This window comes from Pelophylax lessonae, assembly GCF_965119305.1.
Source record: "Pelophylax lessonae genome assembly, chromosome: 8".
Lineage (NCBI taxonomy): Eukaryota > Metazoa > Chordata > Amphibia > Anura > Ranidae > Pelophylax > Pelophylax lessonae.
Window position 1 is genome coordinate 162,681,405 of NC_138775.1, and position 58,552 is coordinate 162,739,956.

General features: G+C 43.6%; 1 protein-coding gene across 1 annotated transcript; it reads left to right on the forward strand.

Annotated features, from left to right (window-relative positions):
* The first annotated feature begins 620 nt into the window (after positions 1-620).
* Positions 621-58,351, forward strand: F13B (coagulation factor XIII B chain). The gene is made up of 12 exons (XM_082266128.1): positions 621-793; positions 8,690-8,890; positions 11,646-11,831; positions 26,961-27,137; positions 41,268-41,444; positions 45,248-45,427; positions 46,205-46,390; positions 47,609-47,791; positions 53,311-53,505; positions 53,587-53,766; positions 57,821-58,075; positions 58,141-58,351. The coding sequence occupies exons 1-11, from the start codon at positions 703-705 to the stop codon at positions 58,030-58,032; spliced, it is 1,968 nt and encodes a 655-aa protein (XP_082122254.1). The 5' UTR covers positions 621-702; the 3' UTR covers positions 58,033-58,075; positions 58,141-58,351.
* The last annotated feature ends 201 nt before the right edge of the window (positions 58,352-58,552 follow it).

A 58,552-nucleotide genomic window follows, 5' to 3' on the forward strand; every position in this document is an offset into this window, starting at 1 on the left:
AATCTTTGATGCAAATCCTTAACCAATCCATGTTAATTCCAGGTTGCAAACAAAACACAAAAAATGCCAGGGGGTGAATACTTTTGCAAGGCACTGTACACTGCTCAAAAAAATAATGGAAACACATTTTAATCAGAATATAGCATCAAGTCGATTAAACTCCCTGGATATTGATCTGGTCAGTTAAGTAGCAGGGGTGTTTTCTCACTTTTGTTGCAAGTGGTGAAGACATTAATGGCTGTGTGTTGTTTTTTTGAGGGGACAGCAAATTTACACTGCTATACAAGCTGTACACTCACTACTTTACATTGTAGCAAAGTGTCATTTCTTCAGTGTTGTCACATGAGAAGATATAATAAAATATTTACAAAAATGTGAGGGGGTGTACTCACTTTTGTGAGATACTCTGTTTGTTTGTGTGTGTGTGTGTGTGTATATATACATACATATATATATATATATATATATATATACACACATTAAAGTAGAAATGAAAGGCAAATAAACTGAACGAGTTGTTTTACAAGGTGAGGGTTTACATATACTTTAATTCTTCACCCTTTTCTACACATTTTTTTTGTCCATTTTTGTTTTTGCTTTTTTTTTTTTTTTACTGATGGTTCAACTTTGAAGTCAGCACTGCAAACCTAGGTCAATTATTAACAGATATTGCAAAATATATTACCTAAAATCTAAAGGTTTATGAAATGCTTCAGGAAACGTGAGAAAAACATGGGAAAATTCTGCTTCATACTGTTAGCTTTAGCTCAATCCTTCTTTTATCCAACAGAAGGTAAGATGTTTGCATTTTTAGTTGGTTTTCTGTGTTAGACTGGTATAAAAAGTTTCATGGAAAAGTTACTATGTATATACAGTATAGCTAGTGCTAGGACCTTCCAATATCTTCTACCTGTACCTGACTAGAGTGACAGTACAGTGGCCTGACGAGGGGGTCCTGGGTGTCCCTGAAACATTGTACTTTTTTTTGCTGTGATCTGATCTCTCTGAAGAGAAGCATTTGGACGTCACTTTAAGATCCATGGTGTATGTTGCTCCATGATGTTACCAGTTTGCAGCTGGTTGTTGCTGCAGCACCCATTCAGGTCTCGGTCTACTCCAGGAACGTGTGCAATGGGACTATTGATAGTCGAGCACAGTGGGATACTCACATAAGTGGGAACTTGCCAAACATGACCCAGAAATGCTAGAATTTGGAACTAGCTGCTGGGTCATTACCAGAATCGATTAAACTGGGTCAGCCCCTGCATACATTACGTCACTCAGTTATTCATATACACAGAGCTGCCAATGCCTCTATATGGCTTCTCCTAGCAGAGGAGGGAGAGAAGGGGATGAGGCAGAAACCATTTTGGGAGAAGACTGACTGTGATATGCAGGTGCTAGGAAGCTGAACGCTGTGAGGAGGGAGAACTGCAAAAGAGAGTGGAGCCACTCCCGAATCTGACTTTCCTGTGACCGGTTGGAGTGGCTAGTGGTGCCTGAATCATTTAGTTGGGTCAGGTGCAGTGCAAGACTACACTCCCAGGGTGGGATCCTGAGAGTCAAACCTCTGCTTCTGTACTGGCTTGGTGCAAAAAAAATACCTTGCTGTGTAATTATTATTTTAATAAATTGATTGTAAAGTCTTGTTTTTTTTTTTTTTTAAACAACAAACATGCTATACTTCCCACCTCTGTGTAGTTGGTTTTGCACAGGGCAGCCCAGATCCTCCTCTTCTCGGGTCCCTCTTCGCTACTCCTGACCCCTTTCTCCTGTAGAGTGCCCTCATAGCAAGCACCTGAGCCAAGTTGCGCGCCCCCCTCTTTTCTGATTGGCCAATGGGGCCACTGCTGTGTCTCAGCCAATCGGGAGGAAGAGTCCCAGACGTCCGAGAGACTCGTGGATATCGCTGGATAGAGATGAGCTCAGGTAAGTATTAGGGGGGCTGGGGCAGCTCCTACACATAGAAGGCTTTTTATCTTAATGCATAGAATGCATTAAGATAAAAAACCTTCTGCCTTTACAACTCCTAGAAGATTCCAAGTGAAAATGGCTGCCTTGATCTTCATGTGCGTGTGGGAAATAGGTTACTAAAGGCTGACCTTGTGTGCATGGGTAGGCAAAAAAAAAAAAAAAACTTGCTGTAAAATGAAGGCATTCTCTTAAAAATGGGTGCCTTGGTGTGCACGGGTGGTTGGTAATGGTTAGATTCTCTGTAGCTGTCGTACCTAGATGGCTGCGGCACAGATCCCAACTTCAGCTGTCCCTTGCTGCCTCAAAGACTGGGAGCTGAGCAAGCAAACACCACTGATCTCTCTGTTTTCAGGGTTCAGCCTGCAGAGAGCGCTGACTGTCAATCATTGGTTCTCTCCTCTGCCCCTCCAGAGCTCACTGGAGTGTTGGGCTGGGGAGGGGAGGAAGCAGCTATCTCAGTCTCCCAGTGGCTTTCTGAGAGGCTGAGCCAGCTGCCGATCCAGGCTTTTAGGCAGATCTCGACCATTTGGTCAGAAACATTTCAGAGCCTGGACCGGGTCCATGACGTCAGCCGACAGCGGGCTTTAGCTTTTGCTATGGGGGCACTAAAGCAGGCTCGCTGCCAAGCTGCACTCTGTGTGTCTATTGACACACAGTGTAGCTCAGACCCTCCTCCTGCTCCCTCCTCAGTGGTTGTGATTGACAGCAGCAGGGGCAAATGGTTCCCGCAGGTGTCCTTGAACCAGTGAGGAGGAAGAAAGAGCGTAGCGATGCATGCTGCTCTCATGCACAGCACTGGATTTACATTGGGCTCAAGTAAGTATAAGGGTGGGGGCTGCACACAGAATGCATTAGGACAAAAAAACCTTCTGCCTTTAGAACAACTGTTTTTTTTTTTTTTTTTTTTCTTAACTGGTAAATTTTACTGATTTTTACAGGGGGGGGGGCATGGGGGGGGGAGGAAGGAGAGTAGAGAGACAGGTGGGAAGGAGAAATTGATAAGGCACAAGAAGAGAAAAAAAAATATATGAAATTACCACAACTTTGTATGCGATCAACAGCACAAGCTCAACTGCTGATTAATTCTCAAATACGGTGCAAGTGAATAGTAACAATAAAGTGCTTTGAACATATGAACAATTAATAAGTGCAAATAGTATTAAAAAGAATAAAAACTCCCCAAAAGAACATAGTGCACAAACAAACATGATGACAAAATTTAAATAAAAAAGTCCAATAACTGTATACCAAATCCTTTAAAGATATCCAACCAAGTGAACACAATCTTTCCACAGTGCAGATATTCCTGAGTACATTGATGGTGACACCCTCCATGTTGAAAAATGGTAGAAATTCACACTCACGAGATGGAGTTGATCCCTCTTGCCATGTGGCAAGTAGAGATCCAAACAGGTTTATTCAAACTCCGTAATCTAGGTGCAGATTCTCAGCTTGTCCTCCTGATGAGCTCTCTCCTACTAAGGGGATACTGTGTAGGGCAATCCCAAAAAAACTAAGAGAAAGGGAAGCGGACTCCGCGTAGTGTAGTATTGTAAAAGAATAGTTTATTGGATAAAAGAGCTTCCGAAGACGTCATGATTGTGACAAAACAGGTCAAGCTGACACGCACGTCACCTTGTTCTGAACACTAGCTGGAACGCACGCTGGTGCTAGCTCTTCCGGTGTTGTGTGGCTCCCCAGCACAGTGCGGGAAACCACACGTGAGCTTCGTTTTTGCTTGTGGATTTTACTATTTATGTATTGACCCTATCGGGGAATAACTCTTTAATCCAATAAACCCTTTTTTTTTATGATACTACACTATGAGGAGTCCGCTTCCCTTTCTCTGTTTTTCTGGGATTGCCCTACACATTTTCCACTTAGTAGGAGAGAACTCATCGGGAGGACAAGCTGAGAATCTGCACCTAGATTACGGAGTTTGAATAAGCCTGTTTGGATTTCTACTTGTCATATGGCAAGAGGGATCAACTCCATCTGGTGAGTGTGAATTTCTGCCATTTTTCAACAAGGAGGGTGTCACCATCACTGTTCCCAGGAATATCTTTACTGTGGGAATATTGTGTACAGTTACTGTTGGGCTTTTTGGACTTTTATATTAACATTTTGTCATCACGTTTTTTGTGCACTATGTTCTTTAGGGCAGTTTTCATTCTTTTTCATACTAGTTGCACTTAGTTGTTCATATGTTCAGAGCACTTTATTGTTATTATTCACTTGCACTGTATTTGAATTAATCAGCATTTGAGCTTGTGCTGCTGATCGCATACAAAGTTGCGGTAATTTTATATATATCACATGTCCTTCAGTGGCCCGCAGCAGCTACAATTATTGCACATTTACCTCACTTTTCTTTGGCGCGAGTGTAATTTTTTTAAACAAGAGGAGAATGAACAGGATTATAGGAAAGGGGAGACAGATTCCTTCACTCTCTATAATGGCACTTGACAGGGTTGACCCCTTTCCCCCCTTTTATTTGTTTTTTCCTTGGAACCCTTCCTTTCTAAAATTCGATTAAACCCTAATATTAATGATATTCAAGTAGGTTGGTATGAACATAAATTTGCCGCATATGCGGACAATGTTTTGTTTTATGTTCAACAACCTATGATCACACTTCCTAACTTGATGTCAGAATTTTAGGCATATGGTGCTCTCTCAAATTTTAAAATAAATCTGTCAAAATCTGAGATCTTAAATGTATCCATTTCTCCCAAACTTGTTGCCTCCCTAGAACCATGCTTTCCTTTTGTGTGGCAAAAATACTCCTTACAGTATCTGGGAATACGCCTTACTGCAGGCCCTAGTTGTCTTTTCCATGAGAATTATATGCCCATGTTGAACAATATTCATGCTGATTTGAGAAGGTGGTCCTCCCTGGCTCATTCATGGTTGGGCAGAATTAATGTTATTAAAATTAATATTCTGCCTAGATTATTATTCATGTTTCAAATGATACCTTTTTTTGGTCCCTCCGGGATTCTTTAAAAAATTTACAGCTTTGGTTGGCAAGTACGTATGGCATCGTAGACATCCCCGAATTGCTCTACGCCAACTGGTTAGACCTAAAAATGAGGGAGGCTTATCTCTCCCCGATTTTAAAAGATATTATGAGGCAGCAGTACTTCTCCGAGTGATAGATTGGAAACAACATAAGGATACCAAACTTTGGGTTCAACTAGAGTCGTATATGTACTATACTACTTTATATACACAGGTGTGGATACCACGTCAACACAGACCACACTTTGGAGATAGTTCTCCTCTAACTGCCTCTACATATGCCATATGGGAATCCATACATAAGCGTAACCACTGGCCCTATAATTCTCCTCTGATGCCCCTATTAGGCCATTCTTACTTTTTACCAGGGAATATGGACCCTACTGTTGGTAAGTGGCTCCCTATTTTCCCACCTACACTCCATCATGTTACTACGGCCACAGGAGTGCTATCCCTTTCAGAATTGATCCGCGATTCATCAACAACCACAATGATTAAATGGCAATATAGACAAATATTTGGATTTGTTCATGCTTTACCTAAGCCTATTCATTCATTGGCAGAGTTGAATCCTATCGAAGAGATCATGGCAAGGTCACAAACAACCAAAGGCAGCTTATCTGACTTATATAAAGCATCAATAAAACTTGAGAAGACATCGGGTAGCCCATTTTTATTGAAATGGTAACAGGACCTAGACCGCCCTTTAACGGTTAACAACGTAAACAGATATTACAGCTAGTACATACTTCCTCTATTTCTACACAATCTTCAGAACTAAACTATAAACTGCTGTCTAGATGGCATTACTCTCCTAGAAAGTTGTGGTAAATTTTCCCAGACTACTCGGCTCTCTGTTGGAGAGGATGCGGAGAAGAAGCCTCCCATGCCCATATGTGGTGGCCATGCCCGGTTCTGCGCCCATACTGGTCCTCTGTGTTGCATTGGATCAACATCATCCAGGGGCATCCAGTGTTGGATGATCCCTGGGTGGTCCTGTTCCATTGCTCAGGGGAACCAGTGGGCAGGTATAAGCGATCTATTACCCCTCATCTATTAGATGCGGCGAAATCCCTAATCCCTAAACTATGGAAAAAACCTACTATCCCTACTGTCCAAATGTGGTTAGAATGAGTTGCACATGCAGCTCAGATGGAGGATCTCTCTCTAACTTTAAAAAATTAAAATCATGCATATCTTAAAAGATGGGCTGGTCAGCTTTCCTTTACATGTTCATCGTAATATATCGAAGCTATGTCATCTAATACAAATACTTTGACTTAAAAAGTCCATAGAGGTCTCCGGATGATACCTTCCCTTTTCTTCCCTTCCTTATCCTTTCCCTACCCTCTCTTTCCAAATTTTTTTCTTTCTCGTTATGATCATATAGAAGCTTAGTATGATAGTTTGATCCAAACATTTAACATATCTTAGATATGGCTATTTGATTTGTAACAATGACATATGTTAATATGTTGTAATATTTTATGCCAATATGGCAAAATTACCTATTATTTGAATAATGATATGTACTCACACACTATACCATGTTATGCTAATATGGCCATATTTTGTATTTAATGTTTTGTTTGGAATCTTTTGAATTTTTGAATTTTTCTTTTCATCTTTCTTCTATTTTCTTGCTGGAAAATCCTTTTTTCTTTTCAATAATAAAAAAAAAATATTAAATAAAAAAAAGGAAAGGGGAGACAGGGGGCAACTGGGGTTACAAATTCAGAGGGACACAGCCCTAGGGAAACATCAGTCAAGGAGGATCCACGGGCTCTACAATGTTAGATTTTGTTTGGGGTAGTACTATATTTGCCTTGAGTATACCTTCCCATTTTGCATGCTAAAATGATTGATGGATTATGATGTGATATTTTGCAAGCAGAGCTTATATTTTTAAATAACTGTGGAATTTTTTAATATTTGTACAATAAAATACTTTTTTTATATATTAAATTTGTTTGATATTTTGCATGCTGCAATTTAATACCCTGGCGGAATTTTCTGATTTAATTTTGCAATTTACAAATTGGGGCGTGCAGCCACTCTATCTCCATGTGTTTTTCCTAATTTCAGTGTTAAATCTCTGGCCTTAACCTATGCCTCCCAAAATTTTTTTACAGAAAAGAACCCCTTATGTATACAGAGATTAAAGTGGTTTTAAAGGCTAAACATTTTTCACCTAAGTGCATTCCCTGCATTAGGATACAAAAAGGTCTAGTATTTGTTTCCTCACCCTCTCCCCTAAAGTTTTACTCGATACTGTGTTGTGACTGTGCTGTACGGCTCTCTCCTCCTTCCTGCATTCACAGAGCAGAGGGGCAGCAGTTGGTTGCCAATCAAATCCTGTGAGCAGAGAGTGGGGGGCAGGGCTGAGCCACGCTGTGTGTGTGTCTATGAACGTACACAGCCCAGCTCGGGAGCAAGCCCACATGTGTGCCCCCATGGTGGCACACAGAGAAGAAAAGGAGCCAAGAGCACTGGCAAGGGGACCCAGAAGAGGAGTTTTAGGGCTAGTTCCAAAACATCTGGGGTGCCAAGGTTCACCATCACTGCCCTAGGAGAAGAAGGGTATTTCCAGATGGATCACTAGGTAAGGTGAGAATAAAGAGAAAAGGCATGTAAAAAGGAAATTAATACAGTCAGCATGTCCAAAGACTGGCATTCTGCAATATATTACATTCTTGTTTTTGGATCTAGATGCTTTCCTTCCTAATTGCTTCTTTTCAATGGTACAGAGCTCAGAAAATGCAGGACCGTCTTTGTTCTTCTAGCCAGCTTTTTTTGACATGCTGTGTCACCACTGTGGTAGCATCTGTGGTGGCAACCTCTAGCTTTTATGGCTTGGCAACATTCAACATAGAATGATAGTGGAAGTGTGAGATCACTAAGGAAATTCAAGAGCATTTACTGTGTTTTAAATATATTGGTAAAGGTGTTAGAAAGTCTGCCAGGCTTTATTGCTGTATTACATATAGTGCCATACCCAGGGCAGGGTGGTACATCCAGACCACCCCGGGTGCTGCTACTGCCATGGGTGCATCCAACTAAGCCAGAGACCATCAGGCAGATTGACCTCCTGTCTAACAGTGCTTCTTCTATCAAAGATCAACTAAAATAGATCTGCTAGTATTGTCAGGTTGCTATGTGTATTTAATTTTACATAGTGAGATTGAAAAAAAGACACCAGTCCATCCAGTCCAACCTATGATGTGTGTGTGTTTGCTGTTAACAGGACATCGTATACCCCTGTATGTTGTGGTCTTTAAGGTGCCCATCTAATAGTTTTTTTAAATTATCGATGCTCCCTGCTGATACCACTGCTTGTGGAAGAGAATTCCACATTCTTACTGCTCTGACAGTAAAGAACCGTTTATGCAGTTTAAGGCTAAACCGCTTCTCTTCTAATTTTAGTGAGTGGCCACGTGTCTTATTATTATATTTTTATTAATATACAGGATTTATATAGTGCCAACAGTTTGCACAGCACTTTACAATATTAGGGCAGACAGTACAGTTACAATACCATACAGGAGGAATCAGAGGGCCCTGCTAGTTGGAGCTTCCAATCTAAGAATTTACAGGTAAAAAGTAAACATTGCTAACATTGAAATTTAAAACTGTAACTAGTCCTATTTTATCTATTCGGTTGCTGATTTTTAAAATTATTGTGATATCACCACAGGGAACATGTGTGACCTTCCCAAGATGGAGAATGCAGTGATCGCTCCCTACTTTTACACATTCACAAAGTTTTATTTCCCCATGAAAGAAGGGAAGACTCTGTCTGTGGCTTGTTCTGCTGGACATACTTTTCAGTCTGGTATGCAAGAAGAGAAAATCACCTGTACACCAGAAGGATGGGATCCTCCTGCGGTATGTTTCAGTAAGTTCACAGATGTGGTACATCCTTATTTTTCATTTCATTACTTTATTTGAAAATATTTGTGTTGCATTGAAAAGAAAAGCATTAAAAAACAAATGCCATCTAGTTGTCTAGATACACTACATTCTATTTTTATGTACAAATGCCTTATTCTGCTAATGTGTAATTCTGCTGGTTCAGTCTTTTTGTTGATTTTTAAGGGTGTATACAAATGAATACTTTAAGCATTAGGTGACAAATAAGACAAGCGATACAGCAGTACTGCTGAGAATTACAGGTCGTATAAGCAGGGTATAAAGCATCTGGTGTGATCACTTATAAAAGATATTTAAATGTATTTATATTAGGGATAGGCCGATTATCGGCAAGGCCGATATATCGGGGGCCGATATGCACTTTCCCTGATATATCGGTATCGGCCCTGGAACTGGGCGATATTGCCAATATTTTTGTGACGTCATTCTGCCTTCTTAGGTCTCCTCCCTCACCATGGACAGCCTCGTCTGGAGTCGGGACTAGTCTCGCGGGAGTGTATCACAGCCATACACCCACCGACAGCAGCCCGGTGCCAGCCAGCCACCCACAGGCCCTGTACCAGCCAGCCACAGGCACTGTACCAGTGAGCCAGCCACCCACAGCCACTGTACCAGTGAGCCACAGGCACTGTACCAGCCACCCACAGGCACTGTACCAGTGAGCCAGCCACCCACAGGCCCTGTATCTGCCAGCCACAGGCACTGTACCAACCAGCCAGCCACCCACAGCCCCTGTGCCAGCCACCCACCCACCACAGGGTGCCAGCCAGCCACCCACCCACCACAGGGTGCCAGACAGCCAGCCACCCACCCACCACAGGGTGCCAGACAGCCAGCCACCCACCACAGGGTGCCAGCAAGTCAGCCATTAAGCATTATACAAAAATTAACATGTTCAGTACCAGATTTGTGTCAAAAATTGTCTTTATTTTTCAAAACTTTAAATGTACAAAATATCGGCCTATACCGGCCCGATACCGATACGATGTGACCAAAATATTGGTATCGGCCCTGAAAAAACCATATCGGTCTATCCCTAATTTATATTATATATATATATATATATACACACACACACACACTATGTTACCAAAAGTATTGGGACACCTTCCTTTACATGCAATGACATCCCAGTCTTAGTCCATCGGGTTCCATATTGAGTTGGCTTACCCTTTGCAGCTATAAAAGCTTCAACGTTTCTGGGAAGGCTGTTCCTTTAGGAGTGAGTCTATGGGAATGTTTGACCATTCTTCCAGGAATGCATTTGTGAGGTCAGGCACTGATGTTGGACGAGAAAGCCTGGCTCACATTCTCCACTCTAACCCGCCACAAAGTTGTTCTATCGGGTTGAGGTCAGGACTCTGTGCAAGCCAGTCAGGTTCCTCCACCCCAAACTCCCTCATCCATGTCTTTATGGACCTTGTTTTGTGCACTGGGGCGCAGTCATGTTGGAACAGGAAGGGGCCATCCCCAAACTGTTCCCACAAAGTTATGAGCATGAAATTGTCCACCTGACAGAGTTCCCTTTACTAAAACTAAGGGGCCAAGACAAACCGCTGAAAAACAATCCCACACCATAATCCCCCCTCCACCAAATGATTTGGACCAGTGCACAAAGCAAGATCCATAAAGACATAAATGAGCGAGTTTGGGCTGGGGGAACTTGACTGGCCTGCACAGAGTCCTGACCTCATCCCAGAACCTTTGGGGTGAATTAGAGTGGAGACTGCGAGCCAAGCTTTCTCGTTCAACATCAGTGCCTGACCATACAAATGCGCTTCTGGAAGAATGGTCAAACATTCCCATAGACACACTCCTAAACCTTGTGGACAGCCTTCCCAGAAGAGTTGAAGCTGTTATAGCTACAAAGGGTGGGCCAACTAAATATTGAACCCTATGAGCTAAGACTGGGATTCCATTAAAGTTCATGTGTGTGTAAAGGCAGGTGTCCCAATATTTTTGACAATATAGTGCAGGTAGAAAAAAGGTCAGGGCAGGCAGCAGACAGTAGAAGTATCCAAAAATGCAGCAAATATCAGGATGGGCAGCAGACAGGAAGAGCATCCATTAAAAGTAGCAAAGGTGAGGGCAGACAGCAGGCAGAATAAGTATATTTCCCATAGCTAAGGACAGAGCAGGCAGCAGACAGTAAAGAGATCAGATAAACAAAAAAAGCAAGACTAGTTACAGGAACAAACAGGCAAAAGTACAGGATGACTTGGTCAGAAATAAAACAAAACCACAAGATACCATACCTCTTAAAATAAGATGTCTCCTGTGACGCGGACCAGTCCTAAAGCTGGGAAAGGGGCAGATTCATTACCCTGCAGCTGACAAGGAAGATAGGTAAAGTACCAGATGGGAGCTAGCAAGCACTGGGAGGCTGTCCACCAATCCCAGTACAGTACTGGGGGCATGTGGTCAGATTCCTTACCCCCACAGCTGACATGACAAGAAGGGAGGAGCTGGGTGGCTGCATAACATATACAATGTGTAATAGCAACCTTTTTCATCGGTATTGAGTTCTGGACAGTAGGGCCATGGGAGAAAAACAAGGTAAGAAGGTCATTTGATCAGATTCTTTACCCCCACAGCTGACATGTAAGAAGGCAGGAGCTAGGTGGCTGCATAACATTTACAAGGTCAGAAGGGGGCCACAGATGAGAAAAGTTTGGTCTACATCATGCTTCATTATTCGTTCTCCTTTGTTTATTTTCCAGAAAAATGTATACAGCCAACCCTAATTAATGGGATTGTACATCATGGAAAGGATTCCTATAAAACATCTGAGACAGCTCAGTATAGCTGCTTTGAAGGTTACACGACCAAAAGTGGAAATAAATCTGAACAGATTCAGTGTTCTTCAGGTTCTTGGGATCCCACACCAGGATGTCTTCAGTTATCTGGTATGAACGTACCTTTTTCTGTTCCATTGGTTGCAGTGCAGGATATAAAGTTAAAATGAAAAAGTTCTATTTATATATACATCTAAATATACCTTACAATTAACCAAAACAGTTTTCTTCTTTTTTTTTTTCAATCAATAGATTTTATTGGTTTCATCAAAAAAGACAATAACAACAAAGTTACATCAACTGGATGTAGAAAACAGGGGTAGTAACAGGGTAGTGGAGCTTCATTTCAAAGATTGTCATTAAAGTGTTACAATAGTAGATGACAATAGTAAATATATAAGCAAGAGAAAACATATAAATAAGAGAAAATATATATTTAATAGTGAAATTATGGTTTAGACTTCCAAATGGGAAGAGAAGGGAAGAGGTAGCCCCCGCCCTACCCGGCCCAGAGCCCCAAGGGGAACAATGTCACCGAGTCGGGTGGCGAGGCCACCTCCCCCCGCATGGGCAGCATTGTACAAAGCTTAGTCATTTATTGGGTAAGAAATTGCTAAATAATTACTGTGGTCTATAGGGCTGGCGTGGCCCTATAGAAAACAGTTTTCTTCTTGAAATTTGTATGTCAGCTTCCAAATATCATGCACAACATTTTATTTTTATTAATTTTTATATATTAAGTCTATTTCTTTTTTTTTTTTTTTTTTTTAAATATACATATGCTGTGTACTTTGACCCTGTGTGTGTATATATATATATATATATATATATATATATATACTGTATATATATACAGTATATCATTCTCTGCTTTAGCATTATACCTACACAACAAATAATGATTGTACACAGTTTGTATATATCTATGTTGGCCCTGAGGAAGGGTGAGGCAGTTCCTCCGAAACATGTTGGATCGATTTGTACATTTTTTACTTTAACTAAATGATTGTATTTTCCCACCAAGAGTGGTATTACTGCAGACACCAGGCTCTCCTGTCTCCCCATTCAAGTATCTTTTCTGCTGATTCCACATCTTCATTGTACCAGTAAGGTAGCAGCCCACACCTCCAAACGGAGACCAATACCACCACTCACCTGCAGAACCACCAGATACCAACGAAGAACTGTTTATTCAGAGCTAGCGCGGTCTCTAGGTCAAATGAATCCCTTTACTATGGTGTAATCTGTGTCCTTTTTATGACTTGGCTTATAATCTGTCGGTAATGATACCTTCCCCTCCTGGTCAGTCTTTCCCCTGCTTTGCGAGTGCAGTATGCAGTTTCCCACTACTCCTCTTGTACTGTCTTGTTTGTACTTCTGTACTACTCTTGTCATCATGCATTCTGTGTAACGCTTCCATGGAAGCCTTACTACTATGCTTGTTACTATAAAGAAAATTGGTTGGGCGCTTCTGCTGGGAAGACAGTCCTCAAAACTTGACTTAATCTTGATGGGGGAAGAAAGAAAGGGGATGGAGGGACTATGCTTGTTACAGCTTCTACTTGTGTAAAATTAAATAAAAAAAAAAAACTCTTTGTAAAAAGAAAAAAGAAGGAGCATGCACCTGGGAGTGCTCCTAGTTCGGAGAGTTTGCTGTCACTTATGATTTGGTGACCACAAAAGATTTGGTTACAAACTGACACCTGCAGCTCCCACTGACAGTGTGTAAAATATAATTTGAAAAGTTTAAAAAAAATAAATAAATAAATAAAATAACAAAAAATACATTTTCAAATGTTTTTTCCAGAAAACACAGACAGGAATATTGTGACATAAATCGTGTCTCATACAGTAAAAAGACAAAAAGCATGAGAATATAACAAAGTTATCCACTTGACCGGCGTAAGATTTAAACCCCCTTCATGACCAGGCCATTTTTACAGGCACTTCCGTAATCATGCAACGCTGTACTTAAATGAAATTTATGTAATGTTTTCCCACAAATAGAGCTTTCTTTTGGTGGTATTTGATTACCACTGTGTTTTTAATTTTTCACGCTATCAACAAAAAAAAATACCGACAATTTTGAAAAGAAAACAATATTTTTACTTTCTACTATAAAATATATCCAATAAAACAATTCAAAAAAATCAAATTTCTTCATAAATTTAGGCCAAAATTGCGACATATATTTGGTAAAAAAAATTCCCAATAAGCGTATATTGATTGGCTTGCGCAAAAGGTTTATTATAGCATCTAAAAAAACTAGGGGATATACACTGGAATTTGTATTTATTTATTTTTTTACACTAGTATAGCACCCTGCTTATCAGGGGGGCTGGATCTGTTAGCTGTTCTGTCACATGCCTCCAGGTGTGGCCTGTTGAGTTTGGGGAGTCTCCCCACTGTATCCAATGAGGGATCTTGTTGGACAGTGGAGGAAACCTAGCCAATAGCACACCAGGGTTTATGACTGTCCCAGTGGGCGGGGTTTGCCACAGTGCACCCTAGGATTGGAAATAAATCTGGAGGGAGCATGTGACAGAGTGTCTTTTGGCGGGAGCATCAGTCCTAGGAGGAGGTGACGGCTGTCTGGCTGTCTCTCTTTCTGTAAAAGTGAGAAGGTGGTCCAGGCAGTCGGCCTAGGGACCGGAGGTTGAGCTGGGCTGCAAGGGATCCAGAGTTGCTGACCGAGTGGAGCTGCTGGGCAGAGATCTTCAGGATCTAAAGATCTGCCCAGGGGTCTGCCTAGGAGAGGGGACCACTCCAGAGACGTCAAAGGGGATCCAGGAGCCAGCTAACCAGGAGTGTACAGTAAAGGGGGTTCCCAAGTAGTAAAGCCCTGAAGTTTGGGGAGTAAAGGGGGCGCCAGGAAGGGCCCTGAAATGTTCAGCAATACAGTTTGCATTAAAGTCAGCTACCTCAGGAAGGAGTACTTTGGGGAGCTCAAATGGACTTTTCCACACTCAGAGGTGAAGTTCTAGTAACTGGCCTAGGCGAGGCCAGCATCAGTCAGCGTTAACCAGCATCAGTGAAGCGTTAACCAGTGTCAGTGAAGCGTTAATCAGTGTCAAGCAGCATTTTTCAGTGTCCCTGCCTAATTGTGTATAGTTCAGTTGTTGGAGTATCCCACTTCTCCCGTCTCCCATCCAAGTACTCAAATAAACCCTAAAAACCAAAGAAACTGGACTGGACTGGTGCTCACACTTGAAAAACATGCTTAAAGGTACTGTTGTTGCTAGCGGTAACCCAGGGGGACCCACACTTAGCAGCTCCCTTGGGAGTAGTGCTACACTAGTAATGCCGGCAATCAGCCACATACAGAACTGCAATATTTCGGTGGACAATCTGAAACTAACTGACTCATTTGACACTTTGTGGGAACCAGTGACCATATTACAGTGATCAGTGATAAAAATATGCACTGTCACTGTACTAATGAAACTGCCTGGGAAGGGGTTAAACATCTAGGACGGTTAAAGGGTTAAATGTGTGCCTAGCCAGTGTTTATGTGTGTAGTTTTTACTAAGGGATGTGATGCATTTTCTTTCCATTACATCCCTGATAACTAGGGAAAGAGATGTACACCGCTCAGGCAGTTAGAGCTTCACAGCCAGCTGTGGGTGCAGGACCTCAGATCGCCACCGCAAACAGGATACAAAAGAAATGGCCGCACACCAAACGATGGCTCATGAGGAAAGGCTTTAACAAGGATGCAAGGCACAGCAAAATGGATGGTAGCCATGTTTCACACGACTCAGCACAAGCACAGCGTGCTTGTTCACTACCTGTGAGCCGTGTGAAACATGGCTACCATCCATTTTGCTGTGCCTTGCATCCTTGTTAAATAAAGCCTTTCATCGTGAGCCATCCTTTGGTGTTCAGCCATTTCTCTTGTATCCCTGATGACTAGATGGAGCTCTGCCTTGTTTACATACCGATCAGTGGGTGCCGGTAGACACCTATTGGCCAGCACCTGCTGATCAGTATCTGATGTGAGAGCAGAAGCAGAGTGCCAAATGCAAAACCTTACACTTCTCCACATTAAACCTCATTTGCCATGTAGTTGCCCACTCTGTTATTTTGATTCAGGTCATTCTGTAAGATATCAGCCTCATGTCGTGAAGTTATTGCCCTGCCCAATTTTGTGTCATCTGCAAAAACTGAAATCGAGCTACTGACCCCGTCCTCAATGCTATTTATGAATAAATTGAACAAGGCTGATCCCAGGACTGAGCCTTGGGGAACCCCACTTACCACCCCAGACCAGTCTGAGTATGCTATTTTTATTACCACCCTTTGGACACTCCCTTTTAACCAGTTCCGTATCCAAGAGCACACCTTGTGGTTGATTCTTACAGACCTTATTTTATAAATTAAGCGCTTGTGGGGAACTGTATCAAACACCTTGGCAAAATCCAGGTACACCACATCCACTGGTCTCCCCCTATCTAGCTCACAGCTCACCTCCTTGTAGAATGTTAACAGATTGGTTTGACAAGAACGCCCTTTTGTAAACCCGTGCTGATTACTGCTGATGATGTTGTTGTCTTTGACAAACTCTTGGATATAGTCCCTTATCATCCCCTCCAGAAGTTTACATACTATCGATGTCAGACTGACAGGCCTATAATTTCCCGGGACATGCCTCTGCCCTTTTTTGAATATCGGTATCACGTTAGCTTTCCTCCAATCACCTGGTACAGTTCCTGTCATAATACTGTCAGCAAAGATCAGGAACAGTGGTCTAGATATAGTTTTACTAAGTTCTTTGAGCGAGAGCAATAATTCTAGCGCTAGACCTCTGTAACTATAAACCGGTAACCTGTAAAGGCATTCAAAGCGTCGCCTATGGATATTTTTAGGTACCAGGTAAGGAGAGGCGTAGGATTAAAAATTTTTTTAATAAAAATCATGCGATTGGCAACTCACATGTAATCAGATAAAAACAGACACATTTTATGATATGGATTAGGGCTGCGCATCTTTACTTACCTCACAATTATATTCGATTATGATTATTAAGGCAACGATTCGATATGATTCGATTCCGTGACGCATCACGATGCATCACGATTACTGCCCACAATGTGCCCATGGTTTTCATTAAAAAATTCAAGCAGTCAGAAATTGAAAAACTATTTTTATTTTCATCTGCTCTTAAAAAAAGGTCACTTCCCTGCATATTGCAAAGTCTGAAAATCAAACATCAGTCTGTGCTAAGTTAATGGAGCAATTTACTTCAGAGGCTCTCAATAAAGTGACATACAATCTATGCGCATGCGTGTCAGTGATGAGCAAAACCATAAATCATACAAAAAAAGTTATCGATGAAGGATTTGTAAATCTATCACTAAGACATAAACCATAATCAATGAAATAATAATAAAAGAGATTATAATATACCACATATCAACATATCCTTCTTTAGAGCAGGGTCCCCATAGATTCTCCTTTAGGGAAGGGTCCCCATAGAATCTAAAAGGGGATCTATGGGGACCTTTTTCTAAAGGGGGAATCTATGGGGACCCTGCTCTAAAGGGGGATCTATGGGGACCCTTCTCTAAAGGGGGATCTATGGGGACCCTGCTCTAAAGGAGATCTATGGGGAGCCTGGGCCTGCCCTAAAGGGGATCCAGGGGAACTGAGCTCTAAAGGGGGATCTATGGGGACCCTGCTCTAAAGGGGTATCTATGGAATAGATCCCCTTTGGTGCAGGGTCGCCATAGATCCCCCTTTAGAGCAGGCCAGCGTTCCCAGAGATCCCCCTTTAGTAGAGCAGGTCCCCCCATAGATCCCCCTTTAGTAGAGCAGGTCCCCCCATAGATCCCCCTTTAGTAGAGCAGGTCCCCTCATAGATCCCCCTTTAGAGCAGGCCACATAGGGTCCTCCATATATTCCCTTTAGAGCAGGCAAGGCACTAGGCAGGGTCCCCCACTTCTCCTTTAATGATCCATTCCAATTTTAAAGTCTGGAATCGCTGTTATAGGAAGACACTTACAATGCAGAATGAATGAAGAGTTGACTTACTCACGTGACGTCTCTTATGAGAAGCTGGAACCCGGGCGGGCTGGGGGATGCTGCGCACTGCTGAGACCGATCATGGCAGGCACGGGCATCAGGTTAGAAGAGGAACTTGTAAGTTCCTACTGTTCTCCTTCTCCGAGTCCTCTGCTCTGAAGGACTCAGGGCCTGGGGGCGGGGCAAACAATGCACAAGGCACAACGTGTGCACTAGTACCAACCAGCGGGCAGCAGCGTGGGAGGTGGAAGTCAGCTGTGACTGTCACTGACTGTGCCGCCACCGCGGACCTTGCAAGAACCGCTCACGGACACCAGTGTCCGTGTACGGACACCTTGCCTATCCCTGCCACAGACAAATTTTAAAGACCCATCGTTGTGTGGAGAGAGAGGGGCGGGCGCTTCATGAGCACATCGATTAGAATCGCGGGTGGCTGAATCGTGATGCATCGATGCTACTATTAAATTCAACACCCCTAATATGGATATCCCAAAAGTCATCAGTAGACTTGTTGCGCCATGGAGAGCGTACCCCTCTGGTCACTGTGAGTAGGAAGCCGGCCGTGCGGAGGATGGATTCTCAGAGACTGACGCTTGAGGCCCAGATAGCTAAACGGCGTAGGGCGATAACGTCACTGGAGTGCAACGCATTTTCAAGCATGACACTGCGAATATTATGCCAGCCTTATGGCAAATCAGTTTTTTTTCAAAGTATCGTAGTTTGTTGCCATTCAGTGTGCAGTTTTAAAGCGTGACATGTTAGGTATCTAGTTACCTGTTTTTTTACTAAATAAAGTGTATTTATTCCCAAAATTGTGTTTGCAAAACCCCTGCGCAAATACCATGTGACATAAAAAAATGCAACAATCAACATTTTATTCCCTAGGGTCTCTAAAAAAAAAAAACGGAATTTTTGTAAAATCTTACCTGTAAAATTCCTTTCTCTGAGTCCTCCGACAGTCGCCGCCATCTTCATATTCGTCACAATGGGTATTAGCTAGGCAACAGAATATGTTAATATTAAAGCTTTTAACATATCCCACCCCCAGGGGGTGGTCCCCTCAGTCAACACCCTCCTACTTCCTGTATCCATACCTCAGTTTCAGTGGAATAGCAGTAGAGTATACAACCAAACCCCAAAGAGGGCGGGGGCGGCGACTGTCGGAGGACTCAGAGAAAGGAATTTTACAGGTAAGATTTTACAAAAATTCCGTTTTCTCTTACGTCCTCCGACAGTCGCCGCCATCTTCATATTCGTCACAATGGGGACGTCCCAAAGCAGTGCAAACATGAGGGGTGGGAAACGCAGCCGCGCCTAAGGCAACGCAGTCTCCACATCAAAGAAAGGAACCTTACCAAAGGAAGGAAACCAGCTGGGCAACATGAGAAAAAACTTGCTCAACAGGAGCAATAACCCAGGAAAAAACAAATAATCCTAGGGACAAAAACATATCCCAAACAGCCAAGGAGCCCAAAACAAGGGGCTCTAAGGAACCGCCGCACTAAGAACCTTGCGGCCAAAGGAAGCATCTGCCGATGCCTGAACATCCACTCTGTAGAATTTTGTGAAGGTGTAAACGGACGACCAAGTCGCCGCCTTTCACACCTGGGCCACAGAAGCCCCATGACGACAGGCCCAAGACGTACTCAGAGATCTGGTAGAGTGCACCTTCACAGGCACAGGGGGAACTTTCCCCTTCAAAGCATAGGCCTGTTCAATGGTCTGTCTGATCCATTTGGCGATGGTAGAAGCCGACGCCGCCATGCCCTTCCGAGGACCCTCCGGAAGGACAAACAAGGAATCCGACTTGCGAAAGGATTCAGTCGATTTCAGGTAAACCCTAATCGCCCGAGCAACATCCAAGGAGTGCAACTCCACCTCCTTCGGATGTTTAGGCTTCGCGCAGAGCGAAGGCAAGACAATGTCCTCATTGAGGTGAAATTCCGAAACCCTCTTCGGAAGAAAAGAAGGGTTAGGTCGCAAGACCACCTTGTCCAAGTGAATGATCAGATACGGAGACTTGCAGGACAAAGCTGCCAGCTCCGACACTCTGCGAGCCGAAGTGATCGCCACCAAAAAGGCGAACTTCTTGGACAACATAGACAACGAGATCTTCCTGATCTGTTCAAAAGAAGCATGTTGTAACACGGACAGAACAAGATTCAAGTCCCAAGGGGGCAGAGGTTCCCTCCTAGGAGGGACCAGATGTCGCACCCCTTGAACAAAAGTGCTAACCAAGGAGTTACATGCCACAGGACGTTGAAAAAGAACGGCCAGCGCAGACACCTGACCCTTGATCGCAGCCAGCGCCAAACGCTGGTCAACACCCGTTTGAAGGAAGGACAACACCCTAGACACCGAGTATGTGTGAGGTGAAAACCCCCTGGACTCGCACCAGGCAAAATAGGCCTTCCAAGTACGGTAATAGACCTTCCCCGAGGAAGACTTCCTCGCGTTGATCAAACTGTGAATGACCTCAGGGGAGAGACCCCTGTTCTTCAGGACCTCGGTTTCAACAGCCAGGCCGTTAAAGCCAGCGACTGTAAAGCAGAATGGAATATCGGCCCTTGAGACAGGAGATCTTCTCGAAGGGGTAGACGCCACGGGGCGTCGACCGCCAGATTCACGAGGTCTGCGTACCAGGACCGGCGAGGCCAGTCCGGTGCCACAAGAATCACCGCGTTTGGTTCCGAGGTCAACCTGCGAAGGAACCTGGACAGCAATTGAATCGGTGGGAACGCATACATTAGTCGGTTCTGATGCCACGGAGCTACCAACGCGTCTGACGCGTCTGCCCGAGGATCGCACGTCCTTGCCACGAACCGTTTCACCTTGTTGTTCAGACGACACGCGAACAGGTCCACCTCCGGAAGACCCCACTTCGCGCACAACATCTGGAAGACATCCGGGTGGAGGGACCATTCCCCCTGGTCCAGGGTCTGGCGGCTCAGATAATCCGCCTGCCAGTTCTCCACCCCCGGAATGTGAACCGCCGATATTGCCGGGACGTGTGTCTCGGCCCAAGACAGAATTTCGGCCACTTCCCGAGCCGCTCGGGCACTCCTGGTGCCCCCTTGGTGATTGATGTAAGCCACCGCCGTGGCATTGTCCGTCTGCACCCGAACCGGACAGCCCTGCAGCCTGTCCGTCCAACGTCGAAGGTAGAGATTTATCGCTCGCAATTCCAGAATGTTGATCGGAAGGGAGGATTCCTCCTCCGACCAAGTACCCTGGGCGGACAGAACGCCCAGAACACCACCCCAGCCCGACAGGCTGGCATCCATGGTGATCACCGTCCATGAAAGAGGACGAAAAGACTTGCCCCCCGACACCGACGGGGACTGGAGCCACCACAGAAGATCCCTTCTGGTGCGATGACTCAACAAAATCTGGAGATCCAGAGATTGCGGCCGCCCGTCCCAGCTGGACAGGATCTCCGCTTGGAGACCCCGCGTGTGAAACTGGGCGAAAGGAATCGCCTCGAAAGCCGAGACCATCAATACCAGACACCGCAAGCACGTCCAGAGGGACGAACACGGAGCGTCCCTAAGGGACCTGACTTCTTCCTGAAGAGTCCTGAATTTGTCGTCCGGAAGGAAGACCTTCGCCTGGACCGAGTCCAGGATCATTCCCAGGTAGGGAAGATGAATCGACGGACACAGCGTCGACTTTGGAAAATTTATCGTCCAACCAAACTCCTGCAGAGTCTGCATCGTGACGGACAGGGCCTCCACCAGACCCTGGCTGGTCGCAGACCGAACCAGAATGTCGTCCAGATACCCCAGGACAGAGATGCCCTGGGCTCTCAACAAAGCCAGAACCGGTGCAAGCACCTTGGTGAAAACCCGTGGTAGCCGAAGCGAGACCAAAAGGTAACGCCACTAATTGGTAATGATCCTCCGCAATGGCGAATCGAAGGTACCTCTGGTGACCCTCGAAAATCGGGATGTGAAGGTACGCATCCTTCAAGTCGATGGAGGCCATGAATTCCCCTGGAACCAGGGCAGCCACCACCGACCGCAGAGAATCCATGCGGAACTTGCGAACCCGCACAAAGCGGTTCAGAGCCTTCAAGTCCAGAATTGGACGTACCTTGCCCTCCTTCCTGGGCACGGTGAACAGATTGGAATAGAACCCCCGAAATCTGTCCCGATGAGGCACCGGAACCATCACTCCCTAAGCCCGCAGGTCCCGCACCGCTAGGTGCAGATCCCGCAAACGCTCCGGAGACAGTTGAAGATTTGAGGGAAAAAATCTGCTCTCCGGCCGAGAGAGAAACTCGATCTTGTAGCCAGACCGAACGATTTCCTGAACCCACCTGTCCCGAACACGGGCCAGCCAGGGTTGAAGAAAACCGAGCAAGCGTCCCCCCACCCCAGAACTGGGTGAGGGCGCCCCTTCAGGCCGCATTGTTATGGGCAGCGGGTCCGGACTGGCCGGACTTCTGCTTACCTGACCACGGCTTCTTTTGGGAGCCTTGACCCTTAAATGGCTTGCCCTTATAGTGCGACCGAAAGACACGAAAGGACCCCTGAGAGGGCCGAAAGGGAGCATGCTTCTTACCAGGAGCCGCCTTAGCCTTGTGGGATTGGGGCAAGAGCGTGCTCTTACCACCCGTGATCCCCTTTATCAGTGTATCCAAGGAGTCGCCAAAAAGGCGAGATCCATCATAGGGCAGATTGGCTAAGGTCTTGCGCGAAGATTGGTCCACAGACCAACACTTCAACCAAACCAGGCGGCGAGACAATACCGCCACACTGTGTACACGTGCAGCCAACGGTACTATATCCAAGTCCGCATCACACAAATACATGACACCCTGATGGATTTGATCCACCATATCCAATGTCGCCGGTGAGGCAGAATCAGCCACCAGGACGCGTCTAAGCACCTGCGTCCAACTCGCGACAGCCTGGGCTGCCATAAGTGAAGCAAATAGAGCTTTTAGCATAGAACCTGTAATAGAATAAGTATGACGGGCAAGAGACTCCAGCCTCCTGTCCGTGGCATCCCGGAACACCGGGGCATCCTCTGCAGGAATCGCAGTGGACTTATTCAAAACCGCTATCGCGTGATCCACCGGGGGCGGTACACACCAACGCTCATCAGTAGCGGGCGTGAAAGGATAACGCAGCTTGAACCTACTTGGCACAGCAAAAGGCTTGCGTAAATTGCGCCATTGTTCCTTAACAGCGCGCTGAAAATCATCAGTGCAGGGAAAGACCTGCGATGTCTTGCGTCTTTTCTGCGTCCCATAAGCTGCCAGGGCAGCAGGAGGACATGGTTCATCCTGTAATCGCAGTGTTTGTTTGATAGAAGCAACCAATTCATCCATGAGTGCAAGCTCTTCAGACGAGCCAGGGGGAGAATCATCAACCCCTTCAACCTCAGCCTCCACCTCGGACCCCACAAGATCCAGGGAGGAACGGGACCCTGATAAGGAGACCCCAGCCATAGCAGCCCCATCACCATCACCCTCTGAATCAGAGGAAATTGAAACTCTGGGCCGTTTAGTGGATTGAGCAGCCACAAGCATTTGCACCTGAGCAGCAAGGTTAGCCACAACTGTAGGCAAATCCCCCCCTGGGGGGGAAACAGCAGTCCCCTGGCCTCCCACCAATGTGGTAGGAAATTTGCTTTCCTTAGAATCCATGCCCCAAAGTATGTGGAAGAATAAAGGGTTAACTGCCCCTTTAAAAAGCGCGGCGAGCGCAGCCCACCGCACACACACCAGCACAAGCCGACCCCCACAGGGAAAAAGTACAACTCAGGCAAGGATACAGGGATAGGGAGGTAAAAACTTGGAGTGACCGCCGCTGCTGCTGCCTCGATCGGTGCGCCCAGGGAAAAGGAAGTGATGTCACGCAGGGCGCTCTATTAAAGCCTATGGAAGGCTACAAGAAAATGGCCGCCTGCAGTGCTACCATGCGGCCGGAGCGAGCGCCGCCAAAATGGCGGCATTTGGCGCCGAAACGCCGCTCCTCCACCACAGCGAAACCGCCAAAAACACATGCAGCAAATAAAAATAATGGCGGACCGCCGCAGCGGTCGCCGCAATGTGCATAACACGATACAATCATGCCCCTCAGCACACAGCCTGTCACACAGTGAGACACAGCACATAAAACTGACACAGAACAGTGCAGCATAGCCCCCCTCCTTGCAGCCCACAGAATGCAGCCAGCAGACAGGGAGTCCAACAGTGTGACCAGAGGCAGGGTTACACAGTCCCAGACTGACACCCCCCAAACAGACAGGTCCCCACACAGATACACTTACCTCCTAAATGGCGTGGGGAACCCGCACAGGCGAACAAGCCACTGCACATGTGACAGGGAGAGTCGCATCCAGGACGCAGAAGAACTGGGGTTGAGAAACCGCACAGCGTCCAGTGAGGTAGCCACCTCACCATAGCATCCCTGCACCGAACAGGGATGGGTCGTTCAGAATGCCAGGAGAAGTACCTGACTGAACGCTCGATGGCAGGCTGGGAAGCCACTGACCCACAACCTGCGACCAGGGGGATCAGCCCGAGACCCAGACCGCATGATCCTCTTCATCAGAAGACCTAACTAATGCTGACAAAAGTAACAGCTAAGTAAAGAAAGAGAAAAAAACTCAAATAAAATCAAAAAAGAAGAGAAAGGCTGAGACAAAATGCCCCAGCATAGAGACATCCAGCTACTCCTGACAAGCTAGACATTGAAACTGAGGTATGGATACAGGAAGTAGGAGGGTATTGACTGAGGGGACCACCCCCTGGGGGTGGGATATGTTAAAAGCTTTAATATTAACATATTCTGTTGCCTAGCTACTCCTACGGAGCAAAGTCTTATACCCATTGTGAAGAATATGAAGATGGCGGCGACTGTCGGAGGACGTAAGAGAAAAGTATAGTACTAATTGAAACAAAAAGTGCCAGGAAAAGCCTGGTCGGCAAGTGGTTAATAAAATAGTGTACCAACAGAAAGTAATATATCCTGAAGAAAAAGAAATGAATGTTAAAATAGCTTAGCTGTGCAAATGAGTGAGAATCTTTGTGATTTGGAAAATTAGGTTGAGGCACTGGGGACTTTGAGGCCCCGTTCACATAGGGGCGATCCGACTTCCAGGGGCGACCTCTGAGGTCGCGGTGCGAGCAGCGCGCCGCTACCTCGGAGCGGCCGCCACGGACTTCATAACATTGAAGTCTATGGCGGTCACCTCCGGGTCGCCCCAAAGAAGCTCCGGACCCTTTTTCTAAGTCGGAGCGACTTGTGTCGCTCCTATTAGAACGGGTCCGCAGCTTCCCTATGGAAGGCGACCTACGGCGACCTGTGAGGCGACCAGGTCGCCTCACAGGTCGCCTTAGTGTGAACAGGGACTTATGGTACCGCAAAGACTTAAAAGACAATAGTTAAAAAAAATAATTACATTTTTTTGTATTTACAAATATTAAAAACAACCATGGAAAATGTACAATACACTGCATGATATAGTGGTCCACTAAAGGCACCTAGGCCGAAAAGTAAACTAAATCCAAGCAATAATTCAATGGAAAAAAATCCTCTGATACAGATTGGATATTTGTAGCTCCCAATATATATGGGGCCCACTTTAAATTCCTCCAATCTTACTCAACATGTTTCGCAGGGATTCCGCTTTGTCAGGAGTATTGGTTCAAGAGGAGTTGATCTAAAAAGAAAGTATACAGATAAAGGCAGTGATCCAACAGAAGACAGATAATAGATACAATTATAAGCAAGAAGCTAAGTTTGTAAATGTAATCACTAAATAAGACAGTACATACAGTATATAATTACAATTTAGGTCCCTTTCACACGTATGCGACCTAAAAGTCACGCAATTTTACCGTGATTTTGCAGTGATTTTGACTGGACTAGAAAGAAATGCCTATGTCTATGGACCTTAAACGCAATAAAATCGGCTCAAACTAGTGCAGGGACTACCTTGAAGTCGTTGCGAATTGAAGTTGCGCAGATACGAACAGTATTCATTGGAAATCATGGAGTACGACTTGTCATGCGACTCTGCAGTCCCAAGTCGCAGGACAAGTCGCACAAGTGTAAAAGGGGCCTTAGACATTGAAACAACATTTTAAATCATAAATCAATAAAGATTATTTTCTTTAACACTGATTATGATCATAAAAAATAATAGCTGTAGAGATTGTCATTGTTTAAATCTTACAAACGCTTTGATGAAAAGATTGCAACTTTAAGAACTTGATTGCCTCTAATCACCACTTCAGTATGTAAATGATCCAAACATATTTAGCCAAATACATTTTTCTTTTCTCTATAAGGCTATAATTTTTTTAATTAATTCAAAGTCCGTGGTGGTGCAAAAATCTACAACGAAAAAACCCGTAAGGGAACAAAAATTGTGCATGTGAACACACACTAAAAAGTGCACTTAAGGGTGTGCTTTTAGTCCACCCTCCAAAGGGGTAGGACCTCTACCCTGATCACACCCTTTATCTGTGAGAAAAACAAACATAAAAGTGAAAGAGTGACAAAATGCGGGAGAAAAAAAAATAGAAAATAGCAATGTGGCTGTGCCGAATGTGCCTAGGCCCTGAGGCCTGGTAGACAAAAGTTGCCCCCGGACTTAGCCAAAAGGCCAGGCCCTAAAAGGCTTAGTGCAAAAGGAAAAGCATTTGGTGGCTGTGACCATGTGCCTTTTTACACCGTGGGGTCCCACACCAAAGTGTTACTAAGAGCACCCCTAGGGCAACCACTCCCAGGGGACACGGACACTGCAGACCTTCTGCCCTCCCTGTCCCCTAGCCAGACAAGGTAGACCGTTTAAATCAGGAGGTAATGGACCCTTCCAGCTTTCCTGGGGGAATAACTCCCATGCCTCAACTGCCTGTGAGGGCCCCAGTTTGTGTTCCAGCCGGTACCAACCTTCCAAACCGCCATCACTCCAGCAGGTTTGCATAGCCGCCACCCAACCTTGGTCAGGTCAGATGGCAGCACAGCGCCCCCACTGGATCACTGATAAGAACAGATACTACACTTGATCTTAGCCAAAAGGCCGAAAAAACAATCATTTTTGAACCAAAAAATAGTTCCAACAATCAAATCTATGCTCATTCAATTTCCTATTGTTATGTGTATTACCGCTAGAGACCTTATAACATTATGGTTTGCACAAGTTTGGCTGTTACGTCTGAAAGATTTATTTTATCTCATTCTTTGAGTACAATGTATTTAGACAGATGTGTCGCTCCGCACCTTGAAAACGGAATTTACACAACAACAAAGAGAAATTTCCGCATTAAGGACATCATACAATATCAGTGCAATACAGGATATTATACTGCAAGTGGAAGCACTGCTGATTGGGCTGAATGTCTTCGTCATGGCTGGTCATCAACTCCACACTGTGCAAGTACGTTTTTTTTTTTAATCATTGTTTTTACATTGGAATGTTCCACTTGAAGAAAATAGAAAAAGTTCTGTGGAAACAGCTAACAAATTTCGTAAACTAGTAGAAAAAAATAAAAAACCTGAACTTGGTGAAAAATATCAATAACTTATAAATGATATGGGGTGGGACAGCTGCACTCACATAATTGTACACACCAATATTAACAGAATAAAAATGTTAACAGTGTTGCGCTGCCATGTATTTATGACGTACAATTAAAAGAAGTGCATAAATGTTATAAGCAACTTACACCTTGTGACATTATATTTAAATACCTCAAAATAAAGTGTATTTATACAATGTGAAAAGGACAGTGCGCAAACGAAAGGAGGTGTTAGCCAAACAAAAAATAATTAAATAGAATTAAAGTCGAAAACAGTCCATCAAGTGGTGATCAAAACAGTGCTAGGCAGTTATTTTTCAGCTTCAGTGACTTAACACCCAGTGCTCCCCTCTCAGGTCAAACACACACAGGGTGAATAAAAATCAAGGATTTTTTAAAAAAAAATTAAAAAAATCTGTTTTTTTTTTTTTTTATTTAAATCAGATTTTTTTGATTTTTATCAAATTTGTTTTATCAAAATGCTTTTGGAGTAAAAGTGTATCTAAAGTTAGTTTTCTATTTAAGATACAATAATAATTTAGTTTATTCAGCATGAAATGGAGCTTAGGTATGTAGCATTAGGCTCTATATTCTGCAATATATCCATTTTTGGTCAACTCATTCAATGAATCCAAGCTCTGCAAGCTGAGTACACTGCAAACTGTATGATTGAATCAGTTCTGATATCGCTGTTTTACTAACCTGGCAGCTTATATTCTAAATAGGAAACCTTCGATTTATTTGCAAATATTAACCACTTGCAGACTGCCCACAGTATATTTACTGCGGCAGTCAGCCCCGTACAGGCAAAGTGACGTAGTACTACATCGCTCGCCTGAGAGCCTCTAGGGGGCGAGCACGCGCCGCTCCCGCCCCCGCTCGCTCCCTGACATGTCCGCGCGTGTGACCGGCAGACCCAATGTCCGCGGTGCAAAGGGAGAAAGGCAGGCGGCTAATGTAAACAAAGCCGCCTGTCATTCTCCCTGATCTAACTGCAGAGATCATACGATCCTGCTATGTAGGATCGTATGTCTCTGTGGTTACATCACTAGCCACGCCCCTTTACAGTTAGAAGCACGCCCCTAGGGACACACTTAACCCCTTGATTACTAATAAAGTTAACCCCTTCCCTGCCAGTGTCATTTTTACAGTAAAAGTGCATATGTATAGCACTGATTACTGTAGTAATGTCACTGGTACCCCCAAACGTGTCAAAAATGTCAGTCAAGGGTCCGATCTGTCCGCCGCAATGTCGCAGTCCCGCAAAAAAATCGAAGATCGCCGCCATTACTCGTTAAAAAAAAAAACAATTGACCAAAATCTTTCCCTTAGTTAGTAAACGCAATAACTTTTGCGCAAACCAATCAAAATACGCTTATTGCGATTTTTTTTACCAAACATATGTAGCATAAAACAAATTGGCCTAAAATGTTAAAAAATTTTGATTTATACATTTTTTGGGGGGAATTTCATATAAAAAAATGTAAAAAATATTGTTATTTTTTGAAAATTGTCGCTATTTTTTTGTTTATAGCTCAAAAAGTAAAAATCGCACAGGTGATCAAATACCACCAAAAGAAAGCTCTGTTTGTGGGGAAAAAAAGGACGTCAATTTCATTTGGGTACAGCATCGCACGACCGCGCAATTGTCTGTTGCAATCGCAAAATAGGGCCTGGTCTTTGGGCAGCCAAATCCTCCGGGGTTTAAGTGGTTAAAGATTCTAACTACCAGCAAGAATAAGTCCTTACTTTTAAAGAGCACCTGTCATTTCAGATCCATCATGGCAGCACCTGTTTGTGGGCATCCACTCACCTGCTGCCGCCATGTCCCTCACCTTGTTGTGTCACTGCCACATAACCAGCCATCCCATTAAAGTGAATAGGACTGTCGTGAGTCAACAAGCAGGTCAGAGGAGGAGCCGCTGCGGGACAGAGATGACAGCTGCTCTTTAAAAATTATGATTTAAATCGAGTTGATTTTAAACAAGGCTTTTTATTAGTGATTTAAATCATGATTTAACCACTTGCTGACTAGCCGCCGTACTTATACTGCGGGAGGTCGGCTCTGTCCCGCGAAACAATGTACCTGTACGTCGTTTCGTGGGGCCACTAGTGGGGACACCGCCAAGAGGGCGCGCACGCGTGGGTTGGCTACAGGGGGAGCCAATTACCTGGTCCGATTAACGCGATGTCTTCCAGGCACCCGTGATCGCTCCCCGTTTAGACAGAATGGCAATCTGTGGTTGTAAACACGGCAAACCGCTGTTCTGTCAGTAATGAACACAGGGATCCTTTTATTTAGGAACACATGTCTCTGTGTTCATTTAGCAAGCCCATCCCCCACACAGTTAGAAAGCACCCCCTAGGGACATATTTAACCCTTTGATCGCCCCTGGTGTTAACCCCTTCCCTGCCAGTGTCATTAGTACAGTAACAATGCATATTTTTAGCACTGATTACTGTAGTAATGTCACTGGTCCCCTCAAAAGGGTCAGTTAGATGTCTGATCTGTCCGCTGCAATGTCGCAGTCCCGCTAAAAATCACTGATCGCCGCCATTACTAGTAAAAAATAAATAAATAAATAAAAATGACATAAATCTTACAAAAAATATGTGGCAGAATACATGTTGGCCTAAAGTGCTGAAAAAATGTGATTTGGGTACAGCGTCGCATGACCGTGCAATTGTCAGTTAAAGTAACACAGTGCCGTATCGCAAAACATACCCTGGTCATTAACCACATCTGGACCGGAAGATATTCCCCCTTAATGACCAGGCCATTTTTTGCGATTCGGCACTGCATTATTTTAACTGACAATTGCGCGGCTGTGTGACGCTGTGCCCTAATAAAATTTATCTTTTTTTTCCCACAAATAGAGCTTTCTTTTCGTGGTATTTGATCACCTCTGCTATTTTGTTAGGGTGTATCAACTCAGGACTGGCCTCCCTGGCACTCATCCCTCTACCCTTCCTAACGGTCACCCAACTGCCTACCTCTGATGCCTGCATCTCCTCTACTCCTCCCACCTCTATGCTGGCCCCTCCCAGCACCTGATGGGTAATGTCCAAGCTCCTTTCCAGGTTGTTGATGCTACGCAGTGTTGCCACTATGTTTTCTAGATCCAGGATCTGGGCTTCCAGAGAAACAAGTCGCACACATCCTGCACAGCAGTATTCGCCCTCGATTGGTTCATCAAGGAACGCATACATGGAGCAAGAAGTGCACTGAGTGGCATCCCCAATCCTGTCGGACATTATTACCCTCTACTCTATGGGGAAAATTAGTAACGACCTGCTATTCCTTACCTACACTCTCTCTATCTCCCCTGGTACTAAACCTGGGGTACTCACCAGTCACTAAGATACTTACCAGTCCTCCCAGGCACTCAGTCAGTCGCAGGGCACAGTCAGTCGCAGGGCACAGTCAGTAGCAGTCAGTCGCAGGGCACGGTCAGTCGCAGGGCACAGTCAGTCGCAGGGCACAGTCAGTCACAGTCAGGCACAGTCAGCCACAGGGCACGGTCAGTCGCAGGGCAAGGTCAGTCGCAGGGCACAGTCAGTCGCAGTCAGGCACAGTCAGTCGCAGTCAGGCACGGTCAGTCGCAGGGCACGGTCGGTCGCAGATCGCTGTCAGTCACAGAGCATGGTCAGTCGCAGGGCATGGTCAGTCGCAGAGGATGGTCAGTCGCAGAGCACTGTCAGTCGCAGAGAACTGTCAGTCGCAGAGCATGGTCAGACAGTCGCAGAGCAGTCAGTCACAGAGTAGGGTCAGACAGTCGCACAGCACGGTAAGTCAGTCACAGATCACTATCAGTCGCAGAGCACAGTCACACAGCTCTCTCCCCCCGCCTTGCTTGCAGCTGCTGCCTCGCACACTGCCTTTGCTTCCAGGAACAGTCCCCTCCTCCTCCTCCTCTGCTTCCAGTCACCTCCGGTCACCTCCTCTCTCCACAGTACCGTGCTATTTCCGTCGTCCGCCGCCGCTACCGCCACTCTTTGTCACGGTCTCCGAGGTCCTCTGCACCCGCGCCCATTTTCCTAGTGCAGCTCCCCCGCACATGTCACGGCTGGCTCTTCCTCCACACAGCTCCCTCGCTCCACACAGCTCCCTCGCTGCTTGCTTGCTGCTGCTCCGCCCACACACTGCTTGCGGGAACGCTCTCTCCTCCTGATTCTGCTGCCTCCGCTCGGCTTGTTCTGTCAAAATCTGGCACATTCGCAGATATACCAACTTTCATGGGAAATACCAACTTTCATGGGTTAAGCTGATTGGATTTTATGCTGAGCTACACCAGATTTTTCACTCTTCAGTATTAGTAAATCAACCCCTATGTGTGTTTGACCGGAGAGGGGAGCACTAGGTGTTAAGTGACTGAAGCTGAAAAGGAACTACCTAGTACTGTTTCCATCACCACCTTATGGACTTTTTTGGACCTTATTCTATTCAATTTAATTATTTTTTGTTTGGCTAACATCTCCTTTTGTTTGTGCACTGTCCTTTTCACATTGTATAAATACTTTATTTTTTCTGTCCTTTTGCATTCACGTTGTATGAATACATTTTATTTTGAGGTATTTGAATATAATGTAATAAGGTGTAATAAGGTGTAAGTTGCTTATAACATTTATGCACTTAATATATATATATATATATATATATATATATATATATATATATATATATACATTATGAAATGTATGATGTACAAATTATATATATATATATATATATATATATATATTATTTGTACATCATAAATTTCATAAACTGACAGTATAGGAATCACATTTTAATTTACTGAAATATGTCTTCAATTCACACTAGGACTAAGCTCATTTTCATAAAAATTAACATATTTTACTAATAACAGTAGCTATTTACTGACAATAAGCCTATTGTATAGGGCCAATAGGCATGTATTTTGCTACCAGGGGCGGACTGACAACTCCTGGGGCCTCCCGGGCACTAGGGGTTCATTAGGCCCCCAGGTTTAACCACTTTAATACAGGGCACTTCCCTCCCTTCCCGCCCAGGCCAATTTTCCCCTTTTAGCGCTGTTGCATTTTGAATGACAATTGCGCGGTCATGCAACACTGTACTTACACCAAATTTATATCATTTTCCCCCCACAAATAGAGCTTTCTTTTGGTGGTATTTGATCACCTGTGCGATTTTTACTTTTTGCTAAACAAATAAAAAAAGACAGAAAAGTTTGAAAAAAAAAAAAAGTTTTTTTGTTTATGTTATACAATTTTGTAAATAAATAAGTTTTTTCCTGCACTGATGAGCACTGATGAGACTGCACTGACAGGCACTGATGAGGAGGCAATGATGGGGTGGCACTGATGGGGTGGCACTGATGGGGTGGCACTGATAGGCGGCACTGATAGGCGGCACTGATAGGCGGCACTGATAGGCACTGATATGTGGCACTGATAGGTAGCACTGATATGCAGCATTGGTGGGCACTGATAGGCGGCACTGCTGGGCACTGATAGGCGGCATTGATGGGCACTGATAGGCGGCACTGACGGGCACTGATAGGTGGCACTGACGGGCACTAATGGGCACTGATAGGCAGCACTGGTGGGCACTGATGGGCACTGACGGGCGGCACTGATCGGCACTGACGGGCGGCACTGATGGGCACTAATGGGCACTGATAGGCGGCACTGGTGGGCAATAATGGGCACTGGTGGGCGACACTAAAGGATGGCAATGGTGGGCAGCACTGATAGGGAGGACACTGGTGGGCATCACTGATGGGGAGGGCAATGGGGGGCTCCCTGAGCCCTGATTGCCATCCCTGGTGGCCATAGTGGGCATCCCTGAGGTCATAGTGGGCATCCCTGGGGTCATAGTGGGCATCCCTGGGGTCATAGTGGGCATCCCTGGTGGATCTAGTGGCAGATCCCCCCCCTGAGGGTCTGCACTGGTAATCAATGATCTGATTACCAGTGCCGACCCCCCCCCCTGTCAGGGGAGCCGCCGATCGGCGCTCCTTTACTCGTGCCTGTCAGGCACGAACTAAGGAAAGCCGATCAACGGCTGTTCCTGTTTTACTATGTGACCAGCCGTGATTGGACACGGCTGATCACATGGTAAAGAGCCTCCGTCAGAGGCTCTTTACCGAGATCGGAGATGCAGGGTGTCAGACTGACACCTCGCATCACCGATCGCCGCTCTGCGCGCCCCCGGGGGGCGCCCAGAGCGGTGTTATCCTGCCGCCGTCATATGACGTCCGGTCAGGATAACTCAACCACATTCCCGCCGTCATTTTGTAATAGGGCGGGCGGGAAGTGGTTAAAGATGGCCACCGCACGGCAGCCATCTTTCTGATGCAACATTTAAGTGAGTGTAAAGTCTACTTTTTTTAAATAATGAACATGTTATACCTACCTGCCCTGTGCAGTTGGTTTTGCACAGAGCAGCCCAGATCCTCCTTTTCTCTGGTCCTTCTTCTCTGCTTCTGGCCCCTCCCTCCTGTCGAGTGCCCCCACAGCAAGCAGCCTGCTATTGGGGCAGCCAAGCTGCAGCTCTGTGTGTCGATTTAGACACAGAGCTGTGGTTTGGCCCTGCCCCCTCTCTCTCCTCATTAGCTAACTTACTTTGATTGACAGCCGTAGGATGTAATGGCGCTTCTGCTGTGTCTCAGTGAGTCCTGGACAGCCGAGGGACTTGTGAACATCACTGGACAGAGATGGGGCTCAGGTAAGTATTAGGGGGTGCTGGGGAGGCCACTGCACACAGTAGGCTTTTCATCTTAATGCATAGAATGCATTAAAATAAATAAACCTTCCGCTTTTACAATTCTTTAATGCAGCAGGCCCGCGTTGAGGGGCACCTAGTCTGGTGACATGCAGAGTGGCAGGAGACTTAAAGCTGGTGACCCAGTAAAGGTACCAGGAGCCTCTCATGGGCAGTGTTACCTTACAGCATCATGGGCATTGGAGGTCCCTATCAGGGAAAAGGTGACCTATGGCGCACATAGCGCACTGCGGCAAACAGTAGGTGTGGCTAAATAATGCCACATATTGGGCTTGGCTTTTTAGTCTGATTAGAAATGTAAGTCTGATTTTTACAAAAAAAAATGTATTTAACTATTTTTTTTAAATGTTTTTCAAAACGCTGGTGGGTGGCTTTGGTGGGATATCAGTCTTATTTTTGAGAGAGAGAAAGGGACACATTCCCCAGTCCAATTTCTCTGTAGCCTCAGCTGCACTGCAGATGAATGAACAGGAGGCAGAGGCTCCTGTCCATTCATAAACTAAAGCATAGTAAATACAGTGAGTGATCAGTATCAATCACTCACTGTGTTCACTTAGAAAAGGAATGTGCTGGTAAATTACATATTTACCAGCCTCTTTCCTGCTCTCCATCCTGTGTGCCCCCAACTGCTGCCAGTGGGAGAGGAAAGAAGGCAAGTCGGAAGTGCTGCATTGGGTGGGGGTCCAAGCAGTGAGAGAAATCCAGATCAGTGCAGCAAGTGGGGGGGATAACTGGAACCGATCCTTTGTGGCTCTCACCGCAGCAGGTGGAGCAGGAGATATTGGCTTTCAACTGCTGTAGTGAGAGCCACAAAGGATTTCCCCCACCTGCTGCACTGATCACCTGCTCTATCCACTTACCATTCCCCTGTTGGGGGGGGGGAGTAACTGCAGCCCCCCATGCACCAGTGGGATGGGGGTGTGAGGCAGTTGTGGGGGATGGCAGATGGTGGGGGTTAGTCCGCTGGGGAGGGGTTTCTTTCACTGGCAGTGTCTGTGGGCATGTTGGGAAAGTAGAGAATGGAAAGTGACCATGGAATAATGTCTTTCAGCTTGGAGGTAGGCAGTAGCTCAAAGTGATATCTCTCAGCTGGATGTATGAAGTGGCTTTGGGGTGATGCCAGCTGGGGCGGGAGTCAGGGGGCTGAGAAGTATTCAGATATAATCAAAAACGACTGCGCTCATCCACTAATGGATAAAAAAATACAATGGTATGGCTCAAAGAGAACAACCTCCTGTTATAAGAGATATAATATGCATCCCCCAAGCACTCTGTGTATGTCCAAATAATGTAAAGTTACTTAACCACTAGATGACCGCCCACCTCAGATGTACTGCGGGCAGGCAGCCGCTCCTGGGCGAAACCCCGTACATGTACAGCGCTCGCTCTAGAGAGTGTAGGAAGCAAGCACGTGCTGCGGCGGCGCACTCCCGCCCCCGCTCGTCAGGGGGGAAGCTGGCGCGTGTGTCAGGCAGCTCCGATTGCCGCCTGATACTGTCGATCTCTCCCCGCTGAGAGAAAAGGACGGATGGCTGATGTAAACACAGCCGTACGTCCTTCTACCTGCAATGATCACAGAGACTATATAGGATTGCATGTCTCTGTGATCATTTCAAAAGCCCAACCCCCCTACAGTTAGAATCACTCCCCTAGGGTCACATTTACCCCCTTGATCACCAATACTGTTAACCCCTTCCCTGCCAATGTCATTATTACAGTAACAGTGCGTATTTTAGCACTGATTACTGTAGTAATGTCACTGGTACCCCCAAAAGTGTCAAAAATATAAATTAGGGGTCCGATCTGTCCACCGCAATGTCGCAGTCCCGCAAAAAATCGCAGATCGCCGCCATTACTAGTAAAAAAAAAAAATGACATAAATCTTTCTCGTAGTTAGTAGATGCAATAACTTTTGCGCAAACCAATCAAAATACGCTTATTGCGATTTTTTTTTTTTACCAAAAATATGTAGCAGAAAACAAATTGGCCTAAAATGTTAAAAAATTTTGATTTTAAATTTTTTTTTTTTGGGGAATGTCATATAGCAGAATGTGAAAAATATTGTTTTTTTCAAAACTTTCGATTTGTTTTTGTTTATAGCGCAAACAATAAAAATCGCACAGGTGATCAAATACCACCAAAAAAAAGTTCTATTTGTGGGAAAAAAAGATGTCAATTTTATTTGGGTACAGCAACGCACGACTGCGCAATTGTCCGTTAAATTCACGCAGTGTACAATCAAACATCAAAAATCAATACAAACATAAACTAAACACCTCTATAGCTAATTTTACATCTCTGCATGTGAGGAATGCATGTAAAATTGCATGCCCTCCCAACATGCCCAGAAATGTGCTGCACTTTAGCAGATGCACTGCAGTTCTAATAGTTGTTAAGGGCACGCCCATGCATCTCGAAACGTGCGCCTCATACTGGACTTTCATGACTTTTCCATGTTGCTCGTGTGTGTGGAAAATATGCTGTAGGTGTGAACCAAGCCTAACCATGAGTACATAAAAATAACAATCCTCAATAAACATAAATAATTCTCTAAATGAACAGTGTTCACATGATTGTGCTTTCAAGCATATAGCCTTGAACATCATGATATGTTTATTGGGGATTATTATTTTGTATATAGTGTGTATAGTTTATTTGGTGGATTTACACTTTTCGCTGTACAGAGTTTGGATAGTACACGGTAAATGGAAAGGTCATAAATTAACTGCCCATTATGTGGACATACAGAGTGCTTGGGGATTGTTTATGTAGATAGGGATATGATGAGTGCCTGCTTAGGAGATGTCTTTCAGCTGGGGGGAGGGGGCTGCAAACTTTGCCAGCTCCCACACACACTAGGGCTGCTATTCTTGTCACATTAACCCTTCACATGATACCATAAAAACTTCCATCCACAAGTAATCCTCCGGAGTCAAAGAATGGTTGGGGGAGGACAGACCAGACAGCTCCTCATATACAGATTTTTTGACATGTACAGGAGTCTGCGGAGAAGGATTCTGTGACAAATCCTGTGCCAAAATGTGCATATTTTACCACAAGGGTCAACCTGAAAAGGCTGCAAGGCTGTATGCTATCCTAGATGATCAAAGTAACCAGTCTCTTGCCAAATCAAATCTTTTAACCTCTTAAACATAACAAGAGATGTCCTACCATACACCCTGAGCACCTGTGTGAGCATTACAGAAATTTCAGGCAGGAAAGCCTGCTTTTGTAGTAGTTCCTCTGAATGGCAGTGTAGAAATGCCATTACCCATTCTCATTGAGTGCAATCAGATTCCAACCAAGAGAGGAGATCCCTACTCCTGAGGCTGCCTCTCACTTGAAAGGCATAACTGACCACATACCAGCTCAACAGAAATGCTGATGTTCTGCTTCTCACAAGAGACATCCAAAAAGATACACAAGACTTTCCAACAAATCATTACTATGTCAAAGAATGACTTTGCAGTAAAGGCATGCAAAAGTTCCTCACACAAGATGATAACAAGGCCCGTCATTTCTGGGATAATGTCAGCACCACAGTGTTCGAATCGACAATGAGCTGGATGCCACCGGGAAAGACAAGGAGCTCCTAAAAGTAAAGTAAAGAGTTCTATCAGGACAATTCCAACAGCTGGGTAGCACCACTACCATTTTGAGCCTCAAGAAAGAAACTACTAAATAACAGCACAATTAATTTTTTAAATGCACCCTGAACAGAAAACCTGAGATGAAAAACAATTTGTTGCCCTTATGCAGAAGGTTTTTGCCAGAGATCATGGTGAACCTATGCCAGTTCTTAGGGAAGGTCAGGAATGTAGGTACCTCCCATGCTTTGGCACCATCCTCACAAGCCAGATCAGATAAGGTTGGCCTTTGACTCAAGTGCTTGATATGAAGATGTTTCCCTTAACAACATCCTTCTCACCGGGCCTAATCTGAACAACAGTCTTATAAGAGATTTGTGACGCTAACAGAGAGCGGACTTCAGCCAAAATTCAAAACGAATTGCACTCCTGTGATCCATAGGAGAAGTACAGCCAAACAAGCTTTGGCTATACTTCTACTTTAAGAAAACAAAGTATTGCTAAAAATGGTAATTTAGCATTGCAGTAAAGGCATGCAAAAGTTCCTTTACACAAGGTGATAACAAGGACCCTCATTTCTGGAATAATGTCAGCACCACAGTGTTCGATTCAACAAAGAAAGACAATGAGCTGGATGCCACCAGGAAAGACTAGGAGCTCCTAAAAACTTTGAGTAAAGAGTTCTATCAGGACAATTCCAACAGCTGGGTAGCACTACTACCATTTTAAACCTCAAGAAAGAAACTACTAAATAACAGTTGGCATACAGAAGCACAATTCATTTTTTAAAATGCCCCCCTGAACAGAAAACCTGAGATGAAAAACAATTTGTTAACTTTATGCAGAAGGTGTTTGCCAGAGATATCACTGAGCCTATGCCAGTTCTTAGGGAAGGATAGGAATGTAGGTACCTCCCATGCTTTGGTACCATCCTCACAAGCCAGATCAGATATGGTTGGCCTTTGACTCAAGTACTTGATGCAAAGGTGTTTCCCTTAACAACATCCTTCTCACCAGGCCTAATCTGAACAACAGTCTTATAAGAGTTTTTCACCACTTCAGAGACGAACCAGTTGTTGTTGTGGCCAACATTCAGCAGATATGAAAAGAAGACAACAGAAGCTTCCTCAGGTTCCAATGGTATCACAACAGCAATGTCAGTGACAAAGTCAAAGACTATCAAATCAGAGTGCATGTTTTTGGTAACAGCCCTTCTCCTGCTATAGCAATTATAACAGGCAAAGACCCTGTCACTGGGAAAATGGAGGAGAATATGACACAGGATTTGTATTAAGGGTTAATACAAGGTTCCAGACTATAGTTTCTGAGAAGAGAAATCTGTGTTTTCCGGGTTTTCTCTGGATTCTGTAGTTCTGGATCGGAAACCTTCAATCCTGTGTCCGGATTTGTGTCTGAGTAAACAGGTGAGCAAGGTCGTTTTATACTCAACCCTGGGGATAGCTTAGCTCAGCTCCCTGTTTGGATATAGCTCCCAGTTTGGGAGGCAGAAGGTCTCACCCAGGGGTCAGAGGAAGCCCCAGCCTGGAGGTCAGACCCAGGGGGCAGAGGAGCCCCAGCCAGGAGTCAAGCGACAGGAGGTCTCACCCAGGGGTAAGAGGAGCCCCAGACAGGAGTCAAGAGACAGGAGGTTTCACCCAGGGGTCAGAGGAACCCCAGTCAGCAGCCAAGAGACAGAAGGTCTCACCCAGGGGTCAGAGGTGCGCCAGATAGGAGGCCTCTTTCTAAGAGTCAGGTCGGCTCCAATCGAGGTGTCAGAAAAACCCTATCCAGAGACCAGGATTGGGCCGTGCAGCAGGGCACTGCGACTAAAGGCCGAGAGAGTCGAGTGAACCAGTAGAGCTGGACAACACAGTCAGAGGGACTGGTAAGAAGAGCAGCAGTGCTGCCAACAAGGGCATCTGTATTTTCGTTTGACTGTTCATATTGATGTGGAAGAACCCTTGTGTGGGCAACTGATGTCTATGTGAACTTTCTGTTTTATTTAACAAAAGTGGGCTGCCATGCCCTAAACAAGGTAATGAAAGCCTTTCCCTCTGATGATTATGCTGTTAGTGCAAAGAGATTAGAGTTACAAATCTATCTTTCTCTTACTCAACGTAGCCTCAGGTTGCTTTAGGATGTCAAGTATGACACATTCACGTTTCAAGTATCAACTTGTGACAACCCCTTCATGAAATGAGGAGTTTTGGCTGTCGTGAACAGCATTTATGATCCTCTGGGTTTCATTGCACCCTTTAGTGTTCATGGTAAAACATTTTAGTTACTTCTGAGAAAGAACAAAGATGGGAAACATGGTAGGGGGTCCTTTAGGGCATTAGAACAACTTCATGTACCATGCTCTTACATCCTTGCATCTCTAACGAATGTCAACAGAAAAGAGATCCATGCAGTAACCTACCTCAAAGTTAAAGATCTAAGAGACAAAGCAAGTGTGGGTTTTGTCCTCTTTCCAAGGCTTGAGCTCAATTTAGCTGTGTTAGCCATTGAAATCTCAAAGCTTTTAAAACATGAAATAGACTCTTTTCACTTTTACACAGACAGCAAGATAGTTTTGAGATCAGACCCAGACTGGCCATAGGGCACACCGGGCATTTACCCAGTGGGCTTTGGACAGCGGGCAGGGCTGCATCTCCTGGATGACAGCTGTATCTCCTCAGCTTGCCGTGAGGAGGGAGGGGGAGGAGGGAGTGAGGTAGAGGCAGACAGCTCTGGAGTCCTGGAACCAGGGGTGGACTGGGCTGGGGGGCAGGGTGATCGGGCTGCTATGATACCACTGTGGGGGGGGGGACAAGAGGCCAGACTGTGGTTCCCCAGCAGCTGCAGGGCTCTGAGCTGAGAGAATCTCCCTCTTACAGCCCAGAGCCAGTGCTGACAGTTCACCACTTCCCCTCCACAGACGGGAGAGGAGAGAGAGAGCTGGTTCTGCTGCTTCTCCTCCTCCCACCCTCTCCTCCTGTGTCTGCCCCACAGTGTTGTGCTTCAGAGAAGGAGATATGTGGGTGAGAAGTTTGAAGCCCAGGAGCTAGAAGAGGAATGGTCCTTCCTTCCTTCCTTCCTTCCTGGAGGTGGAGAAACCTCCCACTGTAAGAATACAATAGCGCAACAGGAGGGATTCCCCCATCCACACTAACCGCGATGATGGTGAAATTGAGTGATTTACACTGAGGGGGGGGGGGGAAATTTACAATGGGGGGAATTACACTGGGAGGATTAGAGTGCGGGGGATTTACCCTTGGGAAAAAAACACTTCTATGTGTATGTCAGGACTGGGTAGAATGCATCAGAATGTTCTCATAGCCTGATCAATGACACTATGTGCCTACGGAACTCAACTCCACTGATCGCGGCACTCATGCAGGTGCAGTACCAGCCAATGTATTTCTGAACATTTCATGCTTGTTAATAACATTACACTTAATACCACTATAAAGTCAAGGACGAGGCTGAGTTCTCACCATTTTAAATGCTTTTATCCATGTTATTCCTTGTTTTTCAATCAATACTGAGGACCATGAAGAGTGTCTCTAACCCTTTAGGCAGAAAACAACAGCTGTAAAGCTAAACACTGTAATGCATTGTATCATTTATTTTAAAACTGTGCTTTGATTTAGAATCATCTTGTGGAAAGTTGGCAAACCTGGAAAATGGCGGTTTCCACCCTGTAAAAGCATTATATGCAGACCGGGATGTGGTGCAATTCTCTTGTAAGGAAAATTATTTAATTAAAGGCTCTGAATTAATTCAGTGCTATTCTTATGGATGGGATCCTGAGCCACCAACCTGTAAAGGTCAGTAACATTAGCAGTTGTTCAGTTATACTGCCATTTAGTAATTTCTGAGATATCCAAATGAGGTATCTAACATCCTGTTAAAATGCAGTGATACAACAGGATTTAAACATTAAAGGAGAAGTATGGCTTTTAATGTTTTCCCCCATTTATTCTTACCTAGGTGGATGCAGCATTGGACCCCCAGTACCTCTGCACTGAGAACCAAGTTTGAACACTGCCGATTGCTCAGTTCTGACAGTCCCCCGAGCAGAGAGCTGCTGTCAGTCAGCAGCTCTCCGCTCTGCCCCCTCCTCGCTCAATGGAGCGCTGAGCTGTGGAGAGGCTGTGAGCGGCCAGCTCAGACCCTCAGCGGCTCACTGAGAGGCTGAGCCAGGTGTCGGTCCAGGCACCTGGCGGATCCCGACTTCCATTGTCGTGATGATGCCGTGCCTGGGCTGGCTTCTTTGACGTAAGCAGAGAGCGGACTTCAGCCGAAATTCAAAACAAATTGCACTCCTGTAATCTATAGGAGAAGTACAGCCAAACAAGCTTTGGCTATACTTCTCCCTTAAGAAAACAAAGTATTGCTAATAAAGGTCATTTGGCATTGCAATTGGTATATTTGCCTCTAAATATGGTCACCATAACACTTCTAATGTGTCCTGTGAGTTGTGGACATTTGGCTTTTATGCTAGCGCTATGTTGTTCCAATTGGAAATGGCCTTGTAGGTGCAATGGTTAGTTGATTAAAGTCCAAAGTTAACTGCTCACTTATGTCTAGGAGGCAGTAAATGCACTTTTACTGACATGATCCTCTACTTCGACCCTGGACTGTTCCTCAGTGTCCTCACATTCAAAGCAAAGCTATGGTCCTTGCATCAGCCTTGATGACAGAGGCATCTGACCACTGGAGTACAGGGGAGAAGAGGCTGTAGGGGTTGACCACTGCTAAAGGTAAACTGACACTGCAGACTTCTCACATCAGAGCAGCACTACACAGGTGTTTCATTAAACAAAACACAGAAAGAAAAATCTTGCTTCACCCCTATCCTGCCCAGGCCAATTTTCAGCTTTAAACACTTTGAATGACAATTGTGCGGTCATGCAAAATTCATTTTTTTATACTTTTTTCACACAAATACAGCTTTCTTTTGGTGGTATCTAATCACTGCTGGGTTTTTTATTTTTTGCTAAAAAAAAAAACTAAAAAATAACAAAAATTCTGAAATTTTGAAAAAAGAAATGTTTGTAAAAAAGTTTTTTTCTGCTTCACTGATGTGCACTGATGAGGCTGCACTGATGGGTACTGATCAAGCAGCACTGATGGGGTGGCACTGATGAGGAGGTACTGATAGGCAGCGCTGATGGGCATTGATAGATACTAATAGGTGGCACTGACGGCCACTGATGGGCACTGAAAAGCAGGACTGATGGGCACAGATTGGCATTACTGATGGGCACAGACTGGTGTCACTGATGGCACTGTTGGGGCTGCATTGTAATCCGGGCACTGATGATTAGTGACCTGATTACCTATACACGTCTCCCCTGTGAGGAGATGCAGCTAATCTGCTCTCCTCTCCTTACACTCTGTCAGCGTGAGGCGAGGAGAGCCATTAAATGGCATCTCCTTCTTTGAATACAGCCGATTACATAGGTAAAGCGCCACGTCCGCTGCTCTTTGCCGAGCTCAGGGTCACAGGGCGCCCGTGGCTAAACTGGGCGCGGTCATATGATGTTGTCCCAGAACAAGAGCCGCTTGCCTCTGCCGTCATTTGTCTATATAGAGGGCAGGAGGTGGTTAAACAAACAGATATCTGTTCAGGACGGAAGGTAACTGCACAAAACTTTGATAAAAAGCTGCTATGCACATCAGGGCATAGTCTTCATATTTTTTCATTTTGGTTATCAAGTGGAGTTACTCCCTAGCAGCCCGCATTACGCCTGGCCCCTTCTGCTGACCCCAAACCAAACATACTCACGTATCCTAGACTTTTTCCACAGGGCAATCAAAGAATCCGAAGGGCAACCCAGGTCCCAGAGGTAGGAACAGCAGAGCACACCTTAATGCTGGGCACACTTTAGAAGTCTGGAATTTTAAACAGAAAATGGGTTTGGCGCTGCTCTGTGCATGTCTGCATAGTGTTAGAGCCAAAACTTCAGAAAAAGTGCCGGTAATAAAAAACACAGTGTAACAAAATTCATATACCGTGTCTCATAATAAGAAAATAGTGCAAGAAATAAAATAAAAATCTAGCAGGTAATACAAATAATGAAAGTGCTAGTGCCAAGTGAAAGTGACCAGTATGAAATACGATCAAACCTATTGTCCTTAAACACAATATTAAATCAATATAGCAAAAATTCATAAAAGCGACCAAAGCTCATGTAAAGTGATCAGCGCTCCAAACGGGAAGTCTTTATATAGTAAACAATAGTAATTTCATTAATCCAACATTCCAATCATCATGTGTTCACATTGCAAGTCCTTATAGTAGTGCTGTTAGAAAAAAATATATTTGGTAATGTTGCAGCAAAAAGGGAGTTCTGCAATAACATGCAATGTTATCCCTACACGTGCCCCCCCCCCCTTCTTGTTGCCTCACTCACCAGAGATCTGTCCTCTCAAATGGTGTAACCAGCATTCACAGCTCCACATGGCTGTATATAGATATTCAGGACCAGCCCTAGGACGTTTCTCTTTAACATGACTTCCAGTCCCCAGGAATCTCAATCATGCATGTAAATGGTATAAACAAACTCCATAGCGTAAGACCGTAAATCAATATTTATTAAAATAGTATTGCACTTACATTATTTTAAAATCATTCAGCATAGAAAAAAATCAGGAAGTCTGGGACGTAATGCGCTCCATGGACCCGAAACCGGAAATGATGCAATGAAGCTGTGGCTCTGCTTTACGCGTTCCGTCACACTAACGTCATCGGGTTGCGGCGCCATCTTGCTCCACTCTCGGGCTTATATTGGATATGGTATCCTAGCATCCTGAGGCACGTGACCCCCTGCCATTTTAAGTGTCCTTATGCCATTTGAAAACCGGGAAGTGTGTTTGCTCTCTCCTAGCAACCTGGATAACACATGTATTCATCTAAAACTCACGGCCCCAATTTATATCACTAATTTGGTAGTAGACATTATGGGACGTGTATTGCCGTAGCCTAGCAACCTGTGCACACATGGATGGCATACATTTGTACTAGGCTGTGACGGACCTTGGTATTAAATCTTTCAATTTTCTTTTTTTTTCCTTTATATTTTTTGTGTACCTTGCCACATCTTCCAAAAGGTAGGAAACATCATCCAAAATGGTCCTATGAGTGAGGACAAAAAAAGGAACGTGGCCCCTAGCTCAGCCTGAAAATTTATGGGAGTGGGGTCCTATGGGACAATGGCAGCTACCCGAAACGTATGCTGCCATTGAGCCTTTCAGGAAAACTTCCTTTTCCCCATTTATATGGGTCATTTCAGTTACTAAATCCCATCTGGGATAAATGGAAAGCAATGGCTTTGAAAGTCCTATCAGAACGTTACTGTATACATTGGGTTTGATTTTCTAAAGGAGTAGAGGCAATTTACTTTGAACAGTAAATAAAGTAAAGTGGTGTTCAATTTAAATACCCAATTAAATGCAACAGAAATTTACAAAAGCGTTTTTTACTGGTACGATTGGTTGATTATGGTTGAATAAATCACAAATAAACATTCACTTTGCAAACAGTCTCTATTCCTTTAGTAAATCCACCACAGAATGTTGTTAATGATAAATAATGTTTAATGAAAACATGGTCTATTTACAACAGAAAGAAGGAACAGATGCCCACCACCACCCAGACCAGCCCATAGCATCCTGCTTAACAACTCAGCCTTATACCACATCGGAGACATTGTACATTATGAATGTGATGACAATTACAAGCTTTTTGGCACTGATCAAATCCATTGTGAGAATGGTCAGTGGACTACTCCACCTACTTGTATTGGTGAGTAATCAGCTACCACTGGGATTACGGTAAAGGGAATTATGAGCTTAGATGGAAATCTGCTTGGAATGCAGAGCAGCCCCAACCTCTTCTTCACCTTGTCTTCACAGACAAAAGTCAACAACTAAAAACACTTCTGTGACATTGTTGACAAATGTCAGTATATTTACTGACAGCCAGTAAAAAACTGACACTTTTCCCCCACCAACCCAAACTTTCCTGCACAGCTTAATTAGTCCTAGGTACGGTTTACTGTCTCTGCAGTGCATACTACTTATGCCTCGTTTCCACTGAGCGGAACGGTTCTGGTCGGTACAGTTTGGAAGGGTTAGAATGGTCCGGTCTATTCAGGTGAGCGTTTCCACTGCAAGTCGGGCCACCAGGGACCATGCGGGGTTTACACCAAATGAGGTGTTTGTTTTGCTCTTTCATTTGACGTGAGCATTGAAGTTTTCCTGTCTGCCAATCAGTGGAATCTATCATGTGACGCCAGTAGCGTACCGTTCCATTTCCTATGGCCCTACATCTGAAGCAGGAATTGTTGCGGTTTGGTTGTATGGGCCACTTTCACAATGGAAACACTTAAATTAGAGTACCATACCGAACTGACCCGAACCGATCCGCTCAGTGGAAACGAGGCATTAGTCCTGCTTTTCAAACATGCTGGAGTAAATGCTCTTTGACCATGGCCAGGCCAGAGCCTAAAGATCAAGTATATTTTTTAAAGCTAACTATGAAAGAGAAGGTTGTGTATTGTTCTCTGTTTGTTTTTTCCAGAACTTAAAGAAAAGGTAAAATGTGGAAAACCTCCACCAACAGATAATGGAACAGCTGTTATAGAAAGAGAGATTTATTACAGTGGTGATTCTATATTTTACAAATGTGTTGATGGATATGAAATACAAGGATCTAATACAATCATATGTAGAAACGGCAAGTGGACAGAGCCTCCTAAATGCAAGGGTAAGTCATTCCTAGAGCAGCAGCATAACTAGAAAAGAATGTACCTCAAAACTCAAAATGTGTGGACCACTCACCCCACTACCTACCCCCTCACACTCATATTTTTACATTTTAGCCTTTAGGTTTCTGGCATGCGGGTGCTTGAGCCCATGCAACATAAATTCCAGTGGATTTACCTCACCTGGAAAGCCAAGTTGCTGTGTAATTCACCCATAGACATGAATAGCTGAGTGTGTTGGTACTTGGTTTTATGCCTATGGTCACGAAAACACAAGTAAAGCGTAGATTTAAAAAAATGTTTAAGAAAAATTATATTTATTACATACACTTGTATGCTGTACTTGCATCCCACTTACTCCATCAGGATCATAAAAATATCCCTCTGGCTCCATCAAGATCTGCAGCAACCAAAACATTAAACTGCATGGCTACTGGAATCGTCAGATTATTTTCATTTCACATGAATTTGGCCTGGGTAAATTAGTATGCACTAGGCTCCCAAGGCTCTGGTAGGGACCAAATGCCGTTGCTGTTGTGACAACAATTTTAGGGTCCATTCACACTAGCGCGACTTGTCAGGCGACTTGGTCGCCTGACAAGTCGCGGTCGGTCGGTCGCTCGCCATTGAATAGTACAGGACCCATTCTAATAGGAGTGACGCAAGTCGCTCCGACTTAGAAAAAGGGTCCTGTACTACTTTGGGGCGACCTGGAGGTGACTTGCATTGACTTCAATTATATGAAGTCCCTGCAAGTCGCGCCGAGGTCGCGGTGCATGCTGTGCACCGCGACTTCACAGGTCGCCCCAGCAAGTTGTGTCGCGCCAGTCTGAATGGGCGCTTAGTCCTTGTCCTTTTATTCTGCCAGTTGTAAAGCCAAAACGTTTACCCTTATGGCTTGTTATATAGCATACTAGCACATCTTCTATACATAGAACTTATTTCTTCAATGATTTCACTGATATGTAATGCTTACGACTTTAGGGCTTTTTTGGATACCCAAAGAAAGCTGTGACATGCGAATGGGGGAAATGAAGATTTTGCAACTGCATCTATGCACAAGTACTGTTATATAGGATAGCAAAAGGAACAGCATGGGTCATTTTAATGTTCAGCAGACATTCATGTATATAGTTTACCTAGGCATTTCATATTAGTGGAAGTCCCAACTAGTCCCAAATCTAATGTGGCTGATTTCTCTATTTTTCTATATATGCCAGCTAATAATGAAGACTGTGGAAGCCCACCAAAAATAAGCCAGGGTGAGCTTACTGGTGCTGCGCTGGCCAGGTATAAAAGTGGCTCTTCAGTGGAATACCGCTGTCACAACTATCACTTAATGGAAGGAACCAAAACTGTATACTGTACACGCGGAACCTGGTCACAACCGCCTAAATGCTTGGGTAGGTAAGAGGTGTATATTGTGCATACATGTATCATCAATGTGATTACATTTCAAATGTCATAGTAGAATCTGATTTTATTTTAAACAGTAATACAGGTAATCCTATTTAAATGTTCTATACTCTGAACTTTTCTAATACTTGTAATATTTGTGTGTTTTTGCAGTATCCATTAAGTCATTGTATAGTAATTACTATCTACACATTTCTGTGAAAGTGGTATATGTGTTTTTGTTTAAGACATGCAACTGGTTCCTGTAAATAGTTAGTGAGCCAGGTTATTTGGCAGGAGTGCCGCACCAATAGATCAGAGTTCAAAGGTTTTATTTATTTGAATTTAATAGAAATAAAATGCAGAAAAAGTACACAGATAAATCATTGAGCCAAATGTTTCAAAGTTCAGCACATGCATACAATAGTTTAAATATCTAGTTAAGATAAAATAAGCAATAGAGGATAACAAAAATGTACATATTATTCCTGTGTATAGGTAAAATTTTCCTATTTCTCATTATATTGGTTAATGTCCAAGGCTCCCCCAAAGGCCCTTCCATGTTTGTGAGCTTTTTTACTCCATCTATGTAAAACAAAAAAAATGCATTTTGAGGGCTTTAGAGTGCCCTTTTCAGCAGGGCAATCTAAATAAAAATACAGAAAAATGTCCACAGATAATAATCAAATCAAATGCTTCAAAACACAGTGCATGCATATAAAGTATGTTTAAAAATCGAATTAACCACTTAAGCCCCGGAGGATTTGGCTGCTCTACGACCAGGCCCTACTTTGCGATTCGACACTGCGTGACTCTAATGGACAATTGCGCGGTCGTGCGACGCTGTACCCAAATTAAATTGATGTCCTTTTTTCCCACAAACAGAGCTTTCTTTTGGTGGTATTTGATCACCTGTGCGATTTTTATTTTTTGCGCTATAAACAAAAAAAAGAGCGACAATTTTGGAAAAATAACAATATTTTTCACATTTTTTTTATATGAAATTCTCAAAATAAAATCAAAAAATCAAAATGTTTTAACATTTTAGGCCAATTTGTTTTCTGCTACATAATTTTGGTAAAAAAAAAATTGCAATAAGCGTATTTTGATTGGTTTGCGCAAAAGTTGTTGCGTTTACTAACTATGGGAAAGATTTATGTCATTTTTGTTTTTTTTTTAACTAGTAATGGCGGCAAGCTGCGATTTTTTTTTTGCGGGACTGCGACATTGCGGCGGACAGATAGGACCCCTGACTGACATTTTTGGGGGTACCAGTGACATTACTACAGTAATCAGTGCTATAAATATGCACTGTTACTGTAAAAATGACACTGGCAGGGAAGGGGTTAACTTTATTGGTGATCAGTGGGTTAAATGTATTCCTAGGGGCGTGATTCTAACTTTGGGGGGGCGTGGCTTGTGATGTAACCACAGAGACATACGATCCTACATAGCAGGATCGCATAGCCTCCGTGCTTACATCAGGAAGAATGACAGACGGCTGTGTTTACATCAGCCGTCAGTCCTTCTCCCTCTCCTGTGGAAGAACGCGAGTGGCCGGCTGACATCGAAGCCGCCGGTCACACGTGCGGGGAAGACAGGGAACGAGCGGGGGCAGGCTCCCGGGCGAGCGACGTAGGTCTACGTCGCTTTGCCCAGGAGCGGCTGACTGCCGCAGTAAATAGTCGTGCGGCGGTCAGCAAGTGGTTAAGATAATAGAAGACATGAAAGATAAAAAAAACATATTCATAATATTTCTGTGCGCACTTTCCTGTGTAAGATTTCCCTATTTCTATATTTCCTATTTTCTATATTTTCTGGTTTCCCCAAAAGCTTTTCCATATTTGTGAGCTTTCGTCTATGCATCCCACATGCCTTGTGCACGGGAAATAGTTTGTTTTGTGTGTTCTGTGTAAAACACTTCCATGTTCACCTTACTCTAAAATCTAGTTATAAATTGGGGCAGTTGCCATTTTGTTTAGTTTACTAGAATTGGTGCGGGGACATACTGGACGCCTTCAGCTGCCATTTTTTTTTTATAGGCTTCCAGTATGTCCCTGCGCCTTTAAGGATAGATGAACTGCCTTTACCTGCCCTTACCTTATCCATTGCTATAAACAGTGAGGAAAAAAGTATTTGATCCCCTGCTGATTTTGTACGTTTGCCCACTGACAAAAAAAGATCAGTCTATAATTTTACTGGTTGGTTTATTTTAACAGTGAGAGACAGAATAACAACAAAAATATCCAGAAAAACACATTTCAAAAAAGTTATAAATTGATTTGCATTTTTAAGAGTGAAATAACTATTTGAACCCTTTGCAAAACATGACTTAGTACTTGGTGGCAAAACCCTTGTTGGCAATCACAGAGCTCAGACGTTTCTTGTAGTTGGCCACCAGGTTTGCATACAGTCAGGTCCATAAATATTGGAACATCGACACAATTTTAATATTTTTGGCTCTATACACCACCACAATGGATTTGAAATGAAACAAACAGGATGTCCTTTAACTGCAGACTTTCATTTAATTTGATGGTATTTACATCCAAAGCAGGTGAATGGTGTAGGAATTACAACAGTTTGTATATGTGCCTCACACTTTTTAAGGGACCAAAAGTAATGGTACAGATTAACAATCATAAATCAAACTTTCACTTTTTAATACTTGGTTGCAAATCCTTTGCAGTCAATTACAGCCTGAAGTCTGGAACGCATAGACATCACCAGACGCTGGGTTTCATCCCTGGTGGTGCTCTGCCAGGCCTCTACTGCAATTGTCTTCAGTTCCTGCTTGTTCTTGGGGCATTTTTCCCTTCAGTTTTGTCTTCAGCAAGTGAAATGCATACTCAATCGGATTCAGGTCAGGTGATTGACTTGGCCATTGCATAACATTCCACTTCTTTCCCTTAAAAAACTCTTTGGTTGCTTTCGCAGTATGCTTCAGGTCATTGTCCATCTGCACTGTAAAGCGCCGTCCAATGAGTTCTGAAGCATTTGGCTGAATATGAGCAGATAATATTGCCCGAAACACTTCAGAATTCATCCTGCTGCTTTTGTCAGCAGTCACATCATCAATAAATACAAGAGAACCAGTTCCATTGGCAGCCATACATGTCCACGCCATGACACTACCACCACCATGCTTTACTGATGACATGGTATGCTTTGGATCATGAGCAGTTCCTTTCCTTCTCCATACTCTTCTCTTCCCATCACTCTGGTACAAGTTAATCTTGGTCTCATCTGTTCCAGAACTGTGAAGGCTTTTTTAGATGTTGTTTGGCAAACTCTAATCTGGCCTTCCTGTTTTTGAGGCTCACCAATGGTTTACATCTTGTGGTGAACCCTCTGTATTCACTCTGGTGAAGTCTTCTCTTGATTGTTGACTTTGACACACATACACCTACCTTCTGGAGAGTGTTCTTGATCTGACCAACTGTTGTGAAGGGTGTTTTCTTCACCAGGGAAAGAATTCTTCGGTCATCCACCACAGTTGTTTTCCGTGGTCTTTTGGTGTTGCTGAGCTCACCAGTGCTTTCTTTCTTTTTAAGGATGTTCCAGTTTGGCCACACCTAATATTTTTGCTATCTCTCTGATGGGTTTGTTTTGTTTTTTCAGCCTAATGATGGCTTGCTTCACTGATAGTGACAGCTCTTTGGATCTCATATTGAGAGTTGACAGCAACAGATTCCAAATGCAAATAGCATACTTGAAATTAACTCTGGACCTTTTATCTGCTCCTTGTAAATAGGATAATGAGGGAATAACACACACCTGGCCATGGAACAGCTGAGCAGCCAATTGTCCCATTACTTTTGGTCCCTTATATACAAACTGTTGTAATTCCTACACCTTTCCCCTGATATGGATGTAAATACCCTCAAATTAAAGCTGAAAGTTTGCAGTTAAAGCACATCTTGTTTGTTTCATTTCAAATCCATTGTGGTGGTGTATAGAGCCAAAAAGATTAGAATTGTGTCGATGTCCCAATATTTATGGACCTGACTGTACATCGCAGGAGGGATTTTGACCCACTCCTCTTTGCAGATCCTCTCCAAGTCATTAAGGTTTTCAAGGCTGGCATTTGGTAATTCGAACCTTCAGCTCCCTCCACATATTTTCTATGGGATTAAGGTCTAGATACTGGCTAGGCCACTCCAGGACCTTAATGTATTTCTTCTTGAGCCACTCCTTTGTTGCCTTGGCCATGTGTTTTGGGTCATTGTCATGCTGGATTACCCATCCATGACCCATGTCAATGCCCTGGCTGAGGAAAGGAGGTTCTCACCCAAGATTTGCCAGTACATGGCCCCATCCATCGTCCCTTTGATGCGGTGAAGTTGCCCTGTCCCCTTAGCAGAAAAACACCCCCAAAGAATAATGTTTACACCTCCATGTTTGACGGTGGGGATGGTGTTCTTGGGGTCATAAGTACATTCCTCCACCTGTATAGAAGACACCTGGGAGACAGAAATCTTGCTGATTGAATGGGGATCAAATATTTATTTCACTCATTAAAATGCAAATCATTTTATAACTTTTTTAAAATGTGTTTTTCTGGATATTTCTGTTATGTTGTCTCTCACTGTTAAAATTAACCTACCATTAAAATTATAGACTGAACAGTGTGCAAACGTACAAAATCATCAGGGGATCAAATACTTTTTCCCCTCACTGTATGCTTAAAAATGAAGGCTCTCATAGACTAGAGTTAGGACCGCACTATACAAATGGCCTTGACAAGGCACTGTGACTTTCACATAGGGAACCTTCACATACAGTAAGCAATGTTATAAAATTGGGTAGCACATGGACCACACAAGCGTAGTATGTACTAACTGCTTAAAACTGACCCTTGGACAATTCTTTTTTTCAAACAACATGGGTATAAATCAATGTGCACCAAATGTTTTTCTACCGTGTGCTCAAAGAAGGGAACTGAATGAAAATGTCCAACTTGCTCAGTAAACTCTCTCATCATCATTGGCCTTTCAATCTTGATTATTGCAGTTGCCTGTATTTTGCACAATGTGATTGTCATATCATTATAATCCATTTAGTGAAATTTACCACTGGGTCTTTTGATGGATTGAGTAGAAGTGAACTTCCAAGGATTGGATTAATGATTAGAAAGTACTTCCAAAACCATAGGTGCATGTACTGTACTCAGAGAAACCATGGGTGCAAGCATAAAATATAGAAATATGAGGAGCAAAAAAAAATTAAAAAGTATGTTGACCAATAAAGCATATAGGAAATGTGTGTGTGTGTGTGTGTTTTTTTTTTATGTGATGTAAAGCACCACCTTCACTGCCCCATGGACATTTTTTTTTGGGCACTCCATGTTTTCCTTCTATGTTGTCATAATAAGGCACTGAGAACTTTCATATTTAATTTTTTTTGGCAGAATTATATGTATTTCTTGTATTTAATATAACTTTGTCTTTCCTTTGCAATAACTACTTGCCTCCCTATATCATATTCCAGACAGATACTCATTAGTAAAGCTAGTTTCTCTTTACAGAGCCGTGTACAGTATCGATGCTGCATATGAAAGAAAACAATGTGGATCTTCAGTGGAGTTTTGAGATCAATTTCAAATTCCTACATGGTGATATGGTGCAATTTATATGCATGGATGGATTTGACACATCACATTCTGAACTAAAAGGATTGTGTCAAAACGGTCACATTTTATATCCAAGTTGCAGTATAAAAGGTAGAAAATAAACCACAAGCTTTACTCTCCATGCATTGTGATTCAACTTGCATTATCAACACATTACTTATGTTTCTACAGGTACACTGAAGTCATGCGGCACTCCTCCTCTTGTGATGCATGGTACAGTTAACTTACCACAGAAAGTTTATTTGTCAGGATCTGTGGCTGTTTACCAGTGCTCAGAGCATTACTACTTGAATGGAAAAAGCACAGTGCGCTGCTCCAATGGACAATGGGAAGATCCACCCATCTGCATTGGTAAGATGAATCAGTTATGAAGTGGAAAAGGCCTAATGCGCTACCAATTAAGTAATTTTAGAAGATCCAAAAAATTATATATAAAAAAGGGGGGGAACCAGGATCACGTGGTGGTGATGAAGAATAAAGTTGCCAATTTTTTTGTAGTGTCACCACATACGATTCATATACAAATAACTATAATTAAATCGGCGCTAAATTCAAAGTGAACTCAATATCAAATCCTAAAATATACAACATAAAAAAAAATTGCTGTGCAAATTAATAAATATTTGCATTTTATTTATTAATTTGCACAGCATCTTGTGTTTATGTGCTATTTATTTTAGGATTTGATATGGAGTTCACTTTGAATTTAGCGCCAATTTAATTATAGTTATTTATAAGATGAATCTGTTACATCCTTCAGTAAAGTACAGAATTACCTTTTACTATGTAATATTTTGAGAATGATCCACAAAATCCCATCCATAAATGAATAAGGAGCCAATATTTCAGGCACAGACCTTTAAAGACACTGCTAGGCCTTAAGGCCCGTACACACGTACCGATTGTCGGCCGACGACCGATCGGCCAATTGTAGGCTTGTTAGTATGATGCTTCCGACAGCCGACAGCGCACTTTCGGCCGAACAGAATCTGTCGTGCAAGCATTAAAATTTTTGTATGCCGACACCAGAACGGCCGATTGTTCGCCAGTCAGTACAGAATTCGGCCGACAGACAGCAGATTTGCAAGACTGGGCATGCTCAGAAAAGAAAAACCACAGGGAAAGTTAACCATCACATGAAATCACCTCTGCAGTCGGCGGACAAAATTTGTGTGCAGTCTTTTGCACTTTTCAGCGGACAGGACAGCCCGGGGACAAAAGACGGCCGATCGGTCGGCCGATGATCGGTACGTGTGTACGGGGCTTTAGGCAACATTTCTTCTTCACAGTTCTCACTTGAAAACCAGACTGTTATTTTGTTAAATTATTAAAGAGAATTTGGACACTGCAATTATTAAATATCTCATACATCCACACACCACAGTCATCTGATATGTTTATAGGCAATAAAGCACTACATTTCAGTATTGACACATAACAAGCACACTACATAACGCAGATCAGAACAAATTTTTAATATTAAAAATGGAGAGCAATAAATCTTGCTCTTACAAACCAACACCTGAGTGCAAAGGAGCTGTCAGCACTGTGGTATAAACCAGGGAAGATATGGCTGATCCAGTACCTAGTAAAACCATCAGAAAACAGCCAATCCCTGTAATGGAACAAACTTGCAGCATCCCGTCAAGAGAAATGTGAGGAAATGAATTGCTCTCACCCACATCCCTATGCAAATCTACACTAAGGTGTTTCAACGCCACGCTCACTTGTTGGGTAGGCTTTTTATTACTTCCTGTTGTGTCTACAAGACAGGAAGGGAAATATGCCTAATGGTATTTGTATCTGAAGTAACGGAAAGAGAACAGCAATGAGCAAGAGTGGGAATACCTGACCTGCTCTTTCAAATAGGTAGCAAGATGGCATTCTCAGATTGCCATCAGGAAGGAATGATTGGGACAGATTTATGTACCAGAGCTTAACCTGAATGTAAAACAGAAGTGGGCGGTTTGCAACAACTATGTAATCCATAGCCTATTTTTTTGCCTGACATGTACCTTGTTGTAAGTTATATACAAATTTTAAAGATGTTAGCAAACCTATTGTTAGGAAAAGGAGGCTACTATTGCTAAGCTTCCTTCTGAATATACTTGTAACGTGGCTGCCATGCTCATCCAGTGGCTTCAAAACTTTCTAAGTCACTGAATTGGGGCAAATTTACAGATAGAAGTTTTTACTTTGATTTTCCAGATCTGCAATTATGTTACAAGTAAGTGTCTGAAAGTATTGAGGCCAGAGACATCCAGTCAACTAGCATTTTCAGAAGTAAAAAAGCATTGGCAACCTCTATTTATCCATCAGTTCTGATTTTCTTTAAAAGCTCACATGTGCATTTAACTGTGCTAAAAAAAGAATGCAGGATAGGTAAAGTCACAGGTTTAGTTCTAGTATTGCAATAAGAAAAAACCTTTTGCTTACATTTTTGCCTGTTGCCACAGTTACATAGAATTAATATTTGTTTTTTTTTTAACTGGCTACACACTGAAATATACATCTAATTTTACCCTCCTTGTAAGAAACGTTTCAGAAAATAAATGTGGGACCTGCTATTAATCCCATATTGACCTGGCATATGATATGCTGTTTCAGGTAGTGAAAGGGAAAAGGATAAAAACAACAATCCCAAATAATTCATCTTTAAAAACAAGTTGGTAGCCCCCATACTTCTATACTAATAGGTTAATTTTAAATTGCAAAATGACTCATGTAACTGCAAATATAAACCTTTTATTGAACTGCAGCTACATATTCAATCACCCTCCAATGTCCATGGCTAGTTTTAGCCCAACCTAGCTTATTATTTCTGCACTGAGATGATGCTGCTGGTTTTAATTATGCACAACTTCCCACAAAGCTCCGGCAAAAAAAGAATAATGCTGAGACAACTGGATTGTGAATCCCACTTAAAGCCAACCATTCGAAGACCAGGCTAAACTTTTGTTTACATGTAAAAATCTGTATTTTTTTCTAGAAAATTACGTAGAACCCCTAAATATTATATGTTTTTTAAAGCAGAGGCTCTAGAGAATAAATTGGTGGGTGTTGCAATTTTTTATGTCACACGGTATTTCTTCTACTTATTACGCAGTGTAAATATATTCCAAATACGTCAGGCTTTAAAATTGTGCATGTCCATGCAATGTCAACAATCTACTAAAATTTTACTATCCATAGATTCTCTGATAGATTGGTGTGATCAAATGCTTTTCATTTTTAAAAATGGTGCCAATTACATCCAGGGAAACTGGAAGTGATGTATACTAATCGCTCCCGGGTTCCTATATCATAGAGGCAAACAGATCTGATCCGGTTTGCCTCTATGATCAGCTGGCGGAAGCACCAGCTGGTCGATAGGGACTACCGATGGGACATCCCCTCCTGCTGCTCATAAATACAATCCAGCAGCTAGGTAACTGCTAGGATTGCTTTTACAAGATTTCTGACCATCGGCTCTAAAAAACAATATCAGGACGATGCCCGATTATCTTGGTATAACCACTAGAAGGGTGTAAAGGCCCATAAAAAAAAGAAAAGAAGTCCCGGAGCTGTACATTACACAAAACCCTCATGTAAAGGGTGGAAGTAGCCTCAGCCAGGCCACTCCCCCAACATGCCCACTTTCCCATGACTAAGCTCCATGGGCGTGGCCAAATATGCTGGGGCATGGCCTGAACAGATTCAATGCTGAGGCTACTTCCACTCTTTACATCAGGGTATTGTGTGATGTATGGCTCCCGGGACTTCTTTTCTTTCTTCGTTGACTTCTGTAGCTCTTTCCCTGCCTGCACTCCCAACGGTTATCAACATAGAAGGACCTACTAGAACCTGAAGCGGCACCCTCAATTTGTTTGTATGGGTTCACTGTGTAAAGGCCTACCCCCAACCATCTTATACTCACCTCTGAGAGAGCTCTGTGAGGATGTTCATAAGCGGTGGGTTTTAAATAGTACTTAGTGGGCGAGGTTATAGGGTCACTTTAAATGTAGAACACCCCCCACCCAATTGTCCTATCATGTCATTTGAAAACAAAGCCTTGTGATTTCCACCTACCATGCTCCACATTGTTACAATTCTAAGATACTAGAGCTTTGGCAGTGAGGTCATGTGGTTGCTGTAAACAAATGGGAACTGGCTCTGGCACACCCAGCATGCTTGCCTGTCAGCAGCAGCCACAAGAACCAAGGATTTATAATTGATTACAATAGGATGGATGGAGAGGTGGGAATGAGCTGATCAATATGACATTTTAGGTACACTATAAAGCTCATTTTAGGTACACTATAACGCTGAAATTTCAGAATTGGGTGGAATTCTTCAATAAACTTACAAAACTAATTTATGTATTTTGGTAATTTTAATCTGTTTGCATTTGTTTGGTTTATTGCAGAACCATGTATTTTATCCAGAGAAGAGATGAGTAAGAACCATATACATCTGAAATGGACTTTGTACAGCGATTACATTTTGCACAGGGAGTTTGTTGATTTCTTATGCATGGCTGGATATGAGAATTACGAGACTACAATGGCATTTGCTTTAAGGAGTGAGTGCACATTTGGACAACTAAAGTATCCAAAATGTGTTTCAAGAAATCGATAAAAAGTGCAGTTATTCCAAGCAGAACATATTCTAGCAAATCAAGGTAATCTTGAGTCATTTTTTTAAATATAAATCAGAAAATATGCACACAGAATTAATATAATCAAGTACAGTGAAACATCTGGGCTGAGAACGCCCTGTAAAGGTCATCGGTGAATATCCAGCAAGAGATCAAAGTAGTTTAACATGAAAAAAACACTACTCTCCATTTAAGAAAAAAATGGCACCCATCTATAATTTGCTTAAGATGGCCTGACTCTCAAACTGCACTACTGCAATAATGTTGTGAAGGGACATGCAATAAATAACTCAACTGTTACATGTACCCAGCATTATACTGCTTGCTAATTTAAAAATGAATTTGATAAGATAGAGACATGCCATTGCTGACTATTTTTTCAGAGGTACAGGCTCAAAGGCTCTCATCCTTATCTTAACTTTATTACCAAGTGAGTTACTGACCTGGAACAAGCATGCTTGCTGTAGATTGGTCACTCACCAGACAGGGAAGCAAGGCTCA

What these genes read in the sequence shown, in the direction of transcription:
- F13B (XM_082266128.1), top strand. Translation starts at nt 703, where the DNA reads ATGAAATGCTTCAGGAAACGTGAGAAAAACATGGGAAAATTCTGCTTC. An exon ending in AGGATGTCTTCAGTTATCTG is followed by an intron (nt 11,832 to 26,960) that starts GTATGAACGTAC and finishes CAATGTATTTAG; the next exon opens with ACAGATGTGTCGCTCCGCAC. An exon ending in TACTCCACCTACTTGTATTG is followed by an intron (nt 45,428 to 46,204) that starts GTGAGTAATCAG and finishes TGTTTTTTCCAG; the next exon opens with AACTTAAAGAAAAGGTAAAA.